General features: G+C 28.7%; 1 protein-coding gene and 2 long non-coding RNA genes across 3 annotated transcripts; 1 reads left to right on the forward strand and 2 right to left on the reverse strand.

Annotated features, from left to right (window-relative positions):
- The first annotated feature begins 24602 nt into the window (after positions 1–24602).
- LOC129959001 (uncharacterized) lies at positions 24603–45658 on the forward strand. Its single transcript, XR_008783369.1, has 3 exons — positions 24603–25474; positions 26474–26532; positions 45586–45658. It is a non-coding gene; the product is annotated as an uncharacterized LOC129959001 (long non-coding RNA).
- LOC129959002 (uncharacterized) lies at positions 39031–51537 on the reverse strand. The gene is made up of 3 exons (XR_008783370.1): positions 51376–51537; positions 45568–45659; positions 39031–39521 (listed from the first exon to the last, which is right to left on the reverse strand). It is a non-coding gene; the product is annotated as an uncharacterized LOC129959002 (long non-coding RNA).
- Positions 51538–68487: 16950 nt separating this feature from the next.
- LOC129958980 (uncharacterized) lies at positions 68488–70959 on the reverse strand. The gene is made up of 3 exons (XM_056071745.1): positions 70882–70959; positions 70512–70579; positions 68488–69798 (listed from the first exon to the last, which is right to left on the reverse strand). The coding sequence occupies exons 2-3, from the start codon at positions 70565–70567 to the stop codon at positions 69117–69119; spliced, it is 738 nt and encodes a 245-aa protein (XP_055927720.1). The 5' UTR covers positions 70568–70579; positions 70882–70959; the 3' UTR covers positions 68488–69116.
- Between the last annotated feature and the right edge of the window lie 1130 nt (positions 70960–72089).

Here is a 72089-nt window from a genome sequence, read left to right on the forward strand (position 1 = left end):
AATGCTTTGTTCAAGAACTAAGCTCTTGAAAGGGGGTAGTGGTAGATGCGCTTAGTCGCATTTGCTCACAAGTCATGGAAAGATTGCAGCATTGTAAAATTTATCGATGTATTGTGTTATTGGGAGATTGAAAATCTATGTCATATGGTAATCGATTATTGTCAATGTGAACCATGGAAAAAATGCATCTATATGAAAGTCCTTATACCGTATTTATTGCTCTTCTGAAACAAGCGATTACAATCACATTTTAGAAGTGGTTTTGCACTGCAGACAAAAATATCAAACTTCTCACTTTTATCGATAATTTAACATTTTATTCAAATTACTCATTAAAATTCGCGATGCCAAAAATTTATAAATTTTTGCATGGGGAAAATGACAAATATCCCATGCAGAGAACTTTCAAACATTAATCACTTTTTTATTAGTAAGAGAAATTTGCATTATCTATTTCGACTCTAACTGTTTGCCAAATTTTCCTTTCAAAATAAATCTATCCTTTCTTTTCTTCTAGTAAACCTACAATGTAAGCGCAAATGCCATTAGTTAATGATGGGAGCAAATCTGACTGAGCGCAACTGTAACATTGAAAATTGCTTTTTTATTTATTTCTTAGTTTTTAGCATATTTCAAGACAATAGAGTAATAGAAGTTTTTTATTCTGCATAGTTTCATTCCAAGTTCCTATAGCAATAGAGTTTATTAAATCCCAGGTCAGTATGAGATCAGTTAGTCTTTTTAGATCAGGTAGTCTAGGTCAGCCTCCACCCCCCACCCCCCAAATGCATATTGTGGAAAGTTTTTTTTTTTGTGTGTGTGTGTGTGTAAAGTGTGTGTTTTTTTAGACAGACATTAAAAAAAACTGTTTTATCATTGCAAGCTCTATCTGAGAATTTCCTCTTCGAGTGTACAGAACGAGGAATTTCACCAACTCAGGGTAGGTATTTTCATTTTCACCACTTTGTAGGTGAATTCTTCTATGGAAGTTCGATCAATCTGTCATACCATCTGTTAAATCTATACCTTATTTTATCTGCCATTGGTATTAGTTGGCGTAATGTTTACAGAGCTTATCTAAAACCGCATTGAATCAACATAGTCTTCTCTCTATTTCACCATCTCCTCTTTGTGGAATAAGAATGTTAGAAGAAAGTTATCAAAGGTATTCAGAATCTGCTGTACATTATTCTCTTAAAGAGTCACCTCACAAAATGCTGTCAATTTTTATTTTACTTATCAGGTAACACCTAGTATTTTCTTTTTCTGTTCTCTTCGAAAAGTCTTAGGTAGTTTTTGGATCCGATCAAAAAAGTATTTGTCACTGGGGTTTATATTAGCTTATTAGATTTTTCTCAGGATGTCTCTTTTTCTTTAATTATATTTCTGATTGATCTTTCTTTTTCTCAATTCCTCTTCGAGATGACTTTAGTGTCTTGATTTGTTCTGTCTTGAATCATCTGATTTGTGTGTTAGTTTGCTCTTATCAACGACTGAAGGAAGTGTGAATAGAAATATGTGTTTAGTAGTACCTATTTGAACTCTCTTATCTAAGGATAAAGACTCTCCTTGTGTACGAATTTATTCATGTAAACAATTTTGATGGGGAGGTAGTCGTTACTTTTCTTCTAAATACAAGATCTGTAATAGTTTCATTGTTATTGCTGTAATGATTGAGGATATAGTGAACGATTATTTCTAGGTTACTTCAGTTGAAAGTTACCATCATCGTCCGTTTTTATCAGCACTCCGATAAATGAGTATAAATTTTATAAGACTTTTAAATGGATGCCTGAGGAATTTGACTTCTAGCGTTTTTAAAGCGACTTGTTCTCACTTTTTATCTATTTGATTTTACTTCCTTTTTATTGGATTTATTTTTTTAATGCTCGAACAGCACATTATTTTTAACTATACATTCCGTATTAGTATTGTGCTTGTGTGTATTTTACTTTTTGACTCCTAGCTGGCTATTTACAATTTTTTTTATATATATGGTTTAGAATTTTGTAATTTTTTATTTTTTACTGCTGCTTTTTTATGTGTGTTTTCATTTGCTTTGTGGCTTGTGTTCCTTGTGTGTTTTTGATGAATGCATTCTGTAAAAATGGAGTCAATCTCTGTAATGTAATTATTTCAAATAAATAAATAAATTTCATGCTCAGGTAGTAATTAACAAATATCATACACGCAACGTCTCTGCGCAATTATGATTATATGCCCATATGGATAAGCTTTGTTTACTTTGCTTCGATAGGGAATCCATGTTAAGAGCATAATTGGTATGGCATGTTATGCAACACATCTGAATTACAATAACATTTTAGAACTTTATGAAGTACTGTCTACCATAATATAATGGATAAATTATCATCAGATGATAATTTTAAAAATTATACCAAAAAACACGTACACAATATAAATTTATAATTTTTATAATATTTAGAAATAGAGAATAGAGAAATTTACTTTTTACAATTAATTTCAGTTTTTTTTTTATAATGAGGAAATTGATTCATTTCTGTACATTCTTTGAAAAAGGAAACTAAAGGAATTAAATTAATTTACAATTATTTTTTCTAGCCAAGGAATTAATTCAGTTTACAAAAATTACTTTATAACTGGTGAAAGCCCAGATTATAAAGTAATTGTTGTTAGTGACAGTTAACAGCAGACTTGAAAATTTAATGTTGCAATGTCAAATATCTTGAACATTTTTACCAAAGCATTAAAATTTAATTGCTCATCTGTGCACTTTTTTTTATTTATTTATTTTTGTAAAATAAAAATTTAGTTCAATTGGAAACTCTGAACAAAATTTTATAAATAGCTAGAAACTTTATAATTAAGATTACATTGTTCAGAATAGTAACAATTGTATTTTCCATGAAATTATATGTATGTACGGAATATAATCATGTGTTATTTTGATATTTCATAACTGCCATAATTTTTAGAGTTTGCCTGTTTTTATACACTTATGATACATAACGACTGAAATACTGGAAATAGATACATAAAAGATACAAAATATAAAAATAAAAAATACAAATATAAAATAGATACAAAATAATATATTTATTGCACAAGAAAATGTATCAATGCAATGTGGTTTATCGTAATATACCGTTGCATGCTGCACTTTATTCAGTTACAGAATATTGCAAATTTAAAAAAAAATTAAATTTTAATTTTAAAAAATTTATTCTGAATTGGAGTAAGAGTTTCTGTGGTAATAATAAAGTAACGTTAACAAATAAAATTATTTTACTCAGCTTAATCATCTGATTAATTTAAAAGAGTAAATATGTTACTTTTGAATAAATATTGAAAGCTATAAATATAAAAACATCCAATTCGGTAATTTAAAAATATTCTCAAGTTATAATATTAAAAGAAAGCTATATTCTTTTTAATCTCTTGAGAAAAACTTGAAATCTAAAAGATTCCCCATTGACAAAGAAATAAATCCTGATGTGAAAATTCTATATCATCCCAATTAAAGAAAACAGATAATTCATCCATTCTAAAAAGCAAAGAAATCTTCTGATCTGAAATGCTAGTTTATGCTATATTATACATGTATCCTCCAATATAAATTAGAAGTATTTCATTTAATACGATATCCTCGGCAAAAGAAATAGACGTTCTCGAAGGAATCGGTTTGCAGGAAATGATGGCATAGTTAAAATCGAAAGCATCTTATTGAAAACACATGATGAAAGCTTTTCTCTTTCAGAAAAAAATGAAAATACTCGCCCACAAAAGATTTTAATAAAATTTCATTTGGATACATGTAATAAATGTGTAATGATTTAGCAGTCTACTAGAGAAATATCATAATTCCAAATATCACAGACAGACAACGGAACACATTAATGTTCGGCCGATCCACAATTAAATTACGGTTGAAACTTCGGATGACATGCTCAGTCTTGGATACCATGTGATTATTATATCACGTGATTGAACTCCTTCATGCTGAGCTTTGGGCGTATGTTTTAGTTTAGTTATATTAACGTGCCGTTTTAAAGCAATACTAGGACTATTTAGGGACGGACCTCTCAATTTTGAACCGCGGTCAGATGATAATGGTGACATCTGAGCTGGCATCTCTCTCCAAACTTCCTTGCCACTCCAGCGGGAGGACATTTGGCCTCGATGGATTTAACGTGCCCCACACCAGCTTACACGACAGTTTCCTTTCGTGGAATCGGGTCTCGAACTTGGAATCCTCAGGTCCAAAAGGCGACACTTTACTACCTGGCTACCGTGGCTTAAGATTTTCGTTTCCGCAGGTGAGATCGAACTCACAGTCTCAGAATTTCTCGCAGATACTCCCTTATAGGCACCGTGCGCTAACCAAGTGCGGCCCTGGAAACACACTTTGGGCGTAAAAATCATCTATAAGACTAGATGCTGATTTACATTTGAACACTTTATCTACATCTATAATTCTTAAGTGCACCATCATATACAAGCATCATTATCTGTCTCAATTTTTCATATTTTAAATGAAAAAAACTGAAATTTTCTAGAGCAATAATGAATTTCTTTCTTTCTCCCCCCCCCCTCTAACGTAGTATGAGCATATAGTCTCATATTCATTAGAAAATTTAATAAACAAGAATATTTGTTATTAATTGCAAAATAAAAATGGAAAATCAGTTGTTTGAGCTCAAACTTGAAAAATTAATGGGTAGTAGGACTCATCCGTACGTAAGTTTCTGTCTTTTTGTTTTGTGTGTATGTATTGGCTCTGAACAAACCAGACCGTCTGACTTATGCCTATCAAATTTGGCAAATATATATTTTGGTGAATAAAAAAGTGATTTTCGGGGTGATTTTTTAAAATTTTAAATTAGAATTTTAATTAATCAAAAATTAAGAGAAATATTGAATTTTTCGTGATAATTTTCTAAAATTTAACAGTAGAAAAATAATTTTTACATCCTAAAATTCAAAAAATTATATTTTTAATGATATCAAATTTTCCAGTTTATCGATGTGTGTTTTGGCGGCTGTGCCACACACTGGTGAGACGTAGCTTATGATGGGTCTAAGTATTGTCTTGTAGAGCAGGAGCGTGTTTCTCAAAGAGAGTTTTTCATTGCCAAAAATTTGTTTCTAACCTGCGTGATGTGTCCCTTATGTTTTTTGTCGATTATTACTCTTAAGCACTTTGTATTATTTCTCCATTTAATTGGTTTTAATATAATTTTGGAGGGTACGGAACTATTTTTTTTTCTGGTGAGCTTGACATTTGTCCGCGTTAAATTTTATTTTCCACATGCATAATTAACCACCGTACCAGTTGGTCCAGGTATCCATTTAGTTTTTCTATTGCCTTTCTGGATTCACCGGTGCTCATGAGAGAAGTGCCGTCGGCAAATAGTCATATTTGGATCTGGGAATTTCTGGGGCTGGAAATGTCATTAGCGTAGTTGTTGTACAGAATTGGTCGAACCTTGGATCCCTGCACTACTCCGGCATCCATTACGTGTTTCGAGGAGAAATTCCTCCCCACTCGTAGTGAAAATTTAAATACGGAATAAGCTTCACTTTAAGCCCTCAAGAATTTGCATCCAATTTAAAACAAATTGAAACCTTGTCGAAATGCAGGGGTACTGTCCAGACAAAAGAAATCGGATGACTACACAAATTACTTGATTTAAATCATCGGAAAAGAGAAACAAAGACCATTTTCAACAAGTCCACGATTTGCATATTTTGTATTCAAATAGCGATCAAAGAAATCAAAATACATTTTTAAGTAAATTCGAATAGCTTTATGTAAAAATAAGCCTAACGGAAAGTTTTGGCAGTTTCATATGTTAACCATGCTATTTTGCATAAATAAATTCAATTGTTGAGAACAGATTTATTAAACAAATATTTCATTCTGATTTTCTTATCTTTAACAAGTCATATTTACTATTTTTTGTTCATGCGAAATGATTTTTCTTCTGTATATATATCAAAAGTGCCGCCAAATTTATTATCATGCTGATTTTTTTAAATACTTCAAGAAGATTAATATTTATTCTTTAACAGAAAAAACAATGCAGTGATGCTGTTTCTAAGCAAGAAACTGTGAATATTTTTTTTTAATCATAGACATGCTTTATTAAGGAAAACTAATCCTTAACAGATATTTTTTTTACTGAAGTTTGAAATGATAAAAATCAGAAAATGATACCAATCGCATTGTGACTGCGTTTTAAATTGAAATCTTTTAGTAATTTAATTTTAAACAACTGTCATTTAATTAAAATTTATAAAGGTTTTTTTTTTTTTTTTTTTTTTTTTTGTAAATCACCAATAGCTCTAAATGAATAATTATTCTTATAATAACAAAAAAATTATAAACATTTTTTTTAAGGTGATTTTTTTTATTTTATCTGATTCTTGATTTATCAAAACAACCTCACATTAATATTCAGAGATATGGTTATAGAAATTTATGCCTAAGAGGGGGGAAAACTGTATAAACAATTCTTTTTACAAACTATTCATACATAGGCATTATATATTTAGTCCACCTAATTCAATTGACCGGAAAAAGTAAATAATATGATTAAAAATGAAAAAGAGAACATCAGAATGAATATGAATAATGAAAAGAAAACCTCTAGATCAGAAATCACATTTTTAGGCATTCCTTCACATACAGTCGCCGAAAATTATAGAGACACAATAAAAATTCAAAATGACAGTTAATAATTGGATGGATCTTCCTTGCATTGTATGACCACTTTCAATTGATTTGACACGGGTTTGATCACTTCTGCACTAAATGATCTGTTGCTTTTGGCTCACTCTTCCATCAAATGTTAACTCCTGTTTGTTAGAAATATTGCACTCATTGATATTTTTTTATTGCAAATAATCTCATACATATTCAATGGTATTAAAGTCTGGACTCCAGAAAGGGTCATAATCACACAAAGATAGTGGCAGAAATATCAACAATATGTTTTAGATCGTTACCCTAGAACAATTTAAAATGTCTTGAGATTCCCAAATTGTTTGGACTTTGCTGTGAAATTCACTTGAAAATATCAAGGTAGACATATTTATTTATTGTACAGTTGTCATCATCATCATCAGCAACAACAACAACAAAAAAGAGACACCTCTGTACTTTTTTATTTATTGTCGCTTCTTCACAAAATTGGTGTCGATGGAAATAGAATAATGGGGCAGGTTTGTTGAAACAGACAAACTAATCAACCGAGTTAATTAACTATTATGTCGAAATTTTTCCATTGCGGAAATCGAGATTTTTTAATAATTCGATTCAGCGGGCCTATTTATGAATTTGTATCAAATTTTGCTCCAAAATTCGTAGTAGTTTTTCAGATATACTTAATTTTGTTTTCTGGAAACTGCGCCCAAAAAAAGACAACCCAACGGGCACCAAATATTATTTAAATCTCAGCTTTTTAGTTACACCGGTAAAGAGAAAAAATTAATTAAGCACCCCTACAGTCAATTTGTCCTGCAATCAAAATTTATATTGTCTGAGTGAAAAAAACACACACTTTCATTTAAAAAAAAAGAAAACAAAATTCATATTAAATTAAAATCGTCATATCTGAAAATAAATTTATTATTTATCTAACTGCGATATTATAATTACCGCTGAAGCTTGCGCGTCATGAAGAGTAGATCTATAAATACAAATAATTTTAATATACGGTCTCTTAAAAAGTGGGTGTTGCAAACCGAATGTGGGAATTTTACAATTTTTGTCTATATTTAAAAAATTATTTGAGATATGGGCACAATTTTTTGAATTCAGATATTTCAGCATAACAACTTTGCACCCCAATGTAAAAATTTTACTATGATGCTATTCACTTTTTTCCACTTTCATGTTTAAAAATTCCTAAAGAATATTAAATTTGTGTTATTTATGCGTTTATTTCGCGATTTAATGAAAAAGGATAATTTTCTTTTAGTGAGAGAAAAAAGTTTTAAAAAATATATAATAGTTTCCAAAATATCACCAAAAATGCAAAAATTTCATTTAACATTGAAAGCATCATTTTCAAAACCTTATAACTCTCCAAATTATCATCAGAATTTCATAAAACTTTATTTAGAAGTTAATTACAAGCTTATAAACCGATTTAGCCAAAAATCTCGATTTCCGTAATGGGAAAATTTAGAGATAGTAGTTAATTAACTCGGTAAATCAATTTGTCGATTGGAATAAACCCATCCCCACCAGCCATTTCCATCGATACCAATTTTGTGAAAATGCAACAATAAATGGAAAGGTATCCTTTTTTTTTGTTGTTGTTGTTGTTGTAGTTGACGACCGTACTATTTATAAAGACTAAATTCCGCACACCAAAGCTCGCATGCATTATACTAATTGGTTGTCATCATCGTATTTTACACTACACCGCGAATTTTTGATATGCAATGATGTGTTTGAAATGTGCCAAACTCTTTGCTTGTCATCCAATCTGAAAATGTTATATATGCATTTATCCACAAAATTGACATTTTAATAAAATTCTCTCTGCCTGCTTTATGTAAATGCCGATCTAACTTTTCAATTTGATTGCTGATATAAGGCTTCCTTCAAGGTATTCATGATTCTTATGTGTTCTTAAAACTTTTATGACAGTTTCAGGATTTACAGATATCCAGAACCTACTTTTACATTTCAGAGTCAATTTTACTACTCTGTTTCTTCGATTAGTGTGAACTTATCTCCCAATCCACCTCTTTTCACCTTCTTTGAAGGTCTTTGGAACCCTGATCTTTGCTTATTTTCAATACAGTTTTCGGCCTTGCATATAATAATAATAATAATAATAAATAGTAGACTTATTGAGCTTCTATATATATCCTGTACAACAAATTGATCTCTATTTTCCTAATGACTAATTATCAGATTTCGCAAATTAACCGACAAATTTCGTTTCTCACCATTATTTCATATGCAACATCTTATGCCAATATTTTAAAAATTACAGCTAATAAATAAAATTTTAATGATGTGCTATATATTTTTTAAATTTCTCCTTTCAGAAGTGTTCCAATACTTTTTTTGACAAGTCTTTGTATTTAAATTATATTTAAAAGGCTAGATCAAATTGTACTTCAAAACAGTAAATTTTCCTTCTAAAAGGTATACTAAATATTAAAGCATTTCTTCGTTAATTCTATTTTTGTTTATAAAACCTTTATATGATATAAATGTCATGTGTTCCACTCGATTGAGTGACTGTATGGGTTTTTCACTTGGAAAAAAGCTATACTAAAACAAATAGAGCAATAAATTAAGAAAACCCTTTCTTAACTAAAAATTAACACAATTTTTTCAGCGCTTGGCCGCTTTTAATGAAAGAAAATTAATTTTAAAGCTAAGATAATTTAAGATAACAATTGAAAAATTTTAGTATTTGCAAAGCTTGATCCAAGAAAATGAATTAAATAGGAAAGAGTTAAAGTATGACATTACTAAAAAACAAACAACTAATTTTTATATTTTACACAGTAAAGTTATTACTTGTGTTCACCCAAATATTATACCTGCTGCTCAAGAAGGATAACATAAAAAGTACTGATGTTCCAATCATGACCTTAAAAACACGTTCTATAAGAACTTATTAAAACTATACCGTCCACACGTCTAATCGACATGCTTTTGTTTGGCCCCTATAGGACTCGTTCAGGTCACTTTACTTATCCTTAAATCAATTTTTGTGGGACACGAGCACGGTTTTACTGTTACTTGCATGATAGTTTTGGTAAGACACCATTGCAGTGTTGCCAGATGGTATAGTGTTAATGTAACAGTATTTACGGAATTTTGAAAACACACGCAAAAAATCTGAATACTCATTTATTACACAGTGGAACACAAGAAAGCAATAAAAGTAAGATATCTTGCTTCCACAATGGATAAGGTAATTTCAACTTTCACAATTATTTTAATATGTGAATAAAGAAGGAATTTCAAAAAAAACCTCTGGTCTTGACAAATTGGAATCTGACAGTTCCTTTTTAAATTTCCTCATCATCTGTACTTAGTGCAAACATTAGCAATATTTTTAAACTCAAACTCCTACTATTACTGAAATGCTCAAAATAAAAAATTTTCAAATACTCTAAACTGCTGTGTTTTGTTAAACGAAGGAATCCATAATGTAACACATTGCAGTGAAGTACTCTTGAATATGAACAAATATAAACATTATTGTTTAATAATTCTACCAAAAACCGCACGTATTCTTTTAATAGAATTTTAATGTTATCATATCAAAAATAATACTTTTTTTTTTTTGTAATTTTAAAGATTAAAGAAAGAAATCTACATTTTTGATGATAATTTAACTGAAACAATTACAATACATATAATTTTCTAATCAGTTTCAAATATCATATTTAGTTCCTGGCTGATGAAGGAAGAAAGTAAAGATATTTCTTTTTAATAAGTTCAAATCATCATTCCTAGTATAAAAATATATATTGATAAATATATATATTGATTAATATTACAATTATATATAGGTATTGGAAGAGATAAGTTTCAAAAGTTGAAATAAATATGAAGTTCACTTTTATATTGTGCACTATTGAATAAATCTAAATTTCTTTTACTGCAGATTTAGCTCTGTTTCTTTATATGATTCTTGATGCTTAAAATTCAGAAATCCAGCATTTCTTTCAGGTAAAGATATTATCAGTTTTTAAAAGCATACATTACCTCAATGATTAATTATTTCATTCTTATTAGTGTTGCTTTAGAATCGGAAGTTAATATAACTAAACCAAACCAAACTAAACTAATTTCATTCTGAATAAGATTTCCAAAACTTATATGTACAGGGTGATTATAATTAAAGTGCAAGTGTTTGAAGGCCAATAAAAAAAAAAAAAAAAACTACTTGGTGTATGTTGAAGAAATTCGGTATATGTTATACTTATAACATAGGGAAATAAATTACACAATAAAAAAAATTAGTTCATTTTTTGCAATAGATGGCGCTGTAGATTATTAAAACGTTGTTTTTGTTCTGTACTATGTCAAAATGAATACCACTTCAATTTTAAAATCATTAAACCATTATGATCATAAAGTCACGTATCTTTAAGCTATAGCCATGACTTTGTGAAAGGTAGAACATGCTCTGTTAGTAAAATGTTATTATCTAAAGAATAGCAATTATAGTGCTGCTTTGAAGAATATTGCCGTCTTAAAGATTTGAGAAAAGGACCGATATTTGTGAATGGCTTAAAGAAAATGATTAATAAATTTGAAGCTACAGGAGAACGTGGAGTGCTCCCTGGAAATAGAGGAATAAGATCTGTGAATCAGGAAGTTGTGAAAGAGATTAGGAAAGCAATTGATTCAGGGTTAGTGGATCAGAAAGTAATGTGATTCCTGCTTTGCAAGACAGAAACTGCCTCGATTCAACAATATTTATATAAGATGGAGCACCACCTCACATTGCTCACTGTGTTACACAACTGCTTCACCGAACTTGTAGTGAGGATCATATAGTTAGGAGATGTTTCCAAAATACGCGGCCACCTCATTCACCTGATTTGAATCTTTGCGATTTCTGGTTGTGGAGATATTTAAAAGATCGCGTCTACAAGGACAAACCTAACTCTGTTGTTGCTTTAAAAAGCAGCATTACTAGTCATGTCCTAGAAATTCAGCAGGAAACATTAGGTGCTACTGTGGATCACGCTGCCTTGCGTCTATAACATTTGATAGGACTGGAAGGATCCCATATTGAACAACTATAGTAATACATTTACGCATTTCATATTTTAACAAAGAAAAATGTTATTAAAAAGCGCCACCAATGACGAAGAGTTGAACTAATTTTTTTTATTGTGTAATTCATTTCCCCATATTGTAAATATAACATATACCAAATATCTTCAACATACTCCAAGTAGATTTTCTTTTACAGTCCTTCAAACACTTGCGCTTTAATTATAACCACCCTGTATATAGCCTGAAATTAACAGTTAAAAGTTCTGTTTTTTTAGAAGTAACTTTGATTGATCATTCATTTTACTTTAACAATTTCCAGCTTATTACTTGAATTGTTTTAAATGCCTTCATCCTAGTAATTACATAATATCAAGTTAATTATTATGATAATTATTGGGTTTAATATGCTTTAAGATAATAAGCTAAATTTGCTACAATGAGTCTGTTTCAGAAATAACTGCCATATGAGTTTTGTAAAAAACTTTTATTTGAAAAACTATTCAAAATAAATTTTCCTTCTGTAAATTTTAGCCACAAAACAATACAAACAATAATCAAATTAGCATCTGTGAATCAAAAGTTAAAAAGTTTGCATATTCGTCATTATTGAAATTTGAATTCAAATGCTCTACATTGAGGAAACAAAAGAACAAAAACAATCAAATCGATGTTATAAATGAATGAAAATAACAAGAATTAGCATGATCAGGCGCCAAACGTCAGCGAATCATGCTTTATTTAGATATTTAGACCAATGAAAATTTACTTGGATTTGGATGGGGCAGTATGAAATGGGGAAAATCAGAGCCACCTAGTGGGGACTTTGACAAAACGCGGGTCGCGGAATTAGCTCTTTAGAATAGGAATGACTCGCAAGTAAGAACTCGCAACTGTGGTTTTCGGGACTTGCAATCGCAAGTTTTTTTTCAATCGCAAGTAATTCCTCAGATTGAGAACTGATTATTAATTCTCATTTTATCTAAATGCAAGAATGGCGCCTCGATCGCAACTGCAGTCCTTGGCCTCCGTATTAATACAGCTCAGAAATTCGCCATTTTTCCACTGAACTACTGCAGTTTCAAGACGAAATTCAATGCAGAAATGAACTGGCAAATAGTACTATACAGGCTCTTTTTGAGAAATTTGAAAGTGCTGTTAACATCAATGACGATCGTGCTGGAAATGTCGACAGCCTAAGCGCAACAGTTACTACAGAATGTTGCAGTCGTTCTTAAGTTATCTAGCTGTGATTCTGAGATTCCGTGAACCACCTAGATTATCAGACTGAATTTCGATTAATACCTAGACTCCACTTGTTTGCTTACAAGATCCTGACTCATTAATCTCTGAAAGCTGATGCCATTGAGGCAGGAGAGACGTTTGCTAGCGCTATGCGACTGAAGTTGGATGCGTCCGATATCATTTTTGAAAAAATTGAATTCTTCGATGAGGCATATTTTTCCATCGAAGGCTGGAAGATCCGGAAGAGATTGTAATGATTTGTATGAAATGATACAAAAAGCATGCGAAAAGAAAAAGCAACAACAATAAAAATAAAGTAGATAAAATTAACATACCATTAAAAATAATCAGAAAAATTTTGTATAAAATTTCTCAACCAGATTAAGGTTAGCCGCCGTATATATATGAAAGCGCTGTGTACGAAGGAAGCTGATGTCCCACTGCAATATATCACTGAGTGGCACTATCATATTAACGTATTACAGTGATAAGTGGATGTAAAGCCCCGCGTACGGGTTTTAATACGTGTTGTTTAGAGATAGTTTGGAATCAGTGCTATACATTATAGTTCCAGTTATGTATTGAGCAAATTGAAAAAATCATGGGTTCTTGTTGAAATACATTTTTATTAATGAAAACTCCTCTAATCTAACAAATGCCTGCTATGATACTATCTGCTGGACTGTTAGAAATTTATGTCATATATAATGAACACTAAGAATTCATTTAGTTTACGAAATATGTAATAAAAAAAATTCTGCTTTATTGCTGAGTTGAGCAAGAATTATTTAATTATTATTATTCAGCTATACACCTCAAATGAATAAACAAAAGTTTCGCTATAAAAATTGGTAAGTAATCACTTCTGAAAATCGGAAAAATTCTCATCTATGATCATTATTGTATATATTTCAGTCCTAATTTTGGTGCCGAAAATTAAGCGCAGTAAATTTTAATTGTTATCTTTGAAAAATTGTAGCATTCCAATCACAACTTTATAAAGTCCATCAAGTCTTTTTATTTGTGCATAGAGATGCATAATCCACGAATTTTTCATTAACAAATATTTCTGCTATTTTTTTAAAATATTAATTTCAAATAATTACTATTTCAATCACACTTTTTATTAAAAATTATTAATATTAATAAAATTTATTAACTGTAATTAATTCGGAATTAATTAAGTAAATTATGATTGTCTTCATTTATCTATTCAAGCAATTTTTAATTTTGATTCTATTCAAAACCATTTAAGTTAAGTATTATTTAAGTATTATATTATTAAGTTAAGTATTTTCTAAAAAATATTGAAATAAAATAACTGCCGTATACACCAACACGATATAATCTTGACTTGCAAGTTAAATGTCAGAAGTTAATTCCTATTTTCGGCTCGCCGAATTTGGTGTGCCAGAAATTTGACTTGCAAGTTTCCGATGCTCAGCACAACAGAAATAGTTCTAGCGGAATATTTTGGATTTTAGCGTCCTTGTCTTTTAATGAACTTCTTTCCACATTGACATTTTTTATCATTCAAAGCAAGAAGCATGCATCAATATATATATATATTATGTTATATAAACTGATTACTGAAGAGAACTTTTTCCGAGATATATTTGATGAATACCAAGCTGATTTTTATCAACAATTTCAATTGCTAATACTTAATTATTTTAAGAATAATAAACTGATGTGTTGAAGAAAAGTAAAAGATCAAATTGTTTTTAAAATGACTTTTACTCCAACAGAGAACTGCTTGTTGTTCATGTGAATTTATATATATTTATATTAGATATATGTTTGAATTTAACTATATTTCAAATGTAATGAAATCGTGAAAAAAATTTATTGTGGAATGTACATTTTCCAAGATAATTACTTCTTTTTGGTAAATTGATCAAAAAGATGTGTTGATTTATTTTCCTTCACTTGGTGATGCATCCAGAAAATTGCCTTAATATTTAATGAAGCATTCTTCTATGGTGTGTTTCTAAGTACATAAAGACATGTTTATCAAACTTTTCATACATCATGCTTTTATTTGCAATGAATACAAATTTTTTATTACTCAGAAAAACTTAAAATTAATATATATTTTTTATATCTTGAAATCTATAAGTGTCTTTCGTGTATTTTAATTTTGTAACTAATTTTGGAATTGCTTCTTTATAATAAATTTACTAAAATAAGATGTGGATTTTTTTACTTTTGGTTCTTTTCTTGATCATACATCCAGAAAATTCTCTTTAATGAAGTTTGATACTGCAGAGAATTTTCTTATTCATATAACCTATCATTCTTTTAAATTAAATTTATTGCAGTGTTTGCTTTTTAATACTATATGATTTTTAATTAATTCCATATAAATATTTTCTTGATAAGGTTCAAATATAATTCATAGATAGATTCAAAGATAGATAATTTCTTATCTGTTTGAACAATTTTAGCTGTCGGAAACAATATGATTTTACTTGGATTAGAAAAAGTTAGCTTAGTAAAATAAGCAGCATATATTACTATTATACAAATAAAAACCTTAAATTGAAATGAAATATTGTTATTTATAAATATATCTTACAAATTTTTCGGTATTGAAACTACAATTAAAAAAATACATTGAAGCTTTTAAATAGTTTTTCCTTGGTAATTACAAGGGTAATTGATTTTAATTATCCAACTTTTATCTTTTTTATCTACATTTATCTTTCTTTAATTTCTTATGAATCGATATGGTCAGTGAACTTCATGTACTTAAAATCTTCATGTATTTTCGCGATTTCGGTAAACAAGCTAGAGCACCGGTGTTATAGTCTATTGAAGGCCGTATTGCTTCTACTTTATTAACTGTAAATATTTGAAAATAATTTGGGGAAATAAATTTTTTTATGTCTTTTTAATAAAATTCCATTCAGTACACTAACCCGTCCGAACCATGAAAAACTGGTGTTCAAAGTAGAGTTGAATGATCAAAACCAGAACAGTGATTGAAATGAAGGCAAACTTTGAACAATTCTTTGCAATTTATGGAAGGAATGCGAGCTTGTATTTCAAATCGGATAAGCATCATGGTGAGGGCTATTGAGACAAAAGAAAGGAATAAGAAATTTTGGAATGAATAACTTTTAATTATTTAGAGCTCTTTAAGCTGAATGTTTTATGCATTTAAACAACTTGTGGGAAATGTCGGTACAGTAGAATTTGTGCAAGAGGCCGGGTGTTCTTATCATTTTACTATTTATACGCGCAACAATTCAGTCTTGCACTTTGCTTTTGAGTGATTTTTTTCATCTTGCATTTCTGGATTATTCGTTTCTTTGCAGCCACTAACAATTTACGGTGAGGTTTCCAGTTAACTCTCAGAAATACCGAAAAGGACAAACAAGAAATTTTGAATGTAATAAGTGATTCCCATATTAAATGTCGTTTCAAAAAATTTATTCTCCGTCATTCATTTTTTTTACATTTAGGAAATAAATAAAAAATAATGACTGGATTTTTACATAGGTAAAAATAAACGAATAAATATATAGTGGGAAAACGGACACGTATTAAATTTTGTAGTAGCGAAGTGAATTGAAATTATAAGGGTGTTTTACTTAAAAAGAAATGAAAGTATTTTATGATCTCATTTGTTTTAAAGTTTTTTTTAAATTTATTTTCTTGGAGGTATTTCTTTTGCCATTATCAAATTGCATGAATATGTCATTTGTGTACATTCTTAATCGTAAGTAATTTTTATTACTCAATTTGATTGTGTTAATGCGGCACAACCTAAGTACTCGTTCAGGAGCATACGCCGGAAAACAAACCTCCATCTTTCCTTCCTTCCTATTACTCAATAAGAAGTGCATGATACACTTACGACAGATATATAAGTTTTACCTTCTTTAATTCCACTGTGATATTAAATTCAGATTTATTTGATAGTTTTTTAAAAATAAGCTACGTTTGCCAAAGTGATTTTAAATAATCATACTTACTGATGTGGAATTCTCCGGTTGTGGTTTCGATTTGACGTTTGTAAAACGATAAATCGAACTATATTCTTAAACCTTGTCGAAATTTAGTTTCGGAATGGCATGTGAAAGTGACCTTCTTTTATTTAATTTTCATGATCAGTTTTAAATGTACACAAATGTATTTTCTTTTCTGTTGACATAAGTGAGCATGATTTGTAAAAGATAATTAATTCATTTCATTTATACCACGGACATTCTTGCAAAAACACTGATCAATTTTTAAGAAATTAACAAGGTTTCATTCAACAAGTTTTTTTTTTTTTTTTTTTAATATGATTTTATTCAGCTATGAGAAACACTGCTAATTGATTTTTAAATTTGATTTCTGTTTCACCTGTCATATTGGACTTGAATTTTTTTATTTCATGCTTGCGAGTTGGTCATACACCCTCCCCCCTCCCCTTTTCTTTCCCAGCTATGCTTTACTTTTCAACGCATTCTGTCTTTTTAATTAATTCTGTTTAATTTCATATACTATTGAACTTTGTAGGAAATTATGCAAACACATTCTTGTATACATTTAATACCATGTTCAACTTAAAATTTTTTATTCACTGAGTTCTTTTTTAATTTACTACCCTGAAATAACATTTTTTTCTCTTGCAGTTTCTATCAATGTGCTCTATTTAATTAAACTTTCTAATTAAAATAAAAATTTTCTAAAACTTTTCATATAAAATTTTCTATAACTCCTATGTGATATTTAGGTTCATTCTGACTTTCATTTTCGTTATTTACTTTTCATAAATTTATTTTGTTCCACAGTGAAAAAATATTTCTTGCTTGTGCCATTCCGAAAAAAATTTCGAATAAAAAAAAAAAAGCCTTTTAATGTGGAATCTAAACATGCATTAAAAATATTATTACACATGAATTTTTATTATTGAAAATCTTTTTTCCTGTTGTATGTTCGTCAATATAAATATTTTCTTGCTCCGATGCACACAAAAAATTCATCAGAATTTAGAAAAATTTGACTTCATCATTTCACATATATGCATACCCTCCAATATTGTTGTCTAGTCATCGGTAGCACTTCCTACAAATATATTGCAAATTAGATAGTATCAACAAATTATTAAAGAGTAGATATTTCCAAAGAATAATTATTTGAAATAAATATTTTCAAACATAATTCAAAATTATTTAACTTGCATTTATTATTGATTAAGTATAAGAGTGAAATAATTTTATCACGCAACACAATTTTGTTCATCAAACTAATTAACACTATTTGTTAGACATTTAAAAAAATTTCTATTGCATAGCAAACACTTTTGCATTTTATAATTATTGTCCAGTTTGACATCTAAATAAAGTCTCGTATACATTTTTGTTATGAGGAGTGACTGCAAACTTTTTGCATTCATGCTAGAACAAAATCCTCCCCCCCTCCCCCCTTTTTTTCTCTCGTGTAACCATGCTAAATATAATTCCAATACTACCATTGCTATGAGCGAAGATTCGGAGAGAAGATATTTTTTTATAGTTTTTTTGTTTTTTATTATTATATATCCATAACTATGTAGTTGTATTTCCATAGCAAGTACAGAAATTTTGTAGCTGTTGGACGGTATGTGTATATATTTTCAATCTTTAATTAAAAATGTTTAAAGATAATTTATACATTAAAGTGGTTTTTCTTTAAACCTGGATCTAGAAAATGTTGACTTTAGTATTGGAGTTTGCATATATCTATATATTTATAATCTTTGATTTAATTTCTTAATGACTATTTACACATAAGAGTAGATAAAAACTATTAAACTATATACATTATGTTTCCTTACTCTGTATAGACATCGAGAGTATTTTGTGTTACTGTACATATATGTATAATTTTGTCACATTAATAACATCTATATATTGTATCCCTTGGTAGTTTTAAAGATATTTTTAATAAGTTAGTTTTTAAATTTGCTAGTTCAGCAAGATAAATAATTTGTGTGAATTGAAAATTATAAAAATGTCTGTTTTGGCCAGTCATTTCTGTTTTCATTATTCATATTTTGTATTTTGAAGTGGTCTTTGATAATTTTCTTTTAGATCGCTATTTTGTGTTACGATTTATAATTCCGTTTATGTTTTCCTTTCAAAAAATTCTTCTTAATTTGAGAGTTCTTTAAGAAGGAAAAGGTTTCGAATCTGATAAATATGACTCGTAGAAACCTTTATTCTATTATTAGCATAGTATAAAGACATTAAGTTTACCAGTATTTTACTTTTAATGTTCATTTTAGACAAATTTTTATGTAAATAAAATGTTTATTGCAATGTGAAACAGTATTTGTGCCTTATTTATTACGTGATATTAAAATTAGGTTTATGTCTATTTTTTATTATTTATCCTTCTCCTGGTTTTATCAGAAATTGCAAAAAAAAATCTTTTGCATATGGTACTTTCATTTAATTTCAAATCTAGTGTCTGTTAATATCAGACCAAGGCATTTGCCATCATTTTCTGGAGGTTGTTTTTAGTTTTTGTTTAAACACACGGCCACCTTTATTTTAATGTAAAATTTTCTCTCACTGAAGAGTGTGTATGTTAGGAATCATTTGAATGGAAAATGACTTTCGATCTTATATAAATTATTAACCTTCTTTTGCACTATCTTTCAATATCTTAATATCTCATTTTTAATAATCTGAATTTCTGTTAAAAGTTGAAATTTGTGTCCTTTTTAAAAATTCTTCTCTGAGAAATGATATCATTGGATTATATTAGAGGAATAAATTGATTGAGGAAATATTTGAATATAGAATTAGACAACTAATTTGATTCTGAGAGGAGACTGTGATCTAGTTTGGTGAGAATAAGTATCAGGAATTTAAACTTTATATTTACCAAGTAATTCAATATCATGTAATAAAATTTTCAGTGGATTTCATTATATTCATTTGAGTATGGTAAAGTCATTTTAAATTCATCTAAGATTCTTATAATAGGCAACCTCAGCCACTCGTGTTTTTAAGAAAGAATAACAGAGCCTGAATTTAAATAATAATGATAAGCGTTTATATTGCAAGAAAAATTGTTTAATAAAATTGCATCATTCTAGGTTATCGTCATATTCATATAACATTATCTGAATAGCCAATAATTCGGTTATATGATTGGATCAATCCTTGTTTGGGATTGTTTGAAAGTTAACACAAAAGGGAAAAATAAAGAAACATTTTAATCTTCATGTTGATATTAGGCTTAAGCAATTATCCTGGATAAATTCTTACTTTAAATTTTAAGTTAATACAGTCCTAGAAATCACTTCTGAAGTAGTCATATAAAGATGATGATTAATTAAATCAAAATATAGATTTCCTGATTGAGATTACATTTTATTAAACTTTCAGTGTGCAATTTAAACACTTCATCAGTATGCTTTCTCAACAGTTTTACAAATCAAATTGGATAGATATTAATTAACAAAAGAGCTCAGTTTTTATATATATTTGATTTATCATGAAAAATTGAAATACTGAGATTTCAGAAGATCAGTGCTCTGATAGTAAAAAAATACTTCTTAGAATATTTATGTTAAACTTTTATCTGCCATAATTTTTTAATCTTAAATAAAATTGAATAGGTTATTCAAAAATCAAGACTTATTCTTGTACTGGGGAAATTTTGAACAGGACTCCTATCTTAAACTACAGGATAATCCGTTGGAAAGTGGGGAAAATATTAGTATAATATAGATCTCCTTTTTGCTTATAGGTCACAACAGCAGTATTGGTTTGCTTTTAAATGATTCAAAAGCAAAATAATACATATAATAGGATTCATAAGTGACTTTTAAATGAAATCTCACCTTATAACAAATTTATCAAGTAAAAGCACAGAATATTTATAATTTTTTTTTAATTGAATGAAGTATTTTTTGATAATATATCAACCAGGTCACAGAATGATGTGTGTTTTATGAACAGACATACACTAGGATATCCACAACTTTCCTGCTCTTGAAGTAAGAAGATTGACTACCTAGGATTGCAAGGTGCGTATATTTGAAATAAATGAAAGGTATCCTGACTAAACAGTTGCTCCATACTGTTTGCTTGCTATGCAGCAGAAGTCTTATTTCATTATATAGAGTAATTTTGAACTTTTTGAATGTTGTACAATTGCTTTCATTCTGTATTTTCTTTTAATTATTGTATTTTCACACTAATTAAGTGGCTCATTACAAATTAGTATAATATATTTTATATTGTTGGAATTCTTAAATTTGAAAAGCCATATGCACATCAGGTGCATGAAAATATTGTAATAGCTGGAGGTTTATTCCATCCTGCATAAAAGTGTTGTAATGTCATTTAATAGCTGCTATGGTGATTATTGATAATTCTCATCATTTTTGCCCTTATATGTTGATGCAATGAAATATATTTCTATTTTAGGTGGTGCTTTTGTACTTGAAGAATTACTGATATACTTTGACAATTGAACTCTGTCTTTAATAATTTGCATCAGAAGATTTTTACCGTGTGCTGTTGGATATATTATTCTCTATTGATAAATAATAGATACTCTTGGGTAATGTTTAAAAACAATGTTTCTGACATGAATTGAAATTTACTGTGCAAATCATCATAATGCAAAGTAAGTATTTAAATCAATATTTCATGGCTAAAAGTTTTTCAAAAAGTAGCATATTTTAGTTGAATGCTAAATTCCTTTCTCTAGAGAAAGGTAAATTTCATAGACACAGAGTAAAAAGTATGAAAAAATGTGTTTTTTACCATATTTAGAAAGATATATTTTCTGCACTTTTCTTTCAATAGGATGTAAAATCATATCTGCCTATGATGAAAATCTTATTCTCCTATTCATCGATTTATTGTGTAATATTTGTTCAGTTTAGAATTTTTAAAATACTTGTGGAATGATTTTTTTTGGATTTTTTTTAACAATAAATATCAATGTACCAGAAACATGCAACAACATCATTCAATAAATTTCTAATAATTATTTTGAATGATTTGAAGATCTTTGTCTTTTTTAATCGCATATTTTGTATATTGTGTCGGTAATATAAAGTTTATATTTTCCTTTTAATGATTCTTGCAAGTAAATTGCATTAAGTATATTTTACCTCCAATTTTCTAATAATTCTTGAATTTTTTTCTTGATCTTGCCATGTTTTATAAACTATACACAAGTCATATTACATGCACTCACGTCAAATGAAATTATTGATTTTTCTTCTAAGATATATTGAAATAGGTATGTTCAGATAGTTTCTATTTTTTTCTTACTTTGCATGCATGTAGTATTTATTATTTTAAACTTTAATAACAATAATGTTTATTAAATGTATTTTTAGAAGATGCAACTTAAAATATTGCACCGTTATTGGGATCACCATATAAGATCTGGTATTTATTTTAATGAGACTGAATGCAAATTGAACTTTTTTATCTAGTATTGCTTCCAAAATAAATAAATACACTGTGGAATAAATATATAAAGATATAAATGGTTATTACAAGGCTTCTTTTGTTAGCTTTTTAGTAAAATATTATCCAATTTCTCATGAGATTTGAGAATTGCATTCTCTTTAAACATTCTTCATCTGTGAAGAAATCTCATCAGGTTAGATGGGTCATATAAATAGTTTGAAGAAGTGCTGAAGTGTGTCATTGTAACAAATAATTTCAGTCCAAAAGGAGCCTGTGAACTGGAGCTTTATTGTGATTGCACTCTTGATTTTGCTGTTCATGTAATAGGAAGTTTTCCCTATCTGGAGTTGCAAGGTATATTTTTGTGCTGTGTGTATTATATTTTACCTGAATTAAATTTGCATTGAATGGCTATTTAATAATTGTCTGAATACATCATTGAAAATCTTAATCGTGCATTCTATATGTATGTTAAATTCACAATGTGCATGTAATTGTAATAGCTAAAATTTTATTCTACTTGCCTAAAAGTATCAAAATGTAGTTTATTCAATAGCTATTAAGGTGGCTCTTGATGTTTGTTGTAAAAATTTTGCCCTTTGTTGATGGAACTGTATATATTATAATACTTTTCTATTTCAGATGGTACTTTTGGATTTGACTTGAGAAAATTCAGACATGTTTAGAACATTGAAGTGTGGTTAGTGATAAATTAAATTTTACTTGAAATATTAAAAATAGTTGCTTATATTAGATGTACTGTGCCTCCCTGTTCTTTTAAAGCCAATTAATTGAATGCAAAATCTTGCTAGACATATCTTTTTGTTATATTATGAAATATTTTTGGACACAATTAATATATTTTGTAAATACAATTGTATTTCTACTTTTCACATTTAAATATAGTTCTCTTTAAAAAGTTTCCATCAATACTCATTCTCAAATTCAGCTTTTAAAATATTAATAGATTAATATTTATAAAACTTCATTATTTCTTAAATTTGAGAATGAATAGAATCAGAATTAAAGTAATTATGTAAATTTATCATTGGATATATTCATTATTAGTAAATAATAGATGATTTCATGTAATATTCAAAAATGATAATTTCATTTTGTGTTGCAGTTCACTGTGCAGATACTCTTGGAACATGAATGTAGCCTTTTGCATTCCACTGTTTGGTGTCTCTGGACATAAAATTCATAATTTAGTTTTCCTGAAATTGATGTTGTATGCTATTGTTTTCCCCTAATTTATTGAATTTGATTTATTTTGTTGTATAAGTTATCTTGGACCTGGCTATCAGTACTGTAATAAAAGCAATAGATTTAAAAGGGGTAAAATAATAATTTTATGTCAAAAAGTTTATTCAAATTCTATAATTATTAATAAAAAATGTTAAAACTGTTTCTCTACTTAAATTGAAAGTAACTTATATAAGAAGCAAATTGAAATTAAGAAAAAGCATATTCTCTATAATTTTCTCAAGAATTGACCAATATATTAGTATTCTTCTTTTATTAGCTGGTAAATCATTTCTGCTGATAATAAAAATCTTGTTTTGCTAGGAATTGAAATGTTACATCATTGTTGAAATCAATTCTAAAATTTTAAGATAGTAGTGAGGTTTTACTGGTGGTTTTTACTGTTGCATTTACTAATTTTATTATTTCTTGCATTTCTTTTGGATTATTTGGAAATTTTCTTTTCTTTTAATGATATATTTTCAATTTTGTTTATGTAATATAAAGTTTTAGTTTGTTTTTGAATCATTTTTATCTTTTAAGTACATTATTTTAAATATATTTTTCCTCTTTTCTAATACTTATTAATTATTGTACATAATTCCTCCATATTTTGTATGTTACATTTAATGTATTTTACCGACATTTTCTAATAATTCTTAAGTATTGTTCATTCTCACATTTTATGTATACAATATGTAAATTATTTTACTTGCACTCACTTAAAATGATATTTTTGAATTTTATTCTATCTCAAAATATTTAAATTGTAAAATTTCTGATGGTTTCCTTTTTTAAAATTAACATCCTTTTAGTGTGTTTTAATGGTTTGAAATTGTAGTGTGTTTAAAATATATTTTTCTTTGATGAAAATTAAAATATTGCAACTTAATTCTAATCTCCATATAGTATTTAAAGAGTTCTGGTATTAGTGACTGAATCAATTCAGATTGAACTTTTTCATCTGGTGTTTATTTCAAAAAGTAAATAAATGCATTGTATAATTAATTATCCATAAGAAGGTGTGAATTAGGATTACAAGTCTTCTTTTGTTAAATCTTTCGCTCGCTTAGTTCTGACTGGCTTATTATTGATATTTCTCATTATTTATAATTCACTGGTTGAGAAGTGTATTCTCTTTAGAGATTCTACATCTGAGGAAAATGCTTATCAGGTTAGATAAGTCAGAAAAAAAATGTGTGGAAAATATTAGAATGTGATGTTGTAACTGATAATTTGATTCCATGTGGGGTCTGTGAACTACAGTCTTATCGGGATAAAACTCTCATGACTTTATTACTCATTTGACAGGAAGTTTTCTCTTCCTGAAAATGTACAGTATAACGTATGTGATGTGTGTATTTAAATTGACTAGCCAGTCTCATCATATTATTTGGCTACTTTGTGGAAATTGTTTTAATTAGATTTGGAAAAAGATTTTTAAAAATTCTAAAATTTTGAATGTGAAAGGATTGCTTTCATTCTAATTTCTTTTTTTATCATTGCATTATAATACTCATTCCATGACTCTTTACTAATTTTTTAAATTTATGTTACATCGCTTACAATCTTTTTAACCTGAAAACTATATGCACATCAAGTATACTTTGTGCATGAAAGTTTTATATCAACTGGAATTCTGTTTCACTCTGCATAGAATGCTGTATATTTATAGCTGTTGGGGAGACCTTTTGATATTTCTCATTATTATTTTGTTCTTTGATGCTAATGGAATTAAATATATTATTTTTGTATCAGGTGATGCTTTTGGAGTTTGCTGAAGGAGTTTTCGATGTATTTTGAATATTAAGCAGTGGTAAGTAATAAATTAAATTTTTGCTTGATTATTAAAGATGACAGCTTGCATTAAATATGTTATGGTTCCATGTACTTTAAAAACCAAATATTGTTTTTAAATTCTTTCTAGGCATAAAAGCTTTGTTGCAAAACTATAAGATGATTTTGAACACATTTAAAACACAATTCCCTTAAGAAGGCTTGCATCATTGATCATTGTAACTTTCAGTTTCTTAAAAATTTTATGATTAATACTCATGAACATCTCTTATGTTTGAGAATGATGGAAAAATTACAATACATACGAATTAAATTTACTGTGTCAGGAGATTTTAGAACTAGTAGATAGTGCTGCATATAATTTTTTGTATTATTTAGTAAGTGTTAATTCTCCATAATATTCAAAGCACTATTCCAATATGTGCAGAAATATGCTGCATAAATATTTATGATGTAAAGTACTGAAATAAAAAATGAATTATGTGTAAAAATATTTTATAGAGTTATTTTCTACTAGTCAATGGTAAATATCCTTCTTTAGATAATTAAATTTTTATAAACATGGAGTTAAAAATAAGAAAATGCAAAATCTGTAAGAAATGCAAAAAATCGACAATCATTACAACGATACATCAGTAATTGAGTGTTTTATGAATATATAAAATCATTTCTGCTGATAATGAAAATTATATTTTGTTATTCTTTGAACAGTTGTGTGATAATTATTGAAAAGAATTTTGGTCTTTGAGATATTACTCAATTTTATTCGTAACTGTTTTTTTTACTGAAATATTTAATAAATTTGTTATTTCAAATATTTCTTTCAATGGTTTGATAATTCTCTTCTTTTTGAATGGCATATTTTCAATGTTAGTTAGGAAATATAAAGTTTAGTTTTTTTATGCATCATTTTTTGAAGTAAATTGCTTTAAATATTTCTGTATTCTAATACTTTATATATTTCGTAATCCTTATAATAATTTGTTCTTTGATGTTGATGGTTATGTTTCTATTTCAGATGGGTACTTTTTGATTTCACTTGAGAATATTCTGATATATTTTGTATATTGAGGAGGGGTAAGTTGTAAATTATTTTTTGTCTGAAATATTAAAAATGGTAGCTTGCATTTTATTTACTGTGTATCCATATTCTTTTAAAGCCCAAATATTATATGCAAATTCTTACTGTTCATATGCTTCTTGGTTGCAAAATTATAAAATATTTTTAAACTCAATTAAATCTATACTTTTCATATTTAAATACAATTTTGTGCAATTTAAATAAGTGATCTTTGTCGCATTCTGCTCTGAATATATTAATACTCTACTGTATATAAATATTAATTTGAGATCATTATTTATTAGAGAAGAATAATGTCAGATTTAAAATGCTGGTTAAATAAAATTAATGCATCAGAATGTTTTAAAAATACCACACATGGATGGGTGTAATTTTTTCCCTTGTTTATGAGCTAAATGGAGAATCACATATAACCCACAACTACTCCAGTATGTATTGATATTTTATTTGCAAACTATTATAATATAAAAAATGTAATGAAAATGAAACTTAATATTAAACAGTATTATAGAATATGCTATTCTCCATTATAAAATGTTGCAATTTAATAGACAAAGTCTAAAAAACTGATAATGTATGTTGGTGGGATTTAAGTACAGACTTAAGTGGAACTATTGTTTCAGATAATTGTTACTACATACAACTGGTAGTATGTGTTAAAATTTATTGTGCAGATGCTAATAAGTTGAGTATTCAAATTAATGTTATTGTTTAGTTATGTAATGTTGTTATTGTTATAATTAACAGTTTATTGAAAACGTTTTTGCAAATGTTAACTGTCTTTCTCTAGTTAAATTAAAAGTAAATTTTAGAGGCAAAAAGTTGAAATTAAGAAAAAGCTTGCTCTCTACCATCTTCATAAAACTTTGGCAATATTCGAGTACTTTTATTAATGTGTAAAATAATTTCTGCTTAAATTAAAATTTTGCTGTTGTGCGTAGTCTTAAAAAGTGCATAAATTTGAAAATCATTTTTAAGCACCTTAAACATGCTTAAGTTTGAAAAAGAGTCCTTATGAATTACTTAATTTCTTAAAAATGTAGAAACTTTCTGGTTTCTGTTTCCTCCAGACAATGGATACAATAAATTGAAAGCATCGTTGTAAGGCTTTGTTCATCAGATGTATCAAGGAGGGGGTGAAAATTTGGAGAAGGAATCCAGGGATTTTTTTTTTTTTTCTCCAGTTTTCCCTCTTTTTTCAACTCTGTTTATTGAAACACTAGAATGATTATCCCAAAGAGGCAGTATGAAATATGTACTTTTATTCTTGAAATTCAAAAAACTTCAAAATTAAATTTTTAGTGTTTTAGATAGCAAAGAATTTATTTATGTTCGATTATGTTTAACGTTTTATGTGTTGTTAAAGAATAGGCAGATTTGTCCAATCAATAGGAAGTGGAATATAGATTAGCACGATTTATTCATCGCAAATATATGGTGGAAGCTATTGTAAAAACACTTCAAATGGAGCCTCTGTAATACATTACACATTTAATCAACGTTATGGTTAATAAATTGTTTTAAAGTAATCCATTGAAGGTCATATTAAAGGAATTTTATTGTGGTCATTTATACATTAGAGGACTGCCTAATATCCAGTATGCTGACATTTTAACTCGGAAGTCATAAGTTTTCAGTGATTGTGATTTCTTGTGTAGTCTTTTTTTATGTGCCATCCTTTTGAAAGTTATTATTTGTTGGACCACTCTTGTCAAATTTTAATTTTTTAAAAAAATTCTAGATTAGATCTTAAATTAAAATTGAAAACTGTTTTTCAAATCTTTTTTCACTTTTTTCAAATCACTTTTTAAACGATTTTTGCTTTTCCTCTTTTCTTACAAACTTTTTGTTTATTTCTTTCGCAGTGAAATCTGTACATCGATATTGGTAAAAGTTAGGAACATGAAATTTGGTATTAAGTTGCTTCTTGGACTAGAGAGGTCCACTAAGAATGATTTCTGAAAATTTTGATTAGAAGTGTGGTTAAAAAATAAAAACAGAAATTTAAACATTTTCCCACCATAATATTGAAGCATATTATTGTAAAAATTTAATTTTGCATCATCCCAAGGATGAAAAATCAAGTAACTTTTCTATGATATCAATTTTATTTCAATGTATTTTGTATTTAATTATAGTAGTTTTTTGGAAAATTAAGTTTGGATCCTGTTTGTAATGATTATTTTAAATGTAATGAAATTTCAAACAATTTTATTGATGACATCATATCATTGAGTCTTGTGATTTTAATGCTGTCAGCATCATGATAAAAACTCCTTTAATTAATTTTAAAATAATTTAATTTAACTTAAAAGAAACGTAAAAAGAAATTCATTGAATAAGATTCTGTACTTGATGAGTTGTTGTGTTTTAGGACAGTGTGATAGATTGACTGGTATTGCCTTCAAAAAATACATTTTAAATATGTATCAACTGTTTTTTCTTTTTATTCTACAGCGAGCTACAAAAATGGCATTTTTTTAACTTTGTGGATTTGTTTGTATTATTTATGAAAACATGCAATTTTTAATTAATTTTCATTTTTGAAAATAAGTAATCATGTTTTTGGTAACTTTTTAAAAACGTACAAGAGAAAATTCTTTTTAATTTTGCATATCGATTAAAAAGCATTTTTTATTAAATTTCTGAAATCTTATTTTCAAAAAAGCTGTGTACTGAACTTCAGAAATAAACATTGAGATAATTTTTTTTATAGATTGTCCGTTTCAAATGCTGCTCTTCTTTTCTGTTAAAAAAAAAAGAATGAAAGAAAAACTTGATCTAGGAAAAGTCAATTAGAACATGGTATTATTCTATCAATTTTCTGGCAGTTTTGCCATTCTTTTAATAGTATCCATCCTTGAAATGCTTTAGCTCATTGCTTCCTAAGGCTGCAAATAAAATGTTCTAGACTGCTAAATATGGCAAGTTGGTGCAAAAGCAAATTTACATTTTCTCTTGGAGCCATGTTGAATTTTACTTGTTGCTGCATTTAAAAGTAAAAATGGTTATGCTATAGTCCTACATCAATACTTATTTCTGAAATGATGTATCTATCCTAATTATTTGATAATTTATTAATTTTAATTATTGTTGGAAAAGATCACAATTTTTAATGGAAATGTTCTGAAAACTAAATTTTTTTTGGTAGTGATAGTTTTTATAAAAAAAATAAATAAATAACAATTAAAAACATGATTTGTTTTGCATTACAAGATGCTGTACAAATACAGAAATAAATATTATTTTTTAAAAAACCCATTTAAAATTAATTTTAAAGAAATTTCAATAAAAAATATGTATTATTATAAAAGCGAAACAAAGTTTGCCTAGAATGTACACTGATTTACATATGCATGTATATAAAAAGTTGTGTAATTTTTGCAGCAATTTGTCACTGCATGATCTGATTCTTCTGTTTATTGAAATGTTGTCATAATTGTTGGAATTAGTTCTAAACTTTCATACAGTACTGAATTTTATTAATGTTTTTGCTGTCACATTTTATTCTTTTGGATCATTTGGAAAATTTTTCTTTTAATGACATAATTTGAATATTGATTATGTATTACAAAGTTTTATTTTCCTTTTGAAACATGAAAGTTTAAATTTTTTTCTTATTTTACAAACACTTTTCTTTTGTAGTTTAATTTTTGGTGAAAAAAAATCAGTAGTGTCTACTAATTATTTTTATGGTCTTGAAGCTAAAATTCTTATCTTTAATGCATTTCCTTCCCTTATGATGCCCAATAACTCTTGATATTTATTTTATGATGAAAGAAAGAAGGATACAAGTCTTCTTTTCCCCACGTCCTTCAGTGATTTAGTTTCTGATTTTGTATGATGGTTGAGAATTGTATCTATTTGCAAACTCTTCCTCTCAGAAAAAAACTCGTTCAATTACATAGGGGAAATAAATTGATTCAGGAAGTAATGAAATAGATTGATAATTTGATTCCTGTAGGTGCCTAGTAAAGTATTTTTTATGATAGAATACATACAATTGTGCTGTTCATGGGACAGAAAGTATTTGTCTGGAATTAAAAGAAATTTGTGATAATTTATATTCTTTTTATTTAACATGTGCTTAGTATTTTTTTAAAAATTGAATATCATATCTGTTAAATGTTTTTTTTTTTAATGAAATGCAAGTTAAAATATTACTCCTTTAATGGGAGAATGAATTTAAATTGAATCTTTTTATTGCATGTTTCTTTCAAATTTAATAAATATCGGTAAAATAATCTAAATAAATCGTAACTGAGGATAAAATGCCTTATGTGACTAAGTGTCTGTTTTTTTATTTTTTTTATGTTGAGAATTGTTTCACTTTAAAAATTCATTTGGTAAAAATTCTCTTTAGGTTAGAGTAGAGAAATAAATTGATTGTAGAAGTACTGGGCTATGCCTTTAGGATAATAATTCTATTGTCAGTTGACCCTTTCAACTACACTCTCGTAATTATTGAACACTCACGACTTTGCTGCTCTTGTGACAGGAAATTTTAACTGTCCAGAATTGCAACTATCCTTTAGCTAATGGTGTACCATTAATGGATATGGATATTTCGGAGTATTGATTCCAAATCTGTCTTTTTTTTTCTGTTATATAATTCTAATTTTAAAAAATGTCATTATTTCTGATTGTAATAGGTATGTAGCGATGAAATCAAAATGAAGCTGTATCAGTTGCAAAACAGTGATATAATTAAATCTATACAATAAAGCAGTTTAATGCTGGTGATCAATATATAAATCAGAAGGTAAATCAATATAGAAATCGCATTAAATTTGTGTCAAATGTATATTAAAGTTTAAAATTTGAAAATATTTATGAATGAAAAAGAAATATCAGGAAATCAAAGTGATCATTAGAAGAGATGCACTAAAATAGTAATAGGAAGTTATCATTATGATGTAACATTTAATTGAGTAAAATGGAGCTAAATCATCCATTTCATTAAATGAAATTTAATTGTTTTTAATCTCAAAATTAATTTTAAAAAAGCAATTATATAGAGATGGGTAACATCTATAAAACTCATTTAGAACTATTTTTTTCTAGATTTTTTTTTCTTTTGATAATAATAATCATAAAACCAGAATTTTCTGCTTTAGAACTGTGGAATTATGTGCCTGAAATTTCTTTGTATTATGTGATCTATCATCTCTTGAAGAGTGCTTATGTTTTGAGTACTGAGACCACTGTAAAAGATTTTCTTCTGTTTAGATAACTAATGGTAGTTTGAGAAAGATAATCTTACTTGAATTTTCTTCCTATAGTTAATAGAATTGAATACTCTTACAATAGCTAAGGAATTCAAAAATAAAAGGAATGCAATAAAGATTACTACAAAATATCCTCAACATTTTGCCATTCAAAATATTGCTTGTTTTTGGAGAAGAGAGGACTAATAAAATTGCTGCCAATAACATAAAGCAGGAAAAATTAGAATCTGGTTTCTTGGTGTCTTTACATAAAAAGGAAATCCTTTTTGGAAAAGAAAATATTTGAACCTGAATGCAGAACTAATCCTTTCTGTTAACAAAGTGAGTGAGCCAAATATTTTACTTTACTGACAAAATTTTATGTGTTGCAGAACGTTATTGATGAGAAAACTGAACATTTGTAAGAATTTAATATTACAAGAAATGGAAATCTTTGTTTGTATTATTAATAAAACAAGCAGGTTTTTATGTTTCAGATTTGTTAACTTGGATCAGATCCTTAACTTTCATTTTTCTTTGAAGGAATTGATGTCTTGGTGAAATGCTAATATACTATTTTTTTTCTTAGTACATATAAGCGTAAGAACTGTAGTATAACAAAATATTTTTAGGAATACATTGAAAGGGCTTTAAAAAATTATGCTTCTATGTTTGTGAAAAATATTCATCAGTTATTAGTAATATACTATATTTATATTGCATAAATCTTGCTTCATTGTAACATAAAATTCTATAATCAAAACTATTATATTAGTGTTTCTTCTTATATCTTCTCAAAAGTAGCTTCTTAAAAATTTGATTATTCACCCTCAAAGTATTAATCTTCCTTAATTGTAGGAATATTAAAATCATGATTTAAACATAATTATTTGATCTGTATCACCAATAGTATGGAAATTGGTTCTATACTAGGGTAAAATACTGTTAATATATTATTTATATTCTGTTTTTAAGTAATATGTCATAATTGCATTCATTATTTCTTAGTTTATGGGGACTAATATGTGATCTCCCTAAGATTTATTTCATATATCTTGTAAACAAGACATTAATATATAGCAAATCTGTTCATATGTTTCTTTACATTTCTAGTTTTGTCATTAAATATTGTTTTGTCCATTTTTAAGTGCTTTGCAAATTTTACTTGATAAGTTTCTCTGTATGATAGGGTTTGAGTTTTTGCTATGAAACTGCCTTTCAGAACAGTTTCAGGATTATTCTTCTCATCTCCTTTTGCTGAATTAATGTTTTTCACTTGCATCTTATATATTTGAGGCAAAAAAAAAAAAAAAAAAAAAAAGTTAGCTTTTCTCCTAATGGATACTGAATCTGAAGAATAAAATATTTAGAACCCAAAGAATATCCTTATTTTCTATCAGCAAGATGATGCACTCATTTGTGGAGACAACTATTTATTTGCTCCACATCTGTAGTAGATTTTCTTGAATGCCTTTAATTTAAGCAAAAAGAAATAAAATTAACATACAGAAGTCTTTTAATTTAAATTATTTGAAAATGTTTGCATTTTGAAATTTGGTTTCATGTATTAAGCACTAAAAAACTTGACTTATAAAAATGTATGTTGTTTTCAGATAAATATGCAATTTATAGAATTTATGTTACGGCTGTTTAACTTGGGAGTGTATTTATTTATTATATAATTTACAAAATTTTTATGTTTTCAGTATTTTAAGGTTTAGAAAATTTTCCCTTATTTTGTGCTGTTTCTGTGTTTGTGAAAATAGTGAACTAATCAATCATGATTTTCTTTTAAAAAATATTATGCGAAACTATTTTAGATGGTAGTCTTTAATTCATTCTGAATTCAAATACAATTACTTCACAAAATTATTCTTTTCACTTTTAGTATGTTTTTTTTTTATTTACTTGTAAATTTTTGATAATAAAATAAAATTTCTATTCCTAAGGGCATTTTAAAGTATAATCTTTCTATAAAATATTTATATATATTAGATTTGTAATAAAGAAGAAAAAAAAAATCTCAATTTCTTTTTCTGTTCTTCTTTCTTTCAAAGCTAAGTTTATGTAAAACAGTATTCAGAGCATACTATTACTATTGACTCATCATTGACTCAAAAATGAACATTACTAAAAAGATATTTCTCAGGAAAGCACAGTTAAAAAAAATCAGCTTGATGTCTATATTATTCAAAATATGTCAGTGTAATTATCTGTTTTGTCTATTAATGATTTACCGTTATATCATTTTTTGATGAGCTACTAATAACAAAATGAAACAAAAATAGAGTCAAATGAAAAATCAAAAGAGTGAAGGTGAACCTTTTATTTGATTTGTGGGAGGGAGAATGCAAGAATCAATTGGTTAATTGCTTGTTTTTCTTCTGATGTGTCACTCAGCTGAACTCAGTTCATGAATTTTTAGGTTTTCAAGAACTATTCATTGTGCAGCCACATTGACTCTCTCCTATCTATTGATTTTTTTTTTCTGTGTTGAGTTTCTCTGCCCATGCTCATATTTAACTCAAGAAAACTAGTAACATGCATCCTGTTGCTTGATTAGAATAAGAGACGTATGGATGTGGATTCTAGTTACGGTTATCATGGGGGAAGATTTTCTTCACATCTGTGAATAGAAGATGGCACTGAAGATTTTAAGAAATTTAACATAAGATTTTAGTCGTTTTACTGTTTACTATAAGAAATCAAAGATTTTGCAAATTGTTTCTTAAGCGCTTCCAACACGCACGAAATCAAAACGTTCGATTTTTCAACCAATCTTTTAAATGAATTTTTTTTTTAAATATTTGTTTTATAGCTAAAAACAGTTTTACAATCCAAACTTTAAAAATAGGGTTTGAATTTTGATTTTTTTTAAAAGTACTTTCAGGTTCAGTGGATCTTTTAAAAAAATGGCAGTAAAATTAATGTGTCTTGGTTACTGCATTAAGAATATAAGTTAAGGGAATATGGTTACATTTCCTCTATTTATTTTTGTGTGAATCAAAAACAGACCTTAATTTTTTATTTAAATATCTTATTTGAAAAAGTTATTAGTTATAAAATACTCCAAACGCAACCAAACACAAAGAAATTTGCCCTCTATATAGGATTTCTTTAAAAAAAAGCACTTGAAATATTTTTTTAAAATTTGCAACATTTTGAGCAATTATGTTTGGATTTGCTACATTTTCAAGAATTATGCGGGTTTGTATCCAGGAAAATATAAACCAGCATTTTTAAAGTTGCTTTTTTTTATTATTATGTATATTTTCTCTTATGTATTTGAATTATGAATTTTGAATTTAAGGATGAGCCAGTGAAAAATTACAAAATCTGGATCTTATTTTTTGTGACAATTTAAATAAAATTTGAAGAGTTAATCTGAAGAAATATTAAAATAACGGCCTTTTAAAAAAATTTTCACAAATACCACAGTAATATTTGATATTTGGATTCTGTTCATCGTTACCGTTCTCACTCATATTATCTTCACTTGATGAATTAATAATAAATCAAATTTATAAACGTATCTTGAACGATTAGAACGTTTTCGAAGAGAAATATGCGTATTATAAATGCAACTTAAATAGCTATCACATTTTACACGCGCAGAATGTTTTGAATGTCATTGATTAGAACTACCTGGTGAGTATTTCTCTCAAAAAATATTTCTAAGTTCGTTATGATCGTTCCTTCGCTATCCTCTTCTATCAACGATGAGATTTCGAATCAATTCTGCGATTCTCTCCATTTTCCAATTTCGCTTACTCTTCAGATCACGTGACATCAAGAAAAGCAATTTGTGGGAGGGTTCTCCGGTTGTAGGTGAAATACCAGCGCCATCTATTGCCGATCAGATGAAACTCGCCAATGAATCGGACAGAACGGGGGCCTCCGAAAAGAGTGCTATTTCCAGTAAGTTGGAGGGGGTGAACGAGTGGCACACACGGAGACCAATCATCTTTCCTTTCCCGATCTGAGAGGAACTGCTTAGTTTCTCTTGTTCGGAGCATGTCGCAACTGAATACGGTTGTATTTTAGGGGATCGGTGGAGACAGAATATAAAATGATTAGGATAGACTCGGTTCGAGTAAGCAAACCGCAGATTTAAATGAAATCGTAAAACAAGCGTTTTATATTTATATAATGGCTGATGGTAAAATTTCGGCCTTGAGACCGCTGGACGTCAGGTTCGATACCCGTTTCAAACCAAGAACCGCCAGTTAGCTCGCTGAAATAGTTTAACTCCAGGTTAAATTCTAGAAAGGGAGCCCTCTTTCAGTAATGCTAAAAATAGTTGAAAATTGAAATTAAAAATTTCCTTTTCTTTTTTGCTTTGATATTCTTTTCAGTGAAGATTCCTCAAATTTCTCTCTAATAGTCACGAAAAGCTGCTGATGATAATATAAAAACACAGTTCATCTTATATTACATATATATATATATATATAAAATTATAATATATAAATTTATTGTACAAGGACTAAAGTCTACACAAATTTCCCAATATATTTATGTTAATAATTAAAAATAAAATAGTGAAACATACGTTCTATTTTACGAAATAAAAAATGAGTAAGATTTTAATTACATTTGTACATATTAATCTGTTAATTATTTTAAAGCTATTTTGCAATACTAACAAATTAATTTCCTTCAGACAAATAAAATAAAATTCTTTCCTTTAAAAATTTGTTTCCAGGGGGAAAAAATACTGCTCTCCATTATGTAACGACATGGAACATCTTAAATAAATGGGCATTTTCATTAATATTATTTAGCATCAATAGAAATTAACATTATAGTGTATACTCCAGTTTAAAATCAAATAATAAGTTAACCAACACTGATGTAAAATTATGATAAGAAGAATATAAGAAATCCTTCATATATCAGGATAAATATTTTAATGTACATCATTCTAGGAATACTGAATACTTTATACACTGAAATATAAATGTGTTTCAATGGGAAAGGAAATTAATTTTTTCATTAATTTTCCCAATATATTCATATGACTTACTGTATACAGCTTAGTGACAAAAGAATAGAATTTTTAAATAAGTCTTATGAAAGTCATTTATCAAGTCTTTATGAGAAAGAAAGAAAGAAAAAGACTGCTTATAAGTTTAAAAATAAGCTGGGGAAAAAAATAGCAGCCTGCATTCTGATAATAAAATCTTTGAAAGATATTTTCAAAAGTCATAATGTTGCACAAAATTAATAAAAGAATTCCCATTATTTATGTATGGCTACTAACTGACAAATGCCAAACACATCAATAATACAAAATAAAAGTTTTAAATAATAAGTCGGGAATTATAAAATTATCATTCATTTATAAATGTGATTTTTTTTTTTTTTTTTACATTATGTAATACAAAGCTCCATTAGTAATGGGCTTATTTGCTCATCATATTCAATGAATAAATACTCACTTGAGCAACAACTTTAAAATCTGTAAGTAGTTTTGGTGAAATAAAAGCATTAATGACTAAAAAAAAAACAAGAAACAAAGTGGAAAATGAAAAAAAAAAAAAAAGTAAAGTGTAAGAAATATATCAAAAAAAGTAATTAAAGTGTTTGTTTTTGCTATTAAAAGAGTTCTATATTAATCATTACTTAACAAAAAATGAAAACGATGTATTTTTCAGAATATGGTAAGTTACACTTGATATAGGAGTGCAAAGGGTTAAATTAAAAAAACATAAGTAATATATACATGAAATGTTTCTTTCCGATTCATCATTGAGCAGTGTTTTGCATGTTAACAATGATATTTTGCTTTTCTAATTTTAAAAGCTGGTAAATTTATTAAGCCTATATGTAAAAAAATATTAAATTATTCATCATTCATGTCAAATGAATTTTATATGTATATAGCAAGAGTGCTATCAAATTTATCATGTAGACTTTTAAAAATAACACAATTTCTCCATGTCAGGAAAATTTTTGAATGAAAACTAATTTTTACTCAATCAAAGAATGAGTTGTGCAATGATACTATGTACATAAAAAGCAATGTAGATAATTTTTTTAAGCTCAAACATGTTTTATGAAGGAAACTAATCATCAATACATTATTTTCTTATTAAGCTTTGTAATGCTAAAAAAAAAAAGAAAATGGTAGAGATTATGGAACTATAATACCAATCACACTGGAACTGCAATTTATCTATACACTTTCTAAAACAATTTAATTTTCGATCATTTTTCCGTAATACCATTAAATAAAAAATATAAAACTGCTCTACAGTTAATATTGTCTCGTATTTTTTTTTTTTTTTTTTTTTTTTCCATCTTGAATCAGCAATGGGCGATGAACAATTTTAGAAAGTATCCTCATTTCTAAATCAGTAATTATTCTTGTAATAACAATGTCTGAACATGCATAAACATTTTGAAATTTAAAAAAAAAGTATTTTTATATATTTTTTTATTCTGTCTGATTTATAATTCATCAAAATAATCACACATTAATAATCAGAGGCATGACTACAAAATTTCATATTTTGAGAAGGGAAAAATTAAACTATGTAAACAATTCTTCATACATACTTGCAATCAAACATTACATGTTTAGTCCACCAAAATCGAATGACTGAAAAAGTAAATAATATGATGAATACTGAAAACAAGGAACTCTGCAAAATATCAAGAAGCAAAACCTCATTTACAAATATTCAAGCATGCACGCGTTTCTTACTAAAGAAAAATAATACTGAAACAAATAGAGCAATAAATTATGAAACCAATTTTCTCAGTACTTTAATTATCTTTCATAAAAAGTAGCTAAGTTTAATAAATGACATTTCTCCTCAACTTGAAAATGACAATAATATCTGCAAAGTCTGAATATGAGATAAATATGAAACATTTAAAATACAGTATTTAAAAAAAACAACCAGGGTTCAATAAGATATTTGCTTGAAATCAATACTACGAAAAAGAATCGCAAAAACTCTACAATATTAAATATTTAGATTAGTTGCTTAATGTTCCAAGCATGCTATTTAGAAATGATATTAAATCACACCCTAGAAGAAATTATTAATGTAAAAATATTTCTCAACAAAGGAATATATATATATATATCAGAGAGAAAGAAAGAGAAATAAATTCAATTTTAACAATCATTTTAATAAGTGCATATGACAGATAATTAACAAAAATGCACTGATCTCAACAAATTCAAATCTTGAAGCTTCTATGTAATCCTCATTTGCATCTTTATAATGGTGATTACAACTAGGTACTTATTTACTTTGAAAGAATATCAACAAAAAAAGTTCAATTTGCACATAATCTCTCATCATAAAATAAATACCAAAACCTTTTTATCATCATAAAGGGAATCCATTAAATGTGCTATATTTTAATTTGAACTTCAGAAAAAAATATTTAATAGACACTATTATTATTAAACTACAAAAAAATTAAGTATGTGCAAAATAAGGAACAAAAGATATGAGTAATTTCTAAAGATAACTATTTTGATAGATTTTAAAATATAATTCACTAATTTCATTCAAAGTGAGTATAAAAGAAATAATTTATGTGTAGCCTATAAAATATGGCAGAATGAAGAAAGATATTTAAAAATTAAAACAGCAAGAATGTATATACACTCTTTTGGTTTAACAAAATATAGAGAAATAGCACATTCAATGCAAGCTACCATCTCACTTTTCCGGCAAAATTTCATTTAGTACTTCCCTCTGTTCCAATATTAGGAATATATTAAAAATTGCCTGAGTCATATTCAAAAGCACAATCTGAAATAGAAACATTTTATAATATATTTAGCTTCACAAACATAAAGGTCAAAATCATAATGAAATATATCAAAAGCCACCTCAGCAGCTATTAAATAAAGGACACTGCGGCACTTCTCAGCACAATGGAATAAAACTCTGACTGATACTATATTTTTTTCTTGTGAAGAAGATTTTCAATAATGAAATATGAATTTCAAAAATTAGTAATGATTTATAGAATGCATGCTAAAATGCAAGAATAAAAACAAGAAGCATAATGAAAATCATCCTTCTACATTCAAAAAGTTCTAGAATATTAAAATTGCTTTGCAAATGTAATTAAGACATATCTAACAGAGAAAGCAAATAGTATGGTGAATTGCCTACTCGGGGTAGGTCTCATTTAGTTCAAATATGCATAGCTTATATCTTGCAATTCCTGTAGCAGAAGCAAAAAAGTTATGAATGCTTCATAATAATAACACTCCAGTTTACAGCTCCCCCCCCCCCCGATTACAAATTAACAGTTAAAATGCTATATTCCAGTACTTCTTCAATTTATTCATTCCCTTAATCTAATCTCATAAAAAAAAAATTTCCACATGAAGAATTTGCCAAAGAGGACACAATTCTCAACTTCCAAAAATAAATAATAAGAAACCAAGTCTCTCAAGAAAGTGGCAAAAGAAGGCTTATAATCCTTCTTTACATCTTTATAAGGACAATTCTGCAAAATATTTATCTCCTAAAAAGAGAGAGGAAGGTTTAAAATTAAGAAGACTGCAAGGTTTAAAATTAAACAATATTTTAAAAAATTCATCTTGTGAAATTAAAGGACTTTAATAGGATTTTTAAAACATCAGCAATGGCTTTTTAACTGAAGCATCCCCTGAAAATGGATGCTAAAGCAAACAAACTAAGCAGCAATGGTACATTCTAAGTCTCCAGTCAAAAGTGCCTGTTGTAAATATTTAAAGTGTGATTTTAGAACACGAAATTGGTATAAGCCATTCCATCAGAGGAATATTTTTTTAAACTATTAGCAGCACTATAAATTATTATTTAATATATAAAAATTTGGAAAGGAAAATAATTTGAAAGATGTTTATATGTTATACAGAGTTATATATGCGTGTTAAATCTATTGTTTCAGGAAAATGGTATTTAGTGCAATAGTTGTTGTAGCATCAAATTAGGTATGGTAGTTTGTATGGTATAATTTAATAATTATATAAGTAAAAAGATAGGGAGAAACAAATTTTGGATTCAAGACCCTGCCTAAATGTTTTACACACACATAAAAATTTCTTGTTAATACCTAATGCTATGCATGATTTCAAAATCTTTAGTAAAGCAATACAATCAGCAAGGTTAAAAATATAAAATAATTTATGAAATGTAACATAAAAATGAATCTTATGAATTAATGGACATTTGTTGGATAAAATTATGTCTTAATATGTCACGAAAATTTTGCTATAATGCTTTATAATCTGATCTAGGTCGACCCATTAGAGTTTGATTTAATACACGTATGCATTAATGTCAATAATAAAATTCAATCTAGAACTAATTACTTCATTTTTAAATATATCTCATGGTTCATTCATACCTGTTAATTATACAAATAGCTACATTCTGGCATAATGTGAATTTGCTGAAATCATTAACTATTATGTAACAAGCAATGTCAATTTATAAATTATTAATAATATACTTATTACATTAATTACTTATTATATTAATTATTTGTTTTCCTGCATTTATTTTCAGAAAATCATAGCATAAAATGCTTGTAATAAAGACAAATACAGATATAATCCAATATAATAAAATTTAATAATATTCATATACCAAATTCAATAAATAAAGTTGAGTCTTATAATATACTTAAATTTTACTGACATTGAATATGAACATTACTTGAACAGACAAAGTTAATCACAAGTTGACTAAATAAGAAGAGAACTTTTTTTGCAGAATATAAAATATACCGCATTTAAATAATCAGTGGTATGTATTTAATATTTCAAAAAATTATAAATTTAACTATTGAATAAGAATTTAGAATGCCTTCCAGTGATACAAATTAGTATAAATAACAACCTAAAATCAATGTATTTTAATGATAGAAATCGATTACATTTTTAATGGATAACTGAATAGAAAAATATTCAAGAAACATAAAAAAGTTTTTTAAAAAATTCACATTTGAACAACTATCATTTTGAAAAAAAATTTCCAAGTGGTCTAACAAAGCAACTTTAGTAGCACATTTTCTATTAATGTTCAGGAAATTTATTTTTAAAAAATGAAGAAATAAGAGCATAAAGGGAACACTTTAAATATTATTACTGTATAATGCATTAATCCGTTTGCTTCATACTTCCTAAAATTTAAATTGTAACTATATATAGCTTTTATTTTCAAAAATTAGAAAGTCATTCATTTAATTACATTATATGAAAAGATGAAAATAGAGTTTCCTGTTATAACATTTTCAGTCAAGGTCAATGATAAAATTACAATAATAAGATTAGAAACAATAGCTATTTTTGCATACAACAAAGAAAGAACAAAATAATGGTAAAACATGAAAATATTTCAGAAACCAAATAATAGAATTAATTTATTTTGCTATTACTATTACCAGAAGGTAAATGGAAACCAAAAAATACAATATGCATAAGATTATTTCAAAAATCTTACTACTGGAAGAGTTTTCACTCTCAAATCAAGCACCTTTAGATTTTTTATTTCAGTCTAAAAAAGATTGGAAGAAAATGAAATTTTCTTACTGTATACTCATGGAAATGAAATTAATGTGAGCAATTTTTTTGTGTAACAGAATAGAATTATGAAAATGGAACATAAAAATGGATTGAAAATTTTACATTATTCAATACAGAAAATTCTATCAACAAATTTCAGATACATCATAATATGTGTAGCAAAGTTTTTAAACTGTTGAATACAAGCACTGTATGAATGTGAGAAACAAATAGATTAAATAAGAAGAGAAGGTTATACATTCAAAGTCAAAGCCTGTGTTTTGAAGTGTTCAAACACTATCCTTTGATTCAAAATGCAGAGACGAAAAAGAAATTCACAGATTAGAAAGGGTATAAAGTTGAGAACTCTGCATGGCAATAGCGGTAGTATTTGTAGTAAATCAATTTGGATGTATAGGATTATGTGAGAATTATGCAGTAACTTTATGTTGCAATTTAATCGATCTACAACACACTATGTCAAGATATTAGAGGAAATTCTTAGTTTAAAAGGAAGAAAAGAAGAAGAATGATAAAGTTGTGAAATAATTCCTTTTAAAGTAAAATTCAAACTTAAAGACCCGTTAAAACCTGTATGTTGCAGAATTCAAACAGTACCTTTTGTTTTAAAATGCAGAATCGAAAACGAAGTTCACAGATTAGAAACAAAGAATATCATTAGAAAAGTTGAACTCTGCATGGAAACAGCTGTAATACTTGTAGTAAAGGAAGGTGGCTGTATAGGATTACGCGAGAATTATTCAGTAACTTTATGTTGCAATTTAATCAAGTCAAGACACACTATGAAAGAGATTGAAAGAAATTCTTCTTAGTTTAAAAGCAAAGAAACAAATCTCAAAATCAGATTTTCACCACACAGGTTTCCAAAGAAAATTTCAGCTGTCAGATATTTTTGATAATAAATATGCATAATGGATTAAATATTTGTAAGAGATTAATATATGGTTTGAACAGAGTGTCTGCAATTTATCAGCATTATACAGATGAATCATTTAATAGTATGGAAGAAGTTAATGTGTTTATGGGTGACTCTAGAATAAATAAAAGTGACAAGATGTCAAATTTTAAAACTCCAGAAAAAAAAAAAAAAAAAAACTTATTTTAGATAAATATAAAGAACAAGCAATAAAACAAAATCCAACACTAGAAAGGCAGTATACCTCAAAAGATCAGCAGTAATCATTTTGACAGCTCTTGTTAAATTATGCAAAACAGCACACTTTTCAAGATTAGTTTGCTAAAATATGTTTTTAAATTATATTTAGCTATTAATTTTTTATATTTTCATTGCATTTTCTTTTCATTGTTATGTTGTTACAGCTATGTTATCATGTTTGAGAATAATGATTGAGTGCAGTTCTCCTTTTTCAAGCAAGAATAATCTCAGTTCTTCTTACTTTCTAAGCTTCATGGTAAAAACAAAGCTAAGTCCTCTAATTTGTAATGTTTTGGTTAATAAAAAAAAATGTCAGTTGCAATATTTTGTCAAATAATATGAAGCAGCTCTGCGAAATCGCAACCTCACTAATGTATCATGAAAGGGTCTGTTTGCATTTTTTTAAAATTTTTTATTATTATTATAGAAAGCCAATCAACAAATATTTTGACAAGACATCAACTACTATCCAAAGTTTAAATTGAGAATTCATCAAGGTTTCCCTACATGATTCCCTACCAATGCTTGAAATGTTTGCTTTTCTACCATTATGATTTGAATAGCTTTTTAAAAAACAAACAATTTTGAATAAGCATGTTCAAAAATCCTAATATATTATTACAAATTGATTTGTCTGAAGTACTTTTGATCTAGTAAACTTCAGATCAAACAGTAAATATCTTAAAATTAGTCTCACTCTACTGTGAATAACTATTGCATGAAAAAAAGTTTAAGTCATGCAACTCATTTTTTTTTTTTTTTTTTTTTTTTTACTGAAGTGTTTTTAGAAGAAAAAAAGAAGAAAAAAAAAGAGCTTTTAATTTATCTATTACACAAAGCTGCATATCATGTAAGAGTTGACAAGCTTTTGTGTCTGCATAATATTACATGAAATGCAGAATATTTTCATTTATGCAGAGTATTCATGTGATAGCAAAATTCCAAAAAATTACATGCCAAAAGGCAGATGAATGCAGTCCAGGCATTTCTTTCAACATATTGTATTGTCGTTGTCGTTCTAAAGGAATATCAGAAGGAAACTGCAGCTTACACTTTTCTATTTTTTGCAGCTCAGATAGGTTCTGCAACAATTGATATGTGACTGAATTGGACATTCATGTGTTCTGTGACGGTGAATCATATAAATGCATGCAGTTAATGAGGTTCTACTATTCTTCACTAATTTCTCATTGTTATGTTCCAATGTGTATGTAATATTCAATTAAATGTGTATTAGGTTAACTGTTTTAATTCAAAACCCCAAATATAGTGGAAAAGGCAAATGATAGATCTGGGCAATTAATTCTGCTTGAAAATGTATAATTATTTAAAAGGCATCACAATAAAATAAATACATACAAATCAATTCAATGGAACATAAAATATACAGATGAATATATCTTAAAATATAATAAAATATATGATATGTATTAAAATAGGAAAAATCAATACAGTGAAAAAGAGAAGACTATATACAAAAAAAATTGAACCTTAATTTTAAATAATGCAACCACACAGCATTCAACACAATTTAGAATCATTCTTTATAATACATTACTCAAAAAATAAATACACAGTAAGTTACTCACATTTTCTTTAAATAAATATGTTTAAAATTTCTTTTCTGAAAAAAAAAATTAAAATTCATATATGTAGTAGTCTCACAATTATATTACATTAAAAAAAATGATTATAAAATTATGTTATTTGGCTTGGTTTTAAAAAGCTTACTCGGCAGTTGTGGAATTTTCAATATTTGGAAGAAAGAATTTTAATAAACTTTTCACTAAAATGTTTAATATCATCAAACAAGGATGTAATTGTCAAAAGTACATAAGAGATGCTTAAATTTCATATTTTTTTATGCCAAGGTTAGATGGAATTAATTGGTTAATATAAAAATGATTTTCTTATCGTTTAAATAGCTCACTAACTATTAAGAGCAATGCAATAAATCTCCCCCCCCCTTCTTTTGTTTCCCTGTCCAAGCATAAGATATAAGTGAAAAAACATTCTCCACTATAAATAATTTTGTGGTGCAACTAAGCAATAGATATACTTCCTGGTAAATATAAAAAATATATAACATGCCTAAAATAATTTATAAAATGCTTACCATTTTTGTATTTTTCAGCCTCAAGGCATGCAGAGAATGTGCAATTTCAATATCATTAGGCCTGGAAGGAATGACAGATAGAGGATTTTATTCTGAAAGAAAATATAAATAAATAATAAAAAGTGTACCCTTTTTTTTTTTTTTTTTTTGTAGAAAAAAAATATAACTAAGAAAATATTGAATTTTTCCACAAGCTAATTAAACAACTAAACTGTTTCAATCAATTCAATATTATTATTATTTAAACAGCGGAAACATATAAACTCAGATTTAATTTTTAAAAATAAATCAATCATATTTACAATGTTAAAAAACTGTTTTTGAGTATGATGCACATTTATGTTAATCAACTATAATATACTAAAGTATTTTTGAAAAATGTAATTTTTTTTAAATAAGTCTTTATAACCTTTCAGTCATTAAAATATAGGGCTTCATGGCACACAATTAACATGACAGTTTATTCATCAAATCTTAATATATATATATTCAAAAAGATTTTCACAATACATATATATTTTAAATTGTGATATTATTAAGATTTAAAAATTGAAACTTTTAATTTTAGTTTTAAAAAAATAATAAGTTGCAATATATATAACATTTTATTTTAAAAAATTAATCAAAAAGTCCATTAATAAATTTGAGGTATCTGGGAATATGCTTTATAAATTTTACTGCAAAATTATATGAATGTCGTCAGAAGTAGAGAAAGTAATGCAAAACTGGATCAAATAGGGAAATAAAATTTTTCATGAATATAAAATGTATCACATGAAAAAAAATTGACAGAAATCAATGGCATGCATAAAAAATTAAGGAAAGTTCAATAGTTTTAATTACAGAGAAAGATTTTTAATGTCTTACTTTTGTCAATTTCAACATGAGAAAAACTGAAAAATTCAAACAAATTATTGTTTGTGGATAAGCCATCATAGATTTGAATGACAAGTTTAGTAGCAAAAGATATCACAATTTATAAAAAGGATTTTTTAAAAATTCACAAGCGAAACAAGAATTAAAAAATATATATACAGGCTAGGATAGTAACTTGGACATTTAATTTTCAATTCATTTCATACAGCTAATTCTACACACAATGACAAAAGAAAAAAAAAGTCTTCCCAACCATTTAGTTGGCAAAATATAGGGGTTCATAGCATAAAATGACAGTTAATTCATCAAATCTTAAAAATAACATGAAAACAAAAAAATATTTAAAAAGATTTTCACTACATATGTTTTAAATTGTAGTATTATTAAAGTTATAAAAATAGCAACTTTTAATTTTAGTTTTTAAAAAAATAATCAGTTGCAATATCTATAACACTATATTTTAAAAATTCAAATAATTTAATTATCACAACTAGTACATCAGGTGAAAAAAAATATTAACAAATTTATAGTCAACAAAACATTTTTGTTTGCTATACAACATATCTAAATTTTAAATGGTAAATTTATGGATTACTAACTTAAGTATCATTAAGTTTTTAATCCTCCAAAATCAAAATAACAACAATAATAAAAATTCACAATAAAAAAATTTAATAAAAAATTAAAAAATTAATTAAAAAAATTTTTAATCAAAGATCATATTAGAAACAAGTGAAATCATAACAAATATGAATAAATTAACATATATAAGTAGCAAATATGATTTGTTTTTGTTTGCTATTATAGATTAAAGAAGCTGAGCATAAACCAGAAAATACCCATGCTTAAAATAATTTCTGAAAAAAAGTTATAAATGGTAAATTTTTTATTCTTGCATTATATGGTTAATTTGCATTCTGTTATCTGGATGACCAGTAAAAGAAAAACTCAGAATCTTTAGGATCTAAATTAGATAGAGGAGGGGTGAATTTTTAAGTTTGACATTAAAATAACTGCTTTACAGAACAAGGAAGGTGAAAATTCTTCCCACAAATACCTTGTATATTGTAATAATAATCACCGGCTTCTTTTTCGTATGGGAAAAATGATGCAATTTTGATTTGAGGTCTATTACAGACAGTAAAAGCAGATATTTAAAATGTATTTTGCTACACAATGTCTATCAGTCATCTTCACTTTCAAATTCTCAACCTGGAAAAGCAGAATATCAAAAGGTCCTGAAGATACTCTGCTTTCAGGAGCATCAGAGGTCTATTCATGAAGATCTAAAAATTTCCTCCTTCCAACAGTTATAGGAGATAATCCTGTTTTATTTGATTAGAAGATAGTAAGGCATGCACTAATCAAAGCAAATGAAATGGTATTTAAAAGAAAACCTAGCTATAAGTGCAGTAGACATTATCAGGGATCCTTAGGATAATAGACATCATATAATTATTCCAATCTAAAGAGATAATTAATTTGGACACAAAATAATAATGATGGTTGCTTTCAATATGTTAAAAACAATTTCTCGACTGAGTAATGAATATCTACAAGCAGAGATTTTTTTTTTTTTTTTTTTTTTTTTTTACTTTCCAGTAAATCATAAATTCAGTAAAGAGCAAATATCTTCCACATCTATGTCTGATGTTGAGTTTTTTTTTTTTTTTCTTTCTTTTTCTTTTGCATGGCCATGTAGTTTTACATTAATTATTGAGAATCTTTTAGGCTATAAGAAAGCAGAAAACAACAGAGAAAGTTGCATGTATGCTGAAAAATTGGATTCCAATATAAGCATAAAGGTTCATTTTCTACAAAGTAATTTCGACAAATCTTCTTAAAATCTGGGACATATCAGTAATATACAAAAAGATAAGTTCCATCAAGATACCATAGCAATGAACCAAAAACATCAAAGCAGGTGGGGTACATAACCTCTGAAAATTTACTGAATTATTTCATTCATTCATTTTGTTTAAAATTTTTCCCTTTAACTTACATATAATATCAGTTTGTATATTGATTTTATTTTTGATTTATATGTTGATTAATTTTCACAATAAAGATTTTTTAAAGCAATGATTTAATTATGTAATAGTTTTTTCAACTGAAACAGTTTCGATGTGTTTTGAGTGCTACACACATAAAAGAATATATATTAACAAGAAACTTCGTTTTCACTTTAGCATAAAAATTGGAGGCAATTTTCTAAAAACAATTCCAGGTTAATAATTACTCATATAATGACTGCAGTATAATTATCACTAAAATAAGTGTTGTACAGATAAGTATCTTTGGTCTAATAGAAAAGTACAATAATCAAGAACAACAACAAAACACAAAAATGCTTTTATTAAAGTTTAAAACTTTTAATACATAAAAATCTATCAACATATAGTATATACATTATCATATGCATAATAAATTTAACTCATACTAAATATAAATAATATTTAAACAAATAAGGGTCAAATATGAAGAGAATGTATGATGAAAAAAAATGCATTGCATTAAAAAATTAAAAAATCAATGGCACACATACAAAATTTTGGAGTTTCAGTAACTGAAGACTATTTAGAATGCTTCCCTGAGATCAGTTCAACATGGATATACTAACAAACTAAAATCAATGCATGCTCATAAATAAATCAAGCTATATTTTTTATAAACAGCCGATTACCAAAATGTGCAAAGAATCATCCCAATAACAAAATTTACAACAATTTCTGACTGGCAACTACTGTATTCAAAAAATAATCTCTAAGTGAGCAAACAGACCAACCTCTGCAGTTCATTTTCTATTAAATTCATAAATCTTATTCAATAATTAAGAAATAAGCAAATGAGAGGAAGACTCAAGATATTATTATTGTATATTAAAGTAAGCACCTTGCATTAAAAAATGTCCAACTTATAAATCTTAAATAGTAATTATTAACAATATATATTTAAAAAATGAACTAAGACATAATTTCTATCAAAGGCATGCCGAAAAATAAGAACTATTTTTGCATCAGATTTAAAAAAAAAAAATTACTATTAAACATGAATAAATTTTAGTAATGAGGTGAAGATTTCCTCTAATTTACTTTACTTTGCTATCATTGATTCTAGGAATTTATACAAATCAACAAATAATACACACATGAAAGAATTTGAAAAACACTAACCTTAGGAAGATTTTTCAGTTATAGATCATGCAGAGACCTCTGATTTGAGTCTCACAAATTTTGAATGAAAAGATATCGAATTTTTTTTAAATAATAAAGTTTGTATGAAAAAAGTTATATGGAATAGATATTTATAATTTATCAATAACAAATCTAAAAATAGTTTTGAAAATTTTATACTATTCAATATCAAATAATCCACCAACTAATTAAAGATACATCATAAAATACTTAATAAAATTCTTCTTTATACAATGTGCAGAACTACAAATTATATAAATATATCTCTTTGTATAGAGAAATGATTTAAATGAATTTTAAATTAGGAGCAAAAAACATATACTGTCTGTATTAATAAATATGCTAAAATTAAATTTTAAAAGCTTACCTTCTAAAAGAATGTTCTTTAAATGCTGAACATACATTTAACAAAGAGATAGCTGGATGAGATAGAATGAGCTTCCTTTCACAAATAGATACTTAATAAGAATGTAGTCTATTAAAAATTATTGAAACATTATACATGTAATAAAATATAATATGCAATAATACATATTTCTATTGTTTAAATCATTTATAATTTATTCGGTGTTTATTAAGCTTCAACACTAAAATGTTTTTAATATTAACTAGAAATGGAAATTAGCTTAATATATACAAGATGGAGGGGGGGGAGAGATTTCTCTCTCCATTTCTTTCTATTTACTAATAAATAATTTATATAATCAAGAATTGAATTTAAATTATACAGAAGCAGTTCTGAAGAAAATTAAATATTTTATTATCTGACTGAAGAGGGAGGGCATTAAAAATCATTGATTTCTTATTGTAATTTTGTATGATCTCACTCATTACATAATAACAGACAGTTCAAAAAGGCCTTTAACAAAATTAGAAAACAAATAACTAAAACAACAAAGGACCAATCAGAAATATACTATCTATATTTTCAGAATGAACTTACTGTTGCAAGACAATGGATATTGTTTATATATATATAAAATTGTGAGGTAGGTAATATCACGAAAAAAAAAACATGAACTTACTTTATGGAACAAAAATAGAAATAATTAGAAATAAATGCATTCCTATCCACTGAACATAATAGACATTTTCTTGCAAAAAATATTCTTAAAATTCTACAAGAAACAAACAAATTCTACATTTAAACAATTATCATACAATATTTCATGTCATTCAGTTTTAAATGATGACTGGCTAAACTGTACAGAAATTTGCTTTATTTGGAAACTTTTATGCTAAAAAATGAAACAATCTAGAAAACTGAATGCAATAGAATTGATGGAGTATATTCTTTCTGATTTACATATACAAAAGAGTAAAAATTCTTAAGTATTATTATTTGTAAATAAATAGTATAATGCTCTTTTGGTTATAGATTTATTATATGTTGAGTCGATATTTAGATATACATTCGTTTCTTTTTCTTTGAAGTTAGACGAGAATACATTTCCTCTTATGGAATGAAGTTAAATTTAGAAATGATATTGAAAAGAACATTCATAAAACTGAAAAAACTAATAAAAATCAAGAAATGTGCAAAATTCCTAGTAACATAATCATTTATTTTCTATTTTTGTGAACTTTACCAGGTCCAAGTAAATAGTAATTTTCAATGTACTAAAAAGTAATTAACATTATCATAATATTAATTTACTATTGTAATAATTATTACTTACTATGATTATTATTGTAATAATTATTGTATTGTATTATTATTGTAATAATTAATACTTACTTACTTTGGGCTGTAATTCAGAATCTGTACCACTTCCGAGAATGCAGATTTTCAGAACGAGCCGATCTAGCCGTAAACAAGAGAATAAATACATTGTTTTTAAAATGAACGTCGTGATGACCTGCATTTTCAGAATATTAGCTTTTGTTTCAAAAGCCTTAATGAGAGGTTACCATTTACAATGAAAGAAAAACATGGAATGCTGCTAGGTGATTTTATTTATAAATCATATCTTTTATTTAAAAAGTGGTAATATATACAAGCATTTTAAATCTTTAAAAATAACATTCTGGACACTAAGCAAAAATTTCAATATCTATTTAATTTGTATATAGACAACTTGTTCCAACACACCTATTTTGCCTTTCATTGTTTTGAGCATCAGAGGATCAAAATAATAAAAGTCAGCAAACTTCAGTTAAGTATAATGAAGTTGCACCCCTTCGCCTTCGGAGTTTCATCAACGATCGCAGCGGCCTCTTGCAGAGAGACTGCAATTTAGCATTGTGTATCTTGTGTTTTCAAAGAAAAACAATCTGGAAAAGCCATTTTTTAATATTCAGAATAAACAAAATAAAATTTTATTTTTATTACTGGTATGTTGAATATATAAGCAAAAGCTGAAAATCTGGCGCAAATATATGAAACTAGTGATAATATATCGCACATTTCCTACCCATTCAATAGAATCCCAAATGATAAACTACTTAAGTTTGAAATACACCTCGGATTCGTTTCGATTATCATGCGGGAAACCCATGACTTTTAGTCATCGGCTGAAGGTAAGAATTTGCCGTTTGAATTTTACACTTAGCTCATAAATGTTTTAAAAAATAGTTTTGCTTAATTTTTTTTTAAAATACAGATTTAAAATGTGCCAAATGATAGAAGACGATAAAGGTATTGTTTTGAAAAGGGAGTCTCAGCCAGTAGACGTGCAGCAAAGAATCAATTATCTTTGAAATCATTGAGTTAATGTGAAAAAAAGTTTGTTTTTAACCAGAGTTACTTACTAGAATTTCATAAATGATTTCATAAAACCCTGAAGTTAACTATTCTATCCCTGAAGTTACGGGATTATTGGTTGCAGAGTCGCTGCGATATGATGTGATGTTTGTGGAAGTCAAATATAAACCGATTCGTGTTTTTATTTTGCGTTATTTATTTTTATTGCGCGTTTTCATTGCGTTACGACCTTTGCGTTATTTTACATAAACTCATTTGGCTGTTGAATACGAAAATAGAATAGAATATTGATATAACTTTCACCGAAGCACGGAAACGTTATTTTTCATGACAGTGAACTGTACATCCACTTTTGTTAATCACTGGTAAAAAAAAAAAAAAAAAAATATTAAAAGGGCAGGGTTGCATTTTTCAGAATTTCCGCTGTCAGCTAGAATTTATTTATTTTTGTATCTCCGCCAAATAAAGAACGAAGATTAATTAGGATATATAAATACCTTCTCATAAAATACAAGATGCTTAAGGGTTTGGCATAAAAAATGAAGTAGTCTGCAATTTAGTGCCCCTATTATTTTTGCTTAGGGCGTCACCTATATTGCAATCTGATAAAGGCAGGGAATTCGTTATCAATATTGTGAATAGTTTGAAGTTCGTGCCAGCCGTGAAGCCTCGCTGTCCATAGTGCTAGGTCAGTTTCGAAAAGAGCTAATCAAGACGACATTAAATCTGCTTAACGGAGCGAAGGACTGGGGATCCGTTTATGAAAAACAGAGCTTATCATTCTGGTATGAAAAGAACATGTGTGTGTTCAAAGAAGTAAGTTATGCACACGCAGGTACATTGCGTCCTAAAAAAAATTCCAAATTTGTAAAGCCATGACAATAACAATGATGACTTGAACAGGGCCGCCGCGCGGGTATTAGGCGCCCTTGTTGAAATTGAAATTTGTCGCCCCTTTTCGAGGTTCTGTTGCACTCTTATTAAGTTCTGCAAATTATATGTGAAATTCTCTTTTATAGTATTCCAAATTTGACTTTCGAACTGAAAAGCTTTAAAATTATAATATTAAAACACGTTTGTCTTATTGTTTTTTATTATTTCATAAATTTTAAAAACAAAATAATGATAAAACATTTCTTTAAGTAAAATATAAAAATTAGAAAATATATTCAAATATTGATTCTCCTAGCTTTAACAGCTACAAACGCTCGTATCAATTCCTTTATGTTTAATTTATCCAAAATTTCACTCTCTATGGATATAATTGGCAAGTCCGATAATCTCTCCTGCGCCATGGTAGATCGCATGTAGTTTTTTAAAATTTTAAGTTTTGAAAAACTTTGTTTTCCAGTAGTCACCGAAACTGGCAGGGTTAAAGAAATCCGTAAAGCTATTGCAATATTTGGAAATGTATCGGTAAGATTGTTTTCATAAATATAATTTAAAACATCAATAGGTGACATGTCCTCTTTGGTAAAACATCGCAAAGATTTTATTTCTTCGAACAAATTTAATTCATCAATGCCCTTTTCATTAACATTTTTAGTATCCGTTAATTCTTGTTCTAATTCTTTACAATGTTTTAAAATTTCATTGTCACTCCAGTTTTTTAAATTAGGTATATAATGAAGTAAGTAATGTTAAAGTTTGAAGTAATTGTAATGTTCTTTTAATTGACTGAATCTTTCAGTAACTGAAGAAATAGCAGTGTCTAATATTATATTGTAAAATTCCACCTTAAATTTTTGTCTTCGATTGTTGATTAGTTCGTCGATTTGTTCATCTAGAAATAGTTTCTTTTTAAACCTGTTTCGATTTTGTGGAAAATCAGTATCTACCCCCAAATCATCAGCAACGATACTTGCATTGGCAATTGCATGTTCATACGCTTCATCTGATCAACGATTATTTAGTTCTGATATAAGATTTTGTAAATTGTGAGTCACGATTTGAAAATCACATTTAGAATTTTGCATTATTTTATTTACCACATTTACTAAATTTAAAATACCGTGCCAGATGTTAAAGGAACAAATGAATTTAAACGAAGAAACCTTCTGAATCAAATTTTTTGCTTGAGTTCTTGATTCCATGTTTCTTGTTTGATCTTCTTGAATATTTATTAACGCTCTCGAAATTCCCTTCAAATCGTTTTTCAATGATCTTAAAGCTTGAATTCTACTTTCCCATCTGGTGTTGGAAAGTGGCTTTAAAGTTAGATTTTCAACATACTGTTGCAAAATAGACCAACGTTTAACAGATGTAGTTGTAAAGCCCCTGCACTACTCCGAAGAAATTGACTGTTTCGAAGGAAATTTTAGCTGCATCATTTACAATGAGCAATGTTCTTCTTTTGAGATGTTTGAATTTTATGGAGATGTTCAGCGATTATTGGATCAAATTTTGCTATGGTTTCAACCAACTTCAAAATATTTCCATTATCACTATGATACAACTCTTTCGAAAGATCTCTAAATGCAAGGCATTGCCGGGCTAAATATTGAATTAAATAAATAAGCCGTTCAGTAACCGATTGTCAGTAAACCTTTTCTGCATCATAAAGTCTTTGTTCAGCTGCATCCAGGGTACATAAATTACGCAAAGACATTTTGAGTTCACTGCATTTTGAGCTATGTTTTAGATTTGATGCACTGCTTTCATGTGTTTTCAAAATATGGGTTAAATGTGCCCAATCATTACATCCATCCTTAATAAGCTGTGAATGCTTCTCACTGAACAGTTTACATGGAAAAAACTGCGTTTCGATTAGCAAAAAACTGCGTTTCGAGAATTTGAATATACTAAATAATTTCTAAATACTTTTTCTCCATTCAGTTAAGTTCTATAATTGAACGATTCTGAAAACATTCTGCCAGAATTATCTCTCGGAAAATGTTTGGTTATCAAGCGGGGAGGACCATTTTCAATTAAATAATCTCTAAATTTTATAAAAATTGTATCAGGCCAGGTAGCTGGATCGTTTAATTCAAAGTCAAAATCTCCGTTTTGAGATATTGCGTAATTACCAGGCGAATTTTCTACGTCAACATCTAAGTTTTCTATTGGTACAATCGTGGTTTCTTCTTGATCATATTCTGAAGAATTTACATTTTCAGATAAACTTTCATTATGAAATTCCAAACCAGATGTTGATGTTGATGATCCTGGTTCAATTGCTTGTCCGTCCAATCCTATTGTGTTTCTGAGATATTTATTTAGAGATTCCGCCAGTTTCTGATTAGCTTCCTCTCGTTGCAATTTCCTTTTTCTGTGTTGTGCTCCAGACTTTTTTTCTTCTTTTGAGAGCATGTTTCTAAAAAAATATTTATTGCACTAAATAAAAAAAATTTAATTTTCATTCCATATACAAAATGCATCATATGATTTTCTCTCAATATACTATTTGAAAGTCGAAAGCCCATTTATGTCCTTTGCTACTAAATAAATATTCAGATAAAAAAACTAATTTGACTAAAAATTTAGAAACTTTTTTTTTTTTTTTTTTTTTTTGAGGAAAATTTATCTCTGAGAAATTAGTGTTAATTTTTTTCTTCTTTCTGCTGATTCAAAATATTTAAGTAAATTAAACCAATATTAATACAAATTACTAAAAAGCATTTGTTATAAGCAAATGAAATATTGAAAACATCTCAGGTACATAATAATTATAAACTTTTAATGAAAAAGAGCTATAATCATCAGTAATTTTTTGATTATTTGAAAATTGTATATCAGAAATAGATAAATCAAATTCTGCCCAATTAAGGGTAAGATTGATCTGTGTTTTATAAAGATAAATAAAGAGTTGCTTTTTGAATTATTTTGTTAATTTGAAAGATTATAAAAGAGCAATTATAAACAAAAAAAGATTTGAAAACTATTAATCACAGTAACTTTGCTTGCGAAGCAATTCACAGAATGTGCGCACTTTATGAGCAGCGACTACGTATATGATTAAAAATAAAGGTATTCCCTGTTGATTCAAGGGCATAGACGCACGGTGGCGCCACTAAGATCATCCCCCCCCAAAAAAAAGCAAACTAAAGAACGACGGTGAGCCGCAACAGCTTCATAGCACATCAAGAGTAAATATATGCCGATCCCAAACATTCCCAATTCCTGTAGTTACATGTTACAAATTCTTAGATTTTTAACACGTTCCGTGTGGTAGCGCAAACTCCACACGGAATGTGTTTTTATTGTTCGTATCGGCAATCAAATTTTGTTTTACACAAACGAAAACAACCCGCAGAATCGAAAATAAAAGTAAAATAAAATCTTATTTTATTGCCTAGAAAATATAAAACATGAAAAATTGTAAGCGTATAATTAACAACTTTTATTTAAGTAACATTAAATTAAAAAAAAACTATAAGTATTATAAATTTTGGCGCCCTCTTGTGCGGTGAACAATTTTGCCACCCCTACGCGGCGGCCCTGGACTTGAATATTTTGAGCACTTTTGGTTCGAAATCTGGAAATGTTATGGAAGGTAAAATCAATTTAAACTTCATAGCAAAGACAGGACAAAAACTGAAGCACAGTAAAAATAAGTTAAACTTAGATCAAAAGAAGTTATCTTCAATGCCTCGAAGATCTGGAATCGCATTATATGTATATATTAGTTTGTCTCAGGTACCTAAAATTGCATGGCGCAGCATAGCCAAATATGGCTCTTGCGCCAGAATCCAACACAAAACCAACCTAAAATTGCATTTGGATTTTTAATTGTCAATACAGCAACCATGCATATTTGATTAAATATCTCTTCAAAAGACGCAATAAATTTTCAGACGGAGAGGTTTAAAGAACATAATATTGACATGAATCTCCATAGTTTTATTCTAGAGGACTTCTGCTGTGTGATGCTTTTCATTCTTCATACTGTAGTGATCGTAGCGCCATCTATCATTCATGTCATTATAAAGCGCTACCTATCTACTTTCCTTAATACAATCTATGTTAATACTTCGCCCGCGATGGTTGTTAGTGAAGTAGTTTATTTTTCTAATAGCGATGAAATGCTTTATACAACACTCTACATGAACATCACCACAATATCTACAATAATGGTGCATGTGGTGATAGTCTAGAATGCTATCGGGGAAATTTTGTCAATAACGATGAAGCAAATGTAGTTGGTTCTGAAAATTATCCTGAATATCCTACGCCCAGGAACGAAGAACTGAGCATCCGAAGCAAAGATGGACATTGTATTTGAGGGAAATGCCTTTTTATTATATTTGTAGAAGATTTCTTAGATACTAAAAAAATGTCGCTATCTCTACAATCAGAAATATGAAATTTTCGACTCAGATTGACAAGAGCATTTAGATGTGGGCTCTTTAACAACAGCCATAAACCGAATTGACACTTGTTTTAATGTCGTAGCTTCGGATTGAGGTAAAAATTCAATGAATTGTTGATCGTTTTCAGTTTTAAAAATGTAAGTTATTTCCGAAAAAGAGGGAGATGGGGTGCTGATTTTTCAACAGCCACAAAAAAATTAAAAATACAGATTGAAAAATAGGACAGTTTCCAACATCTTTAACAATTTTTCCAGGAATTGGTTTGCTATAATGCTACCACCAATGTTAGGAAAATCGAAACTTATAGAAACGCTGAAATTGCCCATAAGTTTTAGGTCGATCAAATTCTTTCTGGAAACTACTGTTCCAACAGAAGGATTGTTGAGTATCGGGTATAAATTAGTGGAGCTTTCGGATGGATTTGAAAGTTATACAGCAGTGAAGGAGCCCGTTTTAGGGATTTATACAGTTGAAAGAAGGGGGAAAAAAATTCTTTCATTTATTTTCTCAAATTTTCATTTATTCATCATGTTTTCTCCATAGTTATCATGAGCGTCAACTCTATGATTGGCGGTTGAAGTATGTATATCTAAAAACCTTAAAATGAAAAACTTATTTAGGACAAGATCTCTTTTTACAAATAAATTAAACATTCATAATAGTTTGAAGACTTTTGTACCCATTTATGCTTTTAAAAATTATTTTTTTGATATGTCTCAGTGAAAATAATTTATATGTATAAAACGTTGATGGTTGACTTACTTTTTAATATCTCATAATAATAGCATAACACTGATTATTTTTACAATTCTTAGAATGAAAATTTTTGTGGATTAGGAATACATTTTTCTGAATGCTTTTTCTCTCTTTGTTTAATTGATAGATTTATAAGGGATATAGAAATACAGGTTTACAGAAGATAGGAAAAAAACTATAAAAACTTCATTTCTTTCTTTTTTTTATATTTAAAATTAAAAAAAAATAATATTTTCGATATTCTAATATGAAATGTTATCGTTTTTAAGTTAAGGCACTGTGTTAAATCTCTTCTTCACTTTGCCTTTCATCCTTTGGCATGACTAGCAAATTTAATTACATGTATAATAAATGAATAAAAAAAATTTTTTAAACTTTCTCCAATTATATTAAATAGATGTTCAAACATAAATATGTAGTGTTTTATATTTTAAAAAAGCACAAAGTATATTTTATGTCACTAACTACCTCAATTTTCAGCTGGAAAGGAAGATGAAAGTCCTTTGAGGCTATGTGCTTCCCAATACCCCTTTTTTATCCCTAGGATATAATTTTTCAATTTCCATTTTTTATGATAAAAAAATCATAATTTTATATAATAAAAAGCATTAGTCTCTCTTTTTTCTTTTTCTTTTTTTTTTTTGTTGTTGTTTGTTTCTTCTACACACTGCTTAAGACCATCTACTTTGAAAACAATTTATTCAAGAATTTTGAAAAGTGTTGCAGAAAATAATAAAAACTAAAAAAAAAAAAAGTGCAGGGGAAGAATGACTTCAATGCACAGGAGTAAGTTTTAGAATGCACGTGTAAAGAATAACTTCAAATCCCAGAACTTCAAAACTAGAAGTATAAATTAACTTGGAAGAGATACATTCTTTTCAACACAATGTGTCAAACTATGCTTTGGTTTTGGATGTTTTTAGGCAACTCGGAGAAAATTCTATATGCATGTTCTTTTAGGGCAGGTGGCAATACTCGCTTAACTGGTCTTCCACTAACTTGACTTTTCTTTCAACAATAAATTGATTTTCTTCTTGCAATTACTGTAGGTTGGGCAGGTATTTGATTGCTTCTCCTTCTGCTGCACTTCAAAACTCTGCTTGAGTAGTTAAGATTTCTAAAAGGAAGGAAAAACAAAAGAAGTAATCTTTGTAAATTTCTTTCAACTTTCATCATACAATTGAAGAGTTTAGGGGAAGAAAGTCCTACATGACATTTTAATGAATTAAAGAAGTTTAGCTTTAGAACGTATAAAAATACAAAAAAGTCACTAACAAAATCCCTTTTCATATTGAAAGTACCTTATTAAATTTTCTATAGAATAGATCCTACCATATTATAAAAGCCCTTTTCATATTGAAACTACCTTCTTAAATTTTCTATAGAATAGATCCTACCATATTATAAAAGATGAATGTATAAGTTTTCAAACTGCCATTTGACACTTTCTTCCACTAAACTCTTTAAATATGGTGTAAAAAAATAATAATTGTTAATATTAACCCGTAGCATATAGTATTAAATATGCTTTAGAGAATGTGAAAATAAAATTAATAGAAATCCATACACTGTTTAGCTAAAATTTTAACAATATATTTTTAGATTCTTGTACTGAATGTATATTGTAATAAATTTAACACTCTTTCAGTTTCAATTTTTACAGCAATAAAAATTAATTGAAAAGCATCAAACAATTAAGAAATCTAAAGCTAAACAGACTTCAAAACTGGATAAAAAAAAGTTTAGTCTTTTAAAATAAAAAATTTAATTGGCTACAATATAATATAAAACACATTAAATCTTATTTTCTATCTTGCAAATTTTCTAATGTCAGCAAAAATAAGTTTAAAAAAGTACCTTCCAAAGTTATGCAAGGCAGACACCAATCCCGTTTCTATTTTTCCAAACTTGTTTACATTCTTCACCATTTTTTTAATTGCTGGCTTAAAAACATAAGGATTATTTTTGTACTTGGATTTAATCTGATTAATTATATCATCAAATTTTTGTAAGTAATCATCATCATCATTATCTGTTTCACTGTCAGAATTTTGATATGTAGCTACAATGGGCTGTGAAATAGTGTTAATAGTTGGTAGAACCATGTTGTTATTATTGTAAGGCTGTGAAAACTTTTTAATATCTGTAGGTGAAAATGTGTCATTTGAAGAATGTGGAAGTGCATTATTATCAAATTGTGAAAGTATACCATTAGAAGATTGTGGAAGTGCCGTAGAAGAAAATTATGGTTGTAGAGCATAGTTAGATTGAGACAAAGGTAAAGCTTGATTGAATGATGGGTTAAAACTTAAAGGCAGCAATAGAGTACTATTTGGATCCAATTTTTTCCCTTCATACATTAATTTTCTACTTTCTAGTGAATAGATAGATGCTGATTGTTTATTTTGCTTCAAAATCACAGCACTTAAATGCTTGCAAAGCTTTCTATTCATACCAACAAAGCAAGTACAAATGAAACTTTCCAAATAAATAATATGGTGATCAATTTCAAAATAAGTGTTGTCCTTATTTAGTGATCTGATATTCTGAATCCCTTTATCATCAGGCAAAAACTTTTTTTACTAGTTTTTTGGAAGAAGGCCCAAAACTAAAATCTAAATATCTACAATGTAGATACTTCTCAAACTTTTTGACAATGAAGTCCAATAATTGAAATAAGCTAAATGCTTTCACTCGTCCAAGTATGATCGGTTTTAAAACTTTAAACAAACTTTCAACATAGTTTGTTGTATTGTTTCCCCTGGTTAAAAGCATTTTTCTATGAAAAGTGCACCGTAATTGCTTTTTGGAGAACAACTTACTCAAGTATATGATGAACTTGCCATCTTTTCTGACAGTGCTATTCTCCAACATATTGTCACGTAGATACTCTAGTGCGGAACTCAATGACACACACAAGAAGTAGAGCTAAACCAATTTATTAACTCAACTCAGAACAAACGGTCTCTTGATTATGAGACTAGTGTCATGACCATTCGGCCATGGAAATTCGACTGTCTTTCTTCAATGTGGCATTGTTCCCTCTTTAGAAGAACAGCGTCTCGATGTTATGACATTTCATTTTGTGGCTCTAGTTCTTGATCGAGTCACAGGGCCAGTATAAGTTGTCGTGTCTTCACGGGGAGTAGTATCTTGAGAAATGTCTCTTTCCGGAACCTCCATAATTTTATAAGAATGTTGATCGTCTTGTTCTTCTGGGTCATAGTATGGCTTCATGCGTAAAACGTGAACAACTTTCTTCGGTTTCCGCCTTCTAGAATTAGGATCGAAATCAGCTACTTCATAAGTGACGTCGGACAACTGCCTCAAAACTTGATAACGGCCGAAGTACCTCTTGAGGAGTTTCTCGGAAAGGCCTTTTTTTATGAACTGGAATAAAAACCCACACCAAATCCCCTGGTTCGTATGCCACCATCCGATGTTTGGAGTCATATTGCCGGTGATCTTTCTGCTGAGCCTCAAGAGTTCGTGTACGAGCTAATTACCTCGCTTCTTCTGCTTTATTGATCAGATGGCTAACGTAATCGTCTTCTTGGCTGACCTCGTTGGGGCAGAGAGGAAACATCGTATCCAACGGCGTTTCAGTTTCTCGTCCATGTAGTAGGTAGAAAGGCGTAAAACTTGTCGTGTCCTGCTTGGCAGTGTTGTAGGCGAATGTGACGAACGGCAGTGTCTGGTCCCAGTTCTATTCGACATCAACATACATAGAAAGCATATCTGCTAGCGTTTTGTTGAATCGCTCTGTGAGGCCATTTGTTTGAGGATGATAGGCTGTTGTCATTCGATGAGTGATATTGTACAATCGATTAATATCGGACACCAACTTGGACTGGAAAACTTGTCCACGGTCTGTAATGATAACTCGTGGAGCTCCATGCTTCAGGATTATGTCCTCTAGTAGGAAGTTGGCGATTTGTGTAGCTTCCGCCGTCGGAAAAGCCCTGGTGACTGCGTACCGTATCAAATAATCGGTGCATACTACAATCCATTTGTTGCCATCGTTAGATTTTGGAAATCGTCCTAGCAGGTCGATTCCGATGCGATGGAAAGGAGAGGCAGCTGGTGGAATAGGCACGAAATGACCTGCTGGCTTCTGAGGAATAGATTTTCTCCTTTGACATTCTCGGTAGTGCATCACATATCTTCGAACATTTCTGCACAAGCCTGGCCAATGAAATCGCTTTCTTATTCTATCATACGTCTTGGTGAATCCTAGATGTCCAGCGGTAGGGTCGTCATGGAGAGATTCTAGAATACTGAGCCGTAAATGCTTCGGGATCACTGGTAGAAATTTCCTTCCGGACGGATCAAAATTCTTCTTGTAGAGGACTCCTTCGATTAATTCAAAGTTTCCCAGCCTACTTGTTTCGATACTTTGTTGGTCTCTTATTATTTCTGCCAGTACCGAATCTTTCATCTGTTCTTCTGAGAGATTAGTGAATAAAGTGGCACCTATGGAATCCCCATACCATTAAGCATCGACTTTTAATGGGTTTCTGGACAGACTATCAGCATCTTTGTGTTTTCTTCCACTTTTGTACACCACTGATACGTCGTATTCTTGGAGTCGCAGCGCGCATCTAGCGAGTCTTCCAGAGGGATCCTTCAGTCCTGTCAGCCAACAGAGGGAATGATGGTCAGTGACGATCTTGAAAAGCCTTTCCAAAGAGATAAGGCCAAAACTTAGTTATAGCCCATATGGCCGCCAGGCATTCTCTTTCAGTTGTGGAATAGTTTCTCTCAGCCTTCCTCAGAGTGCGCGAGGCATAAACTATTACTTTTTCCTTCCCATCTTGGATTTGGACTAATACTGCGCCGATTCCGTATCCACTCGCGTCGGTGTGAAATTCCGTTGGTGCAGTTTTGTCATAAAGGCCTAAGACAGGATCGGAGGCAAGATCTTTCTTCAAGGTATTAAAAGCTTCCACTTGTTCAGTCTCCAACAGAATTTTGTGTCCCCCTTCAGTAACAACTGTAGAAGTTCGGCTTTATGGCAAAAGTCCTTTATAAATCGGCAATAGTAAGAGCAAAGTCACAGAAAGCTTCTGATGTCATGGATATTCCTAGGCAAGGGAAAGTCACTCACGGCCTTTACTTTTTCTGGGTCCGGTCGTAAGCCATCACTGGAGACTAGGTGTCCCAAGATCTTTATCTCTTGTGCTCCAAAGCGACATTTTTTTGGATTAAGGATAAGGCCTGCGTTCTGTATACACTAAAGGACGGTATTCAACCTCTGAAGATGTTCATCGAATGTTTCTGAGAACACCACAATATCATCTAAATAGCAAAGGCACATTGTCCATTTTAAATGTCGCAGAAGATTATCCATCATCCTTTCGAAAGTTGCAGGAGCGTTGCATAAGCCAAATGGCATCACTTTAAACTCAATCCCTCAGGTGTTATAAAAGCTGTTTTCTCACGATCGGCTTCATCAACTTCTATTTGCCAGTAACCAGAATAGAGATCCATAGACGAAAAATATTTTGCCCCTTTCAGGCAATCCAAGGTGTCGTCAATACGCGGCAATGGATACAAGTCTTTCTTGGTAATTTTGTTAAGTCGGCGATAATCAACACAAAAACGCCAGCTTCCATCTTTTTTCCTGACTAAAACGACTGGAGATGACCATGGACTTTCTGATGATTGAATGATATCTCTTTCTAACATTTTGGTTACCTCCTCACTGATAATGCGGCATTCAGATGGGGACACTCTGTAAGCTCTCTGATTGATAGGTAAGTGGTCACCCGTGTTTATTCGGTGTTTAACATTGAGTTGACTTCCTTTCTTGAACGTCCTGTCTTCATCAAAAATTTCTGGAAACTTTTGGAGTAGATGCAACATTCTTTCTTTTTGGTCGATCCTCAAATCCGGAGCTATCATTGTGGTACAGTCGATGACACCTAACTTTGCCTTTGAAGTGGTTATGGAATAAAGCGATCCCTCGTCTATGGTATTTACTCAGTCTTCGCGTAAGGGTTCGGCATACCCGATGCACATGCCTTTAGGGATGATCTGAGGTTCCGCTTGTCCGTTGGCAACCCATAGTTCGGCTTTGCCATTAAGGAGCGTAACTGTAGTAGATGGAATGGCAACTTCCTTGTTTAAGAGAATCATCCTATTTCCCTCTACTATTACGTCGATAGCTCGATGGTTCTTACGCCCTAAGACAGTAATCTTTTTGATAGAACGAGCAGGTACTGTAAAGTCTTCCAACGTGAATAAACGGCTGGAGTCTGGAGTTTGGGATTCTCGAATGAAGTGTTGAAACAAGAGCTCCGAACGGCCACAATCTATAACAGCTTGAGAAGCGCCCAAAAAGTCCCAACCAAGGATGATATCGTGACTGCATTGCGGCAAAACAATAAATTCAAAAGCTTGAGGTCGGACATTGATTTTGAGACGAAGCGTACATTTTCCCATTGGTCTCACGTAATTTCCACAGGCAACTTTTAAAAGAACATTGTTAGTCGTTGGAAACATAACTTTCTTCAGTAGACGACGATACTTCTTCGAGATAACAGAAAGTGAGGCTCCAGAGTTCACAAGGGCAGGTACTGGCTCATTGTCGACGATTACTTTAATATTGTTCCCAGAAATCTTTGCGGCAATCGGAGGATTTTTGTCACTAGTGGCCTCATCCCCAAGGAAGGTCGCACCGCTTAGTTTTCCTCATTTCTGCGGCTAGGAGATTGACTGGATCTTCTATATGGCGACGGTGATATAGCGGCGTGTCGGCGAGCGTCCTCTTGATGGGCTGGGCGACAAACTTCGGGCTGCTGGTCGGCTATATTCGTCGGCATAGCGTCCCTCATTCGACGGCGGACGGCCGAAATCTCTCCTATTAGCCCGATATGCCTTAAAAATAGCTTTGCGATCTCGGCAGTATCGAACTATATGACCAGGGCGGCCACAATGGAAACAAATTGGCCTTCTATCAGGAGTGCGCCAGACATCTGTCTTCCTCTGAGGTTGCTGTGCTACGGGTGTAGGTCGTCTGGCAACGTCAGCATAGGAAGGTTGGCGTCTTGGCTTGACCTTTGTCCACTCTGGTGTAGTCTGTGACAAAGGAGCCAAAGCATTTTCCACTTCCTCTCGAACAATGGTTTCAATGCCTTTATCTGGGAGTTCGCGATCGACCACTAGAGATATGAGGCGCTGGACCTCCTCACGCACTATTTGACGTACTAGTGATACCAGACCCAGTTGTTGATCAATTGCAGCCATTGGTACAACATTTGGGAGCCTTTCAAATTTCCTACCCCGGATCCTCCTTTGCTGCATCTTTTCGACCTTTCTACACCATTTAATAAAGTCCTCTGTATTGGTTATCTCTTTCGTCAGTAGTGCCTGGTAAACATCTTCGGCGACTCCTTTCATCAGATGAGACACTTTCTCTTCTTTTGACATATCTGCTTTGACTTGATGGTATAACCCCAATACGCTTTGGATGTACGACTGCGTGCTTTCGCCAGGTTTTTGAGCTCTATTCTTTAGCTCATCTTCTGCCTTCTTTGCATAGTGCTGCGTTTCTCCAAATGCCTCTTTTAACATTGATTTGAAAACATCCCAAGAAGTTAATTTATTTTCATTGTTTTTGAACCACAATTTCGCTGTGCCGTCCAGGAAGAAGAACACATTTGCGAGACAAGTCATGTCATCCCATCTGTTGAATGGGGTCAATTCACGGTCACGTGTCAGGTACCAAACAAACCGCTTCTGTTCAATTTTCAACCGTTCTGCGCATGTCGTGATGTCTGCCGATAACGTTGACACTGTTTACATTATTGTTGACATTGTTTAGTAAATATTAAGCTAGCCGATCAATTATTAAAAACTTCTGATTTTTTTTAAAGATATTATTTTGAATTATTTTCTCCAAATTTTCTTAGTTATATATTTTTATTTCTTATATTAAAATTTCAATTAATATTTTCAATAGAATTATTGTTTATGCAAAATTAACTAACATCGCTTTTTAATTCGTCTGGTACCGCTTTATTCTTTCCTTTCCCATATCCCCCCACCCCCATTTTTTCATCCGAAGGATACATTTTGACAAATGACTATGGCAGTGTTTTTGAAAAATTACATATGTTCTTTTTTACATATTATTTAAATAGTATTGAATGTTGAATTTTATGAATATAGTTCCCCCAGTTAGTTCTTTTTAAAAATAATTATTACTCTTAGATAAGTTAATATTTTAAAGCTTACTAATGAAATTATTGTATTTTCTTTCTTATGTAATTACTTTTATAAATATTGAGAGTTAGTTATTTGATGTTTTCAGTTTGCTTAGAAGAAAGAACATGAAACTCAAATTAGTATATATTGAATAAATTATGTTTACAATTTCAAATTATGAAATATAAAAGGTATGGATACCTTTTTTTAAATCTATGCAACTTATGAATAAATAATTTCATTTTAATTTGTAGAAATCATTAAAGGAAAACAAACAAAATCACACTTTCATAATTTTTATTTACACATTACAAATATATATATATATATATATATATATATATATATAAAAAGAGAGAGATATATATAAAATATATGTGATAATTAGTTGAAAAAATATGATCCAATGTATGTTTCAATGTACTCACTAATACAAAAAACTAAAAAAAAACAACTATTAACTATTTATCAACATCTATTTTTCTAGACACTTAGAAATAATATAAACACAGTATGACAAGAATGTCAATGTAAATGATGAAATCAATTTTATTCAACAGAAACATCCTAGATACTAAAGAACAGTTTTTTTTATCACTAACAAAAACATAATGTTGAACAGTATACTTTTAAAGCAGAACATTTATGAAATTTTTTTAAATGCTAAAGTTACATTGATAATAATTAAATTGAATGAATATCATAAAATAAAACAAAAACATATAATAGAGTAAATTTAATAAACAACAATAAGGTCATGATATATATACATACATATATATATAGAGAGAGAAGTTAAATAGGATATAAAGAGGAGTTGAAAGAAACACTTTTATGCTTTCACAGAATTTTATAATTCAAAATTGATATGTTACAGAAATAGAAAAAAAAAAAAAAAAGTGAAACATGCATGTAGCAATGAAGTTGGGAATAAAAATTATATAATAAATGCTGATATGGAAATTGATTTTCAATGAAAAGACCTTTATTTATTAAAACAGAAATCACTGAGGTGCACAGTGTTATAACAGGATATTATGATAACAGTGAATTTCACTTTAAATACAATAGACTATTGACATTTCATTTTGAACAATAGAAAAGATTTTTGATATAAATTCACTTTGAATCCATCACAAATCTGCAAACGTAATTAGAAAGCTAGTAATATTCACTTCCACCTAAGTTTAGCATTATAGCAGTTGTTATTTTTGCAATAGGAGTTTGTTTACTTACGTTAATTAAATTTAGATAAGATTTTGTAAAAAAATGCAATGTAATACTCATGTAAACATTTTAAAACCTTCTAAGCATATTCAAAATTATCAGAAATTTCATCAAATGTGAATGAAGTAAATTAGAAATGCACTCATGATTTTGTTTGATTGTATTTGGTGGCAAATCGCTTACCGATTTCTTTTTCTTCGAAGAGTTTTTCTAACAAATTACTGGAACAGCTATATTTAATAAATGGACACAAACTGAAGGAATTCTTCAAAATGATCGGAGCATATCATTGACTTCGAAGGCTTGAAAAAATCTATACCAAAGCTATCAACCCAAGTCAGGTTTGTTGAAAGGAAAATAAAAAAACATTTTATCATGACAGTCACTCTTGTATTTCGCATTAAAGCATGCATCCATCAGCACACCAGTATTTCCTCTGTTAACACATAATAAGAGGAAAGAAAATGACTCAAAAATTATAACTTCAAATGTAAACAAAAAATCCGCTTCATACTTGGCGGAGAACGTTAATGGCAGACTGACCGACGAGAGCGGCGCGGATGAAACTTAAATGCCATGCGCAAGAGGTACATGACATGTGACTTTTACGTCACATGAATTGACCCCATTGTGATATTCTGTCATATTCCTTAAGTCCTTTGTTCGGGTCCTGTCCCACGTCTCCTTTAAATACAGATGGATTTCTGTATTGTGGCTGTGCAGATGTCAGGATGACAGGTTTAGTTTCCTGTTCTACAGGCAAGGTTCCTTGTCTTTCTGGGTGGTGGGTAATAAAGTCCAAATTCTGGTTCAAGGCCTTTAAGGCGATCGCTTCTTCGTAAATTCGTTTCCACGCTGACTGGAATCGTACCTGGCGCCTCCACCAAAGAATGTCACGTAGATACTCTAGTGCGGAACTCAATGACACACACAAGAAGTAGAGCTAAACCAATTTATTAACTCAACTCAGAACCCACGGTCTCTTGATTATGAGACCAGTGTCATGATCATTCGGCCATGGAGATTCGACGGTCTTTCTTCAATGCGGCAACATTTTTGAAGCAACTCTTTCAGCTGCATTTCAGTTTCTACATACATCAATGCTTTAAAAGAAAAATATAGTTTTTGACAATGCTCTTCACTGTTCATAAGCCATCGCCACTCTGCTTTCAGCACATGAAACTGACAGAATAAGTAAGTGGAATTAGGCCATATTTCACTCAGAACTTCTCTTTCTTTAAGATCATCATTTGTCATTACAATCAGTGGCCCATTTTACAATAAACAACATTTCTCAGGGAAACATTCACAAAGAAGTTTCACTCCTTCATGAAAAACATTAGTTACTTCTGCATTTGTGATCATGCATCCAATAGGTATTCCACCAACTACACCTGGAGAAATAAAAAAGTAAACACGATGATTTAATCTGTCCATGTGGCCAAATGCATCAACCATTGTCAATTCTTGAACACTGCTAAGTAAATCTATGCTTCGTTTCATTATCAGAATCACTACAGCAATCACCAAACTGTTCTTTTCTTTTGAAAAAGCAGTTTTGCAGAATGGCTGTTGATTATGAGAGGAAATATATTTTTCAATTTCTCTGATGATATTGCTTTCTTTTCGTGATCCATAGATTTTCCTAAATTCATTATTTAGCAAGTGATTTATGACAGATAATGAAGGTAGCTTAGAACTGTCCATGCATGCTTCTTCATAATCTTCCTTACTCTGAAGTTCTAATTCCATTTGCAACATTGGTCTTGCAGTAGCTGCTGTATGCCCTAATTCAAACAACTCTATCAGACACTTTCGCGTTAGTTTTGATAATGGTCTGAACTTTTTAACAGCAGCACTATCAAGCAAATGATTATGAGAGTACAGAAACTCGCATAATGCAGGAAACTCTATAACTTTTGGGAGTAGTTCTTTGTATTTTGGTAGTGAAAAATACCTGTAATAAAAAAAATTTGAGTATTTTACCATGAATATATTAAACGTCAAAAATAAAAGCAAAGAAAATTTAAGTTTTTCAAAATATGATAATTCATAATAATATTAGAGATAAAAAATTATTATTGAAAATATAAGAAATTGATATTGAAAAATAAATTAGTGAATGAAGGAGATATTAAGTATTATCACATATGAAGAAAAATGTAATTTGATTTAAAAAACATAGTTTTATAAATATATAAGTGACAAATAAATCCAACAATCACACTAAATAAAAATGTCTTATCTCAATCTTTTGACAACTCATGATAAAATAGTTAATAACTTTTTAGTTATAAATTTCATTTTATATTTAAAATATGAAATATTAGATAATACTGGATTATGAAACTATTGAAGTTTGCTGTAAAGGAATTACATAAAGGCTAGAAACTTAAAAATACAGAAATTTAAGGGCAATCCTTATCTCTGGGAAATTCTTAAAAAGTCAAACTATGGAAATGATGTTCATGCATTTTAAGACATGCCAAAAATATGTTTTTTTAAAATTATTTTTTTTATAACAGAGTTCAAAAGCCAGTGCTTACCACTGTACATCAAGTATTTGCAATCTGTTTCTCCATAAATATAATCTATGTTTCATTGATTATATATTATTATTCATATATTATTATATATATTATTCATCAAATTTAAATAATTAAAATTTACCTTTGAATAGTAATTTTAAGAACTGCAGGGCATCCAGTATTTTTACTTTCTTTCATATGTTTTGATACCTGCAAAAATAGTTTTTATATAATTATCAATAATGAGAGCATTAAGTGTTGATAAATTCCAGTAGAAGAAAATGAATATTATTTATTAAGCTATGAAGTGATGTTTTTAAATAATAATAAACCAATCTAAAGTATTTATTTTTTATTTTAACAATATTTAAAATGTGTTTAAAAATCATAAATTTATTAAAATTATAAAAAAAAAATCAATATTTTATTTCAATTTTTCAATCAATATTTTTATAATAAAACATAAAGTGTCTAAAATAACACATTTGAAGCAATAAAATATTAGTTATTACTTGTTGCACATTGTGCTGGCATCTACAGTCACCTTTATAAACATTAAGGCGCCCAGTTTATTCGAGTGTTCTCTGAACACGCCAAACTACTTCTGATCTTTGTTCATATTCTTTAATCCATTCCTAAAATATGTGTTACAAAAATCAAGAAATAAGTATTCAAAAGAGATGTATAAACTATTTATATATTTATAAATCTTGATATTAAATTAATAACTAATATCAAGATTAATAACTAGATTGTTAATAACTATATCAATCTAAATATCTTAATAAATACATCACATTTGCAGATAGACATCTTATGGTAATAATTTTAATATGAAATTAAAAACTAAATCTCTCCTTGTGTTATTTTATTTTACATGCATATTCAATAAGAATTATAATGATTTCTATACCGTTTAATGTCATCTATATATCTTAATAAATATAGTATATTTGCATATAGATATTTTATGGTAATAATTTTAACATGGAATTGAATTAAAAAATTGGCCGAACATTTTCCGTAAAATAAAAGTTTGATTTTCAAGTTTTATTTTAATAATACTTCACAGAAAAATTGCTATCTATGCTAATTCTTTATTTATAAGATCAGAAATACGAAAAATAGCTCCATTCTTAGCAATCTCAATTATTTTATACCTGTATTTCTCTGGAAGAATTAATTTCTCCATTTTAAGTAAAAAAGTACGCAGAAACTAAACAACAAAGAAATCGACCAATCAGAGTATGTGGGTATCCTTTACCATAGAGTTAGTCTGTACAAGTTGCGAACTCGCACCAAAAACGCCCCAAGAATAATTCCACCGTAACAAAAGAAAAAAAAATCCTTCATTTCTTTTTCAAAAAAAAAAAAAAAAAAAACAAACTGAAACAGCTTTTATTAAACAAAAAGACCAAGAGGTCGCTCCACAGGACCAGCAGCGAGTAAACTGATTGATATTAATTGTAAACAAGACCTATGCGTTTTCTTCAAATTCACATTGGAACTTAAGGAAATGCTCATAAAAATTCTTAAAATCAAGAGAACCCTTGAAAAATTTCCACTGAAGACATTGCCTCAAAATTGTATTTCTTTTCGAAATGTGTCGTCTTATTAACTTAAAACATATTTTTCCGTAACCTTTCTTCTTATTTAATGGATATTTAATACAAATTATAATTAATCATATTTATAAAATGATTAATTAATATGAATTCCA

The sequence above is a fragment of the Argiope bruennichi genome, chromosome X1 (genome assembly GCF_947563725.1).
Source record: "Argiope bruennichi chromosome X1, qqArgBrue1.1, whole genome shotgun sequence".
Classification (NCBI taxonomy): domain Eukaryota; kingdom Metazoa; phylum Arthropoda; class Arachnida; order Araneae; family Araneidae; genus Argiope; species Argiope bruennichi.

Excerpts from the sequence above, each read along its gene's own strand:
- LOC129958980 (XM_056071745.1), bottom strand. The coding sequence starts at position 70,567 with ATGAAAGAAAGTAAAAATACTGGATGCCCTGCAGTTCTTAAAATTACT. Across the intron at positions 69,799-70,511 it reads CTTAAAATTACTATTCAAAG|GTATTTTTCACTACCAAAAT; the intron begins GTAAATTTTAAT and ends TTTTTATTACAG.